General features: G+C 40.2%; 1 protein-coding gene and 1 non-coding gene across 2 annotated transcripts; both read left to right on the top strand.

The window, feature by feature from the left end:
- The first annotated feature begins 695 nt into the window (after positions 1–695).
- trnal-aag (transfer RNA leucine (anticodon AAG)) lies at positions 696–777 on the top strand. Its single transcript has one exon. It is a non-coding gene; the product is annotated as a tRNA-Leu (tRNA).
- Positions 778–2,193: 1,416 nt separating this feature from the next.
- On the top strand, positions 2,194–20,330 carry snapc2 (small nuclear RNA activating complex, polypeptide 2). The gene is made up of 6 exons (XM_059355417.1): positions 2,194–2,616; positions 13,478–13,648; positions 14,244–14,382; positions 15,270–15,728; positions 17,598–17,686; positions 18,654–20,330. Exons 1-6 carry the CDS (start codon positions 2,398–2,400, stop codon positions 18,993–18,995), a joined length of 1,419 nt encoding a protein of 472 aa, XP_059211400.1. The 5' UTR covers positions 2,194–2,397; the 3' UTR covers positions 18,996–20,330.
- Positions 20,331–72,089: the final 51,759 nt, after the last annotated feature.

Consider the following 72,089-nt stretch of genomic DNA (forward strand, 5'->3'; position numbering starts at 1 on the left):
ACATGCTTAACGTCAGATACGTCTTCTGTCAGCACACAATACATTTTCTAAAAGCTACTACTGTAGCTGCTTCAATAGAAATGCATAGAGATTGTAAGTATGCAAACTTGTGCCTACCATGTACATAGAAATAGAAACTTTTTCCCAAAATACTGCTGGTTCAGTGGGGTTGGCATATCATATAACATTACTCAAATACATATGTATAGTAAATGAACGAGGGATATCTGCAAATCATAGAAATTTGTGAGTGGCCACATTTAGATAACATTATTATTATTTACATTTAGCTACCTTTTTCTGCTGGTTCTGTGGTGTTTGCATTATTCAATCTGATGCCTGCAGTGGCTTCCATGGCAGCACTGCATGTCAAATGAGGCATCTCAATTATTGCTTTCCCCCGCTCCAAGCCTCGTATCCCCCTAGATATTTGTTCTAGCTCCAGCTCTGTTTCTCCACACGCTGAAGTGGTGTTATAGATTTCACAGTCTTTGAGTGATGCATTCCGGCAACCCCAGCCCAGAGTCTTCTAAATAATAATCCTCAGTCATTTAGTATTTCGTGTAAGTAGCCATCAAGTGTTCATTTTAGACTGTTTTGCAGGGTTTTTATTCTAAATTTAATAATCTAGAACTCTCAACCAATTAGACAAAGTCACTCTTTAAAAAGTGATTTTGTTGCTGTTAGTGCTCACTGGTAGCGTGGCCGAGCGGTCTAAGGCGCTGGATTAAGGCTCCAGTCTCTTCGGGGGCGTGGGTTCGAATCCCACCGCTGCCAAGTCGTTTTTATTTTTTGTGCAATTAGCGCTGTTATGGACTTTACCTTCAAGTTTTTTCCTGTGATGCTAAAAAGTACCTATCAAAATTGATTATAGTTTTAATTTTGCCATACAACCTGGATTGTGTTTGATTCTTTTTTGTTTAGCCTGGTGGGCAGTGCTCACTGCAGGCAGTATATCCTGCTTATCACGCTATTATTGGTCTGAAGTCAGATTTTTGCTCACTGAGGTTAATTGTCCATAAGTACTAGTATTATGATGAAGCTTGTTCAGAAATGCGTGGGTCTGTAAAACACTGCCTGAGAGGAATAAATCAGGGCAAAATATTCCATCAGCAAATTACATAACCCGGAAGCAGTTAAGCCTCTAGACTTCAAATTAATCATGTACTTCACTTTTTCTTTTTTTTTTCTCCATAATTTTTGGGTTGTGATCATGGACTGTATAAAAGGGTTCTGTTGGGTTATGTATGTATATTATGTATGGGTTGTGATCCCTGTACAGAGTATCTAATGTAAATTCTGGAGCATATATCTTATACAGTGTTTAGCTGTAGTCTAATGTAATTTGTTTTTAAAGTGATTCATTCAGTTTTTCATAGATATACCTCTATAAAGTCACCTTTGTTGCATTTCCTTAGTGTGTCGTTCAATAAGTTTTATAAAAAGTAAAATATTGAATTAAGTTAATCTCAATTATATGTGGCTTTAACAATTGAACATTTTTGCTTAAGTGTGTATTTGTTTTTCGTTGTTTGTGTGTGTGTGTGTGTGTGAAGAAATTAAGTCTATATTGTCAGTGGTGGAATGTAACTAAGTACTTTTACTCAAGTACTATACTTAAGTACAATTTTGAGGTACTTGTACTTTACTTGAGTATTTCCATTTTATGTCACTTTATACTTATACTCCACTACATTTTGAGGCAAATATTGTACTTTTTACTCCACTACATTTAGCTGACAGCTTTAGTTACTTTTCACTCGAGGTTTAACATAAAAAACACAATAAATTTAGGTGATTAGACACTTTTTTAAAAATAAACCTCATAACAGAATATTAAATAGTAAATATGAGCCCTACCTTGAGAAAATTAAAACGCTGTATACATAAATGCATCAATAATAATAATATAATATGATATTTGGAATATATAAAACAATCTAAGTGGCTCCATTCTGCATAACAAGTACTTTTACTTTTGATACTTTAAGTACATTTTGATGCTGATACTTTTGTACTTTCACTTAAGTACATTTTGAATGCAGGACTTTTACTTGTAGTGGAGTAATTTCACAGTGTGGTATTAGTACTTTTACTTAAGTAAGAGATCTGAATACTTTTTCCACCTCTGTATATTGTTTAGGTCTCCGCCAATTTTGAATTAATTATTTTACTCTGAAAATACCAAACCGGAAGCGATCGGAAGTCGTATTGTTGTCGTTGCAGCATGTCAGTATGTAGGCACAGCGCTTAAATTCCTTTTTAACACAATAATGAAAGCTTCAATGCAGACACAGCTTTCTGAGCTGCATGAGACGAACTAACAGGAGTTTGTTTCAGTCTCAGCTCGTTTTATTTGTCTGATCCAGCTGTTGTTTAGTTTGTACCAGAGTCGACATGAAGCCGCCTCCTCGGACACGAAGTAAACCGAACCGCAACCTGAACCCTGAACCAGCAGCGGCTCCTGCTAAAGCGTCCCGTCGGTGGCAGCGGAGGGAGAAGACTTGTCTGCTGAACGCGCTGAAAAGACTCAACAGGACGACCCGGGGCAAAGGCACCCAGGACATGGACTATGCTTACCTGCAGGAGTCCGTGCCGAACCGGTCCGTTTCAGAGGTACAGCACTGACGTCACTGTTTCACCAGTCAGGCAGCTTTTATATAACACTCTGTCAACATTTCACATTGACTACTTGTATTATTCGGAGCTCGGTTATAATTAACACAGACAATCATATGCTTCAGTTTCACTCCGGCGTGCTTGTTTCTGTTTTATTTGTCCATCTGTTTAGTGCAGTGGCGGTTCTAGACCAGTTTTACTGTGGGGGCCAAGGAGGGGCCAGTGTTTAATCAGAGGGGCACATTAGCACATAAAAAAATGGCAAAGATGATATTTAAGTCTTGAAAAAGACATAAAAATTACAAAAAAGACACAAAATGACCAAAAAAGACACAAAAATGACAAATAAGACACAAAATAACTAAAACAGACACAAAAAATACACATAGATGACACCAATTCATTCACCTTTATTTAACCAGGCATGTCATTAAGAACAAATTCTTATTTACAATGGCGGCCTGACAAAATGAATGATGACAAATGACAAAAAAGACACAAAATAACTAAAAAAAACAAAACAACAGACACAAAATTACCAAAAAAAAAGACACAAAAATACACAAATGACCAAAAAAGACACAAAATGACTTACAAAGACACGTCAAGACATGAAAAGGATTAAAAAATGGACCAAATAGCCCAATAAGACTCCAGAGAGTAAAACTATTATACAATGTACACATTCTGGGTTCCTTTTGTGTACAATGAGATATTGTTTGAACACTTTGACACAGGGGCCACAGCAGGGGCCAAAGGCTTCTTCACAGGGGCAGTGGCCCCTGTAGGCCCCTGTAGGCCCCTGTGTAGAACCGCCACTGGTTTACTGCATGCACGGACTGGCTAGCCGGGTTAGCAGCAGGAAAAACCATCGTCTTTAGGTACCGAGGTAAAGTTGGTTTGTTATTGGACATTGGTTAGACATTCGCTTTATATGGAAACAGTATTTACTTAATAACTGAAAATATTCACAAAAATTCACTAAAATGACCTTTTACCATTCTGATTGCTGTAGTAGATCACATTTGAAATGCCCTAACTACTACAGGTGAGATTATCCTGAAAAAACACTTTATATGGAAACAGTATGCATTTAATAACTGAAAATATTCACAAAAATTCACTAAAATGACCTTTTACCATTCTGATTGCTGTAGTAGATCACATTTTCAATGCCCTAACTACTACAGGTGAGATTTTTCTGAAAAAACACTTTATATGGAAACAGTATGCATTTAATAACTAAAAATATTCACTAAAAATCACTAAAATGACCTTTTACCATTGTTTTTGCTGTAGTAGATCATATTTGCAATGCCTTAACTACTATAGGTGAGATTTTTCTGAAAAAACCTTTTCTATGGAAACAGTGTGCATTTAGTAACTAAAAATATTCACTAAAAATCACGAAAATGACCTTTTACCATTCTTTTTTCTGTAGTAGATCATATTTGCAATGCCCTAACTACTACAGGTGAGATTATCCTGAAAAAACACTGTATATGGAAACAGTATGCATTTAATAACTAAAAATATTCACTAAAAATCACTAAAATGACCTTTTACCATTCTGATTGCTGTAGTAGATCATATTTGCAATGCCTTAACTACTACAGGTGAGATTTTTCTGAAAAAACCTTTTCTATGGAAACAGTATGCATTTAATAACTGAAAATATTCACAAAAATTCACTAAAATGACCGTTTAACAATTCTGATTGCTGTAGATCACATTTGAAATGCCCTAACTACTACAGGTGAGATTATCCTGAAAAAACACTTTATAGGGAAACAGTATGCATTTAATAACTGAAAATATTCACTAAAAATCACTAAAATGACCTTTTACCATTCTTTTTGCTGTAGTAGATCACATTTGAAATGCCCTAACTACTACAGGTGAGATTATCCTGAAAAAAAAACACTTTATATGGAAACAGTATGCATTTAATAACTGAAAATATTCACAAAAATTCACTAAAATGACCTTTTACCATTCTGATTGCTGTAGTAGATCACATTTGCAATGCCCTAACTACTACAGGTGAGATTATCCTGAAAAAAACACTTTATATGGAAACAGTATGCATTTAATAACTGAAAATATTCACAAAAATTCACTAAAATGACCTTTTACCATTCTGATTGCTGTAGTAGATCACATTTGCAATGCCCTAACTACTACAGGTGAGATTTTTCTGAAAAAACACTTTATATGGAAACAGTATGCATTTAATAACTGAAAATATTCACAAAAATTCACTAAAATGACCTTTTACCATTCTGATTGCTGTAGTAGATCACATTTGCAATGCCCTAACTACTACAGGTGAGATTTTTCTGAAAAAACACTTTATATGGAAACAGTATGCATTTAATAACTAAAAATATTCACTAAAAATCACTAAAATGACCTTTTACCATTGTTTTTGCTGTAGTAGATCATATTTGCAATGCCTTAACTACTATAGGTGAGATTTTTCTGAAAAAACCTTTTCTATGGAAACAGTGTGCATTTAATAACTAAAAATATTCACTAAAAATCACGAAAATGACCTTTTACCATTCTTTTTTCGGTAGTAGATCATATTTGCAATGCCCTAACTACTACAGGTGAGATTATCCTGAAAAAACACTGTATATGGAAACAGTATGCATTTAATAACTAAAAATATTCACTAAAAATCACTAAAATGACCTTTTACCATTCTGATTGCTGTAGTAGATCATATTTGCAATGCCTTAACTACTACAGGTGAGATTTTTCTGAAAAAACCTTTTCTATGGAAACAGTATGCATTTAATAACTGAAAATATTCACAAAAATTCACTAAAATGACCGTTTAACAATTATGATTGCTGTAGATCACATTTGAAATGCCCTAACTACTACAGGTGAGATTATCCTGAAAAAACACTTTATAGGGAAACAGTATGCATTTAATAACTGAAAATATTCACTAAAAATCACTAAAATGACCTTTTACCATTCTTTTTGCTGTAGTAGATCACATTTGAAATGCCCTAACTACTACAGGTGAGATTATCCTGAAAAAAAAACACTTTATAGGGAAACAGTATGCATTTAATAACTGAAAATATTCACAAAAAATCACTAAAATTACCTTTTACCATTCTGATTGCTGTAGTAGATCACATTTGAAATGCCCTAACTACTACAGGTGAGATTATCCTGAAAAAACACTTTATATGGAAACAGTATGCATTTAATAACTAAAAATATTCACTAAAAATCACTAAAATGACCTTTTATCATTATTTTTGCTGTAGTAGATCATATTTTCAATGCCCTAACTACTACAGGTGCGATTTTTCTGAAAAAAAAAAACCTTTTCTATGGAAACAGTATGCATTTAATAACTGAAAATATTCACAAAAATTCACTAGAATGACCTTTTACCATTCTGATTGCTGTAGTAGATCACATTTGAAATGCCCTAACTACTACAGGTGAGATTATCCTGAAAAAACACTTTATATGGAAACAGTATGCATTTAATAACTGAAAATATTCACTAAAAATCACTAAAATTACCTTTTACCATTCTTTTTGGTGTAGTAGATCATATTTGCAATGCCCTAACTACTACAGGTGAGATTTTTCTGAAAAAAACTTTTCTATGGAAACAGAATGCATTTAATAACTGAAAATATTCACTAAAAATGTGACAATGTGGAGACGCTGTTTTCTAGTAAAACTTGAAATAGTGAAGATAGTTGACAGTTATCTTATAGTATATAAAAGTATGATGATGATTCTATAAGCTACACTCTTTAATTACGCATACACTGCCGTAGTCTCCGATTAAAAGCACAGATAAAACCGAATGTCAAGCCAATATCCAATAACGAACCAACTTTACCGCGGTTCTTTAGCTGCTGCTGCGACAACTCATGCGAACGTGCAATGTCAATAGCATTTTCAAGCGTGAGGTCTGGACCATAGCAGAGTAACTTTTCGCGCACTCTTGGAGAGTTTATGCCGGAAACAATTCGGTCTCGGACCATCTCATCGCCGTTGGGATAGTTGCAGTCTTTTACGAGTAGCTTTAGCTCAGTCACAAACTGGTCAAAACTTTCGCTATCCTCCTGTTTCTTCTCGTGAAACTTATAGCGTGCAAAAATTGGGTTTGCTTTTGGCGTTACATAAGCTCCAAACCTGTCGTAGTATGTCTTTAGTAGTTTTCTTTCATCCGCCGTGAGAGTCCATGTGTTAAATCATATTTTTCATAGTTTTTTTCGCTTCCGGCAGCAGAGGAGTGCAGACGTGTATTTGTGAGCTCTTATAAGATTAGCAGACTACAGCAGACTACAGCAGCAAGATGCCTCCCTTTTCCGCAGATGATTACCACAAACTGTTCCAGAAGATAGCAGTACTGGAAACAAAAATTCACCGGCTCGAAGTGAATGTGGAGGTAAATGGACAGAATGGGAATGAAACTACTCTGCCGATTTCCCTTAACAGTGAAAGGGAGCAGGCTAACGGAAAGCTAACTAGCACCACCAAGACGCAGCAGGAGCTGGGTGTAAATGGCAATAAACCAACAAGTCCTCCCTGGAACTCTCTTGGTGCAAAGCCAAAGCACTACAAATCACCTCCCTCAGTTTTGGGAAGACGGTTATCAGGCAGAACCCAGCACCTGGAGACTTACGATGACACCGAGTGGCCTGCACTACCATCATACAGGAATGTCGCTTCAACCCCAGTACCAAAGAGAAAGCAACCATGGACCAAGGTTACAACAAAAACGAAGAGCAAATTGCCCCAAGACACAGGAATTCTACGGAAGAACAGATTTGCTCCACTCTCCCAGAATCCTGACTCCCCGAAAGTGGGCTCATCTTCCAGCTCCAGAGAAAGGTATGAGGCTAATTCATATGCTAAAAGGCTACAGAAAGAGCTAACCACTGGGCCCCAAACTCTGATAGTGGGTGATGGAGCTTTGAATGAGATAAAACGCTCTTGCAGCAAGAACACCAAAGTACTCTGTTTTACCAACGACATGGTGTCTGATATCTCAAAGAAGATCCTGAACATTGCTGCTGAGCATCCAACAGCTAATGCTCTCATCATACACACAGGAGCCCTTGATGTTGTGAAGCAACAATCAGAGGTATTAAAGCAAGACTTCACTGATCTGATTAACAAAGTTCAATGTTTAAATACTGAGGTGTTTTTCAGTGGACCACTACCAGGAGTTCGGCAAGGGGATGAGAGATTCAGCAGGCTGATGATGCTAAACAGATGGCTCAAAGATATGTGTGCCGCCCAATCAATGAACTTTATTGACAATTTCAACATCTTTTGGGGACGCAGGCACCTCTTTAAGGCAGATGGATTTCGCCTTAACAAGGCAGGAGTGCAGTTGCTAAGCTCCAACATTTTTTATCATTTGCGTCACACACAAGCAGCCTGTGTCAAGGACATGAGGCAAGACGTTCCCAAACAACGGATAAGACGTCGCTCTGGTGAGGGCGCTATGATAAGGACTGACCATGGAGGACAGCAGAGTCTGAGAGAGCCGCCAGCATCATCATCCTCTCCCCAAAAAATGGAGTCTCCACCAGCCCCAACAGCCCAACGAGGGGAGTCTCACCGAGTCACGGCAGGAGACACCCAACCCTTACCCCCCCAGATCCCACCCAGCCCCCAACCCTCACCCCCCCAGGCTCCACCCAGCCCCCAACCCTCACCCCCCCAGATCCCACCCAGCCCCCAACCCTCACCCCCCCAGGCTCCACCCAGCCCCCAACCCTCACCCCCCCAGATCCCACCCAGCCCCCAACCCTCACCCCCCCAGGCTCCACCCAGCCCCAACCCTCACCCTCCCAGACTCCACCCAGCCCCCAAACCCCACCCAGCCTCCAACTCTCTCCATGCAGCCAGGACTCCCCACTTCTGGATTTCACAGACAGGATGAAGAGCCTTGTCAAGATTGGAATCCAGCTAACACCTCGCCAAAATCCTTTATTTACCCCCCTTAACCTCCCACATCCAGCCCCTCCCACTCCACCACCTCGGAAAGAACGCTCAACCAAAAGTCACCGCCCTCCCCCACCCCCTCTGAATCACCATACCTGGAAATCCCTGAATGACCCTATCTGTGAGTCTGACTGATATGTGCCGGGTCCAGACTCTGATATCAATATCAAGATTGCTCTGTTCCAGCAGCAGTCAGGGCCCCATGGAGTTCAGTCAGCTTTCTCAATCCCTGTGATAATAGGTAACAGAAAAGGGATCAAACTGGTGAGAAATAAAAAGAGTTCAATTAACTCTGCCAATCTACTGAGTATAGCATGTCATCCTCCAAACTCACCAGCGTCTCCTGTTAAGGATTTACATTTAGCTCTTTTAAATATCAGATCTCTGCTTGGCAAATCTTTCTTAATCAATGATTTTATTCACAAGCACAACCTTGATTTTATGTTTTTAACTGAAACTTGGTTAAGTCAGGATAATAGTGCAGCAGTTCTTATTGAGTCAACTCCCCCAAATTTTAGTTTCTTCAGTGAAGCAAGAATACATAAGAGAGGAGGTGGAGTTGCCACCCTGTTCAAGGACAGCTTCCAATGCAAAAACATGTCTTATGGTCAGTTTGACTCCTTTGAATATGTTGCCATTCAGTCAAAATCACCCTATAGAGCAATCTATTTGACCATCTACAGACCCCCCAAATATGATGCAAGGTTTTTTGATGACTTTGCCAAACTACTGTCTGTTGTGTGCATAGATTTTGACTGTGTTGTTTTAGTAGGTGATTTTAACATTCATGTTGATAATCCTGAAGATGGGTGTGCTAAAGAACTTTTAAATATTCTGGATAACTTTGGGCTTTCTCAGCATGTCACAGATCCAACACATAACAGAGGACACATATTAGATCTAATTATTACCAAAGGTCTTAATATCTCTGAGGTTGTGGTCAATGATGTTGCTCTTTCTGATCACTACTGTGTTTTGTTTAAAATGACCACCCTTGCCAATCCAACAAAAGGTGAAGCAGAGGTAATCAGGAAGCGCTATATAAATGAAAACACTTGTGCATTATTCACCCAGGATTTTACACCATCACCAACCCTGCCCTCAGCTCTAGTTGATGACCTTGTTAACAGTTTTAGTTCCAATGTTTTGACTGTTATCGACTCTATCGCCCCAATTAAGACCAAAGTTCTGTCGGGGAGGAAAAAGTCACCCTGGAGAAACGCAAAACTAGTTAAAGTGCAGAAAAAAGTATGTAGACAAGCTGAACGCAGGTGGCGAAAGAACAAACTCCAAGTATATTACGATATTTATAAAGAGGGTCTTCGCAACTATAATCAAGAACTGAAGAATGCAAGGCAGTCATATTTTTCAGAGATTATCAATAGAAACAGTAATAATGCCCGCACACTTTTTTCTGTAGTAGACAGACTGACAAATCCCACAGCATCAGTCCCTCCTGAGCTGCTGTCTAACAAGTCATGCAATGACTTTGCAGCCTTCTTCACAAACAAAATATTACAGATAAGACAAGCAGTGTGCAGCTCCAGCTCAGGAATGATACCACTGGTGCCTTCCCATCCTCTAGTCAAGCTCGGACATTTTAGCCTCCTAGATTACACAACACTCACGGAAGCGGTTTCAAAATTAAAGCCCACAACCTGCTGCCTTGATATTCTGCCTTCAAACTTTTTTAAAACTGTTTTCAACTGCATAGCTCCGGATGTACTGCAGATAATAAATTCTTCTCTCCAAGCAGGACAGTTTCCACAGACTTTGAAAACTGCAGTAATAAAACCTCTCCTAAAAAAATCTAATCTCGATTCCACAACAATTAGTAACTATAGGCCAATATCAAATCTGCCATTTCTGGGGAAAATCATTGAAAAGGTTGTTTTTGAGCAAATTCATGCTTTTATGATGCAAAATAATCTTTTTAACACATTTCAGTCTGGATTTCGGCGACACCACAGCACTGAGACTGTACTTATCAAAGTCTTAAATGATATTAATCTGAACACTGATGCAGGCAAATCCTCTGTCCTGGTTTTACTGGATCTCAGTGCTGCATTTGACACAGTTGATCATAACATACTAATCAGCAGACTGGAACAGTGGGTGGGGCTCACTGGCACTGTGCTACAATGGTTCAAATCTTACTTACAAGATAGGGACTTTTTTGTGTCAATTGGAAACCATGAGTCTGAGCGAACTAAGATCACATGTGGGGTTCCTCAAGGGTCCATTCTCGGACCGCTTCTATTCAACATCTATATGCTACCGCTAGCTCAGATTATGGAACATCACAACATCTCCTACCATACTTATGCCGATGACACACAACTCTACATTTCAGTGTCCTCACACGACTACAGTCCCTTGCTCTCATTGAGTAACTGTATTCATCAAATCAATGAGTGGATGTGCCAGAACTTTCTCCAGCTAAATGCAGAGAAGACAGAGGTGATCATTTTCGGCCCTAAAAACGAAAGATCTAAGATCAGCGCTCACCTTGGCTCTATGTCATTGACAGCTACAAATCAATCCAGAAATCTTGGTGTAATTATTGACTCAGACCTGAACTTTAACAGCCATCTAAAGCTTATCACTAAATCTGCCTATTACCACCTGAAAAACATAGCTAGAATTAAGGGTCTTCTGTCCAAACAAGACATGGAAAAACTTATCCATGCATTTATTTTTAGTAGGTTAGATTACTGCAATGGCATCTTCACAGGTCTTAACAAAAAATCAATCAGGCAGCTGCAGCTGATCCAGAACGCTGCCGCCAGAGTCCTCACAAACACCAGGAAACTGGACCATATTACACCGGTCCTTAAATCACTACACTGGCTTCCTGTGAGTCAGAGGATAGATTTTAAAATCTTACTGCTGGTCTACAAAGCTCTGAATGGTCTCGGACCAAATTACATGCTTGATCTGCTCCCTCTCTATGAAGCATCCAGACCCCTTAGGTCATCTGGAACTGGCTTGTTGCGTGTCCCAAAAACAAGAACTAAGCGGGGTGAGGCAGCTTTCAGTTATTATGCTCCTCACCTGTGGAACAAACTACCTGTAGATCTGAGGTCTGCCCAAACGGTCAGCTCCTTTAAATCAGGACTAAAAACACTATTGTTTACTGCAGCGTACTCTTAACTTTAACACTTATCTGCTCTACTCTACTGCCCTTACTTTTTAACTACACAATGTTTGACTTGTGCTTTTTATTATTTTATCTCTTTTTTTTTTTATCCTGCTGTATCTTCCCTGTTTTAATTGACTGTTTTTATTGTTTTCAATTGTGTCTTGCTGTTTTTAATGTGTATGTAAAGCACTTTGAATTACCTTGTGTTGAATTGTGCTATACAAATAAACTTGCCTTGCCCTTGCCTTGCCTTGCCTTGCCTTAAATACGTCGCGCCCTTCTCGCCGACCCAAAGTAGTAAATAGCTACATTTCTCCTCTTCTTCTTTAGAGCATAGAGCAGCTATTCTCAACCTTGGGGTCGGGACCCCAGTTGGGGTCGCGAGATGATTTCTGGGGGTCGCCAAATCCTTTTGGAAGTCAGCTCTGTCTCCACTGTGTTAAAGTGTTCATGTGTTTGTCTTTTTGGTCATTTTGTGTGTATTTTGGTCAATTTGTGTCTTTTTTTGTCCTTTTGTGTCTTTTTTTGATCATTTTGTGGTCAATTTGTGTCTTTTGGTTATTTTGTTTCCTTTCTTTAGTCATTTTGTGTCTTTTTTTAGTCATTTTGTGTCGATTTTGGTGATTTTGTGTCTTTTTGGTGATTTTGTTTCTTTTTTGGGTAATTTTGTGTCTATATTGGTCATTTTGTGTCTTTTTGGTCATTTTGTTTCCTTTCTTTGGTCATTTTGTTTCTTTTTTGGGTGGTCTGAACTGTGCGTGTGAGATTCTGTTCAGTGAGCGGGGGTCACGGACAACATGCATGTTAAATTGGGGGTTGCGACTCAAAAAGGTTGAAAACTACTGGCGTAGAGGACCCGAAAACATTAGCTCAACATGCTGGCAAAAACTTTCTCCATGCATCAGGCAGGTTAGACGAATCCCAGTCCATCCGTGGCGTGGGGATACCTGTGCTGTCCATCTTCCGTCGGCAGGTCGATGAGCACTTAACTCTGACACCAAGTATTATTCGGAGCTCGGTTATAATTAACACAGACAATATGCTTCGGTCTCACTCCGGCGTGCGCGTGCCGCTAACCTTTATTTAGCCTCTTGGCGCACCTTGCTTATGTCATCAACTAGTGGACTCGTAACTATGCCCAAATACTACACTACTGATATAAATGATCATGTTATATTTCCAATTAATTAAGTTGTGTGAAACTAGAGTCCAACTTCTTATCTTCCAAACCGTATATCGTTTACGATGCTGAATTTTGGCTTCCGATTTTTAGTTTCCGATTCTGCGATTGAGGGGAAATTTAAGGGAACCTTAAACACAGACACTTTTTATACTTCGCCCAAGAGAATTTACTGCTTTCTATAATATAATATAATATAATATCATCAAAGTGACAATCATATAACATAAATGAAATTTCAAACGTAGATTGTTAAATATGTATAAATCAGTTCCACTTCCACGAGTGGTGGCGATCGTATTCGAAATGTGTGTCCCGATAGGGCCCAAAGTACAGAACGGAGTCCCAGCTGGTGAAATAGTTACTTTGTTTAATATTTATAGTTACTTCATATACGTCACGATTCAACTACACACAATTTTTCAACGACTTTTTATTTTTCAGCACGAAGGCTATGCCAGTGTTGGACTACCAAGTCTCGAGTCATTATTAATTGTATGAAAAACTTGTGGTCTGTCCTTTCTCTCCTTTAGATCGAGTCTGTGGTGGAACTTCTGAAGGACAAAGTGATTTCATTAGCAAGCCTCAAGCTGAAGAATAAAAGACAGGACGAGAAGCTCAAAAAGCCCATTGAGGTGTGGGCTGACATGGCTTCTTCCATCGCAGGAACCCTGGAAAGCTCCATTTCTTCTGCTTTCTCTCAGGTGCTGCAAGCCACATATTAATGCAGTATTCAAAATAATAGCAGTCTAATGTGACTAACCAGATTAATCCAGGTTTTTAGTATATGTTTAATTGCTACATGGCAAACAAGGTACCAGTCGGTGCAGTAGATTCTCAGAAAACCAACAAGACCCAGCATTCGTGATATGCACGCTCTTTTGAGCAATTGGACAAAATTGATGACCTCACTGATTGAATGCCACACTGCTATTTTTTTAACACACCCCTTTCAACTAATTGCCCAATTGCACAGCCTTAAGAGCGTACATATCACGAATGCTGGGTCTTGTTGGTTTTCTGAGAATCTACTGCACCAATGGTACCTTGTTTGCCATGTAGCAATACAAAATATACTAAAAACCTGGATTAGTCTGGTTAGTCACATTGGACTGCTTTTATTTTGAACACTACTGTAAATCCGGTTGGGATTAGAGCAATTTTTTTATTTTGTTCATGTACACTTTGGGAGTGTCAAGTCACATATTTTAAAACAAGTCACATATTTTAAATCTGCTCAGTTCTGGATTAATTGGCTTTCTTATTTCTCTGCCCCCGCCATCTTCCTGTGTTTCTCAGATGCTGATAGCTTCGTCCACAGAGCCTCGTACCCTGTTGAACTGTGACCCTCCCCAGTTCCCAGGACCAACCCAAGGCAAAGACTGGCCTTCTGGTCGCACCATCCCTTTTAGACCAATGTCTCGTCTTCCAGTCAAAGGTAAAGACACACAGATCCTCTGTTTTACCAAATTAACTAACATTATTTGGTGGACAATAAATATTGATATGAGGAGTTTGCACAATTTCCATTCCATTTTATGCCTGTAGTTTTTTTAGTCTTTGTAGTTGTTCTGAGACTCTTTGTAGAAGGTGTCCTTTTGTAGTCGTTTCATTTTCTTGTAGTTGTTTGGAGTCTTTGTATTTTTTTCCTGTTCCTTTGTAGTTGTTTTTGAGTCCCTTTGTAGTTGTTTCATTTTCTTGTAGTTGTTTCAAGTCTTTGTAGTTGTTTGGAGTCTTTTTAGTTGTTTTGAGTCCCTTTGTAGTTTTTTTTCCTGTCCCTAAGTAGTTGTTTTGAGTCTCTTTGTAGTCGTTTCTTGTTGTAGTTGTTTAGTTTTTTCTTTGTAGTTGTTTTTGAGTCTTTGTAGTTGTTTTAAGCATATTTGTTGTTGTTTCTTGTCCCTCTGTAGTTGTTTAGTTTTTTCTTTGTAGTTGTTATGTGTCTCTCTGCAGTTGCTTTGTGTTTCTCTGTATTTGTTTTGTGTCTTTGTAATTCACTTGAGTCTTTGTAGTTTTTTTGTTTATTTTTAGTTGCTGTCTTGCTAGTTGTTTTGTGTCTCTACAGTGTTTTTTTCTTTGTAGTTTTTTTTAGTTTATTGGTAGTTGTGTATGTCTCGCAGTTGTTTTGTGTCTCTTTGCAGTTGTTTTGTGTATCTTTGTATTTTAAGTATTTGTAGTTTTGTGTCCTTATTGTGGTTGTTTGTGAGAAATGTCATTTCAAACATGGGCTCTGCCCCATGCTCAGATGCATTGCTACATTCCTCCATGTTACTGTGATAAACTTGCATATTGCAGCTTTTACAATGGAAGATTTTTTTCCTCTTTCAGTTGAGCATCCTGAAACCAACACAGCCAGTCCTCTCATGGCACTCCAGACTCCAGCATCAGCCACGGGCCCAGCACCATCCCCACTGATTAGACTGGCAAACAGTAAAAACCCTTCACCCCACCAACAGCTTCCTGCCACAGCTGGAGCCCCCACCTCTCAGTCTTCTGCCACCTCCACCAACTCTTCATCTGGTCCTCAAACGTCCCTTTCCTCATCCGCCGCCATCCAAACAGTCCCCAGTACTGCACCACCCTCTGGTGCCTCCGCCCCCGGCCCCACGGCCACACTCTCCAAACCTGCAAGTGAATGTCATGAAAGGTTTGGTCGCACCAGCAAGTATGCTACAAAAGACAGTCCCAGGATATTTGGCGTCAAGAGCAGAGTCGACTTTGAGAGGATCTATCGCTACCTGACTTTCATTCATCACCCCAATGAGGAGTGTAACCTCACCCCCATGGGTGAGTCCCATTCACTGCTTGGTGTCATCTCAAAGTGTATTTTATAGATAGATAGATAGAGAGATAGAGAGATAGATAGATAGATAGATAGATAGATAGATAGATAGATAGATAGATAGACTTTATTTATCCCAAGCTGGGAAATTACAGTGTAGCAGCAGCATTACACACATAGACAATGACAACACAATTAAATAAAAAGAACAACCTAGGCATACTTCAAGCAATAAAATATAAAAAATACAATAAAATATAATAAAAAATAAAGTGTCTAAAGAAGGACTATGTATTAAGGAGTAGAATAGAATTCCAGTGCAGAATAAATATGAATATACAGTATAAAAATGTTGGTGCTATGAAACAAATAAGGTACAATGAACAGTGTGCATAAAAAACACTTGTTGTTATTGTTAACATCATGGCACTGCAGACCCATCCCAGCTGCCATCACACAAACTGCAGTCAATAACAATTGAACGTAGGATAATAATCATGTATCAGTCATCTAAATATTGTAAATCTCTAATGTATTGATGACTGAATACATTTCTGCAGTTTTTATGCCTCCCGGCCAGCAAGAGCCATAGCCGGAGGCATTATGTTCTCTAGTTGTTTGTTCTATCCCACTCTTATGAATGTGATCATTTATAGAGTCTGACCAATAATGATTATAGAGAGGAAAATCCACTGATCAATCAATTTGGCAGCTGATATAGTCGGGATAAAACTATGCATCGCGAGACTGTTAAAACTCGATACAAATGTGTGGCGATTTAAGTCGGTTGAGATTAAAAATTAAACGCAAAACCCTTTTTTAACAGCAGAGAGCGAAATTATCTTTTGATTTAACTTGTGTGATAACATACGTCACTGTCATAGCTTTTCAGCCCCCTCCAGAAAGGAAAACAATCATCTATCTCTATTAACTCTGTATTAAATAAAGTTCTGTCTGTCAGCAAACAACAGAATAATGTCTAAAATCTGCTGTGTGGTGAATGTACTACCAAGTTACTACTAAGTTAAACAACCAGAACAAAGTTTTTACAAGCTGACAAACCTTAAAATGTAACTTATTAGAGCAGCTATTCTCAACCTTGGGGTCGGGACCCCAATTGGGGTCGCAAGATGATTTCCGGGGGTCGCCAAATCATTTTAGAAGTCAGCTCTGTCTCCACTGTGTTAAAGTGTTCATGTGTTAATGTGTTTTAGTCTTTTTGGTCACTTAATGTCTTTTTTTCGGTAATTTTGTGTGTTTTTTTGTCATTTTGTGTGTTATTTGGTCATTTTGTGTCTTTTTTTGTGTCTCTTTTTGATAATTTTGTGGGCAATTTGTGTCGTTTTTGGTAATTTTGTGTCTTTTTTTAGTCATTTTGTGTCTTTTTTTAGTCATTTTGTGTCTTTTCTGGTCATTTTGTGTCTTTTTTGGTCAATTTGTGTCTTTTTTGGTCATTTTGTTTCTTTTTTGGGTGATCTGAACTGTGCGTGTGAGATTCTGTTCAGTGAGCGGGGGTCGCGGACAATATGCATGTTAAATTGGGGGTCGCGACTCAAAAAGGTTGAGAACTACTGTTTTAGAGGACAGTTTAGAGTCCTTGCTACAGACAAATCTCTCCATCAAACCCCTACTGTAAAAACAGCTTCTAAGTGAAAGTATGTTTCTCACTGGACATTAATCACTCGAGTCATACATGTCAAAATAGTGAGAACTACCATTTAGCAAAAAAAATGTTAAATGTAGTACTTTTTATTACGTTTCGTGAGCCACTAATTCTAGTTTGGGTTGTTCTAGGAAGCAACTTAAACATAATGATGCATTCCTCTACCACTGCATTCAAATGAATCTGTCCTCTATTGTCTTGTGTCCTCCAGAGAGTGCTATAGTGTTGGACCTGTTGATGTCTCTCCCAGAGGAGCTCCCCCTGCTGGACTGCCACAAACTAAGCGAACATTTCATCCAGGTACAACTTACTGCAATTTGCTGACTGGTGTATTCGATTTTGAACAGGGTTGGGCCTTGAGAACTACTGAAAAAAAACTTAAAACTAGCATTATAAAATTAGCTTCACTGTGATGCACAGGTTTTGTTATTTTTCTTTTTAATTCATCATTTTTAGTCTCTAATGTATAAAATAGCTTACTCAGACCCCAGAGCTTTTTTGGTGCTGTCTCTTATCCATAAATACATTTTGTGCAACGCAGCTTGTTAATCATTATCCTTCCATAATATGAACATGGTTCATACAAAGTCATGAAAATGCTTCATTTTTAGACATTGTGTTTTTAAGGTGAGGAATATGTTTCAATTTGCATTTGCTTGTCAGCATAATCTAGTGTTTGATTTGCACACTAGCCCCTTTCATAGTACAGTCTGCAAATGTTCCGCTATATTGGAAAGATGGTAGAATAACGCAACATCGCTCCCGGTTTTAATGGTAGAAATGCGTTAATAATTTCCCGGCTTAAATGGGTTAAGAATCTAGCTATCAGTTAATTGGTTAAAGTAACTTGAAAGCGCTTCAATTTTTTAAATCTTAAAAAGCAGTTGAAACCCTGCATAGTGTACAATGAATAGCTCATTCTTAAGCATATCCATTGGTTTTCCAACTCATCAAAACTATTCTTGGGATGTGTTCATTTTCTTCATTTGCTGTTACAAACTCAGCCATGTTGAAGTAAAGTAATATAAGAGGTTCCTCAAGTTTTTTTTTTCCTCTACTTTGGCCTTTTGAGCTACAGTTTAATGAACATAAGACTAAAAAACAGAAGAAAACCTTAAATGTAAAAGGGAATATTTTAAAGAAAAAACTTTTTTTTATTCTTAGGAAACCATAACTCGTGCCAAACTTGAAAAGATATTCTTACAAAAATGAGTTATATTTTTTTTAAAGCTTTTGTTATGCATTAACCTGCTCTGTACGTCTTCAGGTGCACCAGTTTCTCTCGACCCCAGCTGACTCCGAGACGGCAGAAAAAATGTTTAAAGGGCTGAAGGACACACTCACACACTGTCCTCCGATGAAGGTAGAGAGCAATGGAGACAGTAACAAAACCAGCAGTCAACAGAACACTGCTGAGACAGCTGACGGCAGTGAAGGGAAGACACTGCAGCCAGATGAACCTGAGAGCCAATCATCAGGGAACAAAACCACATCAGGACAGTCAGGGGACACAGACCCCAAGGGACAGTCAGGGGACACAGACCCCAAGGCACTCTGCCCTCCCCTCAACCCTTTCATGGTGCCAATAGAGCTACTGAAGCGCAAATAGGATGCTTTAATTATGTCTGCATTCTAGAATAACACTTTTTTAATTATTATTGTCACATTACTTTACTAAATTATTTGGTCATTGTTTGTCCCTAACGATTCTCCAGAAGAACCTGGAGAATCTGGTGTCTGGTCAGTTTCACTGTTTGACCAGTTACCTTCTTATTTAAATCAACATTTTCTCTATTGTTGCTTTTGCTAAGACAAGGTATATTACAAGGTAATAAAGGTCCCATTTTGTAAAAAAGATGGATTTCCATGTGTTTTTTATTTATTATAAAGCAGGTTGTATGAGCCATATTCATTTTTGTATTTCATGTAATTTTGCTCCATGCCACTGGGGGGAGCTGTGTTTGCTGTGTGGCTCAGCTGACCTCGGGTCAGCTGGGTTGGGCCATTTAACCTGGGGGAACCCAGACACCGGTGTTGCTGATTTGGGAAGCGAACAGTTTTCGACTGTGCCCAGTTTATGCCCAGTTTGTGCCCAGTTTGTGCCCAGTTTATGCCCAGTTTATGGCCAGTTTATGCCCAGTTTATGGCCAGTTTGTGCCTAGTATTTTGGTCTTTGATATAAGGAACAATTCGGTTTGTTGTTTTCGTTACATGTGTATATTATGAGTTAAAGTCATTGCAGCTGTATGATGGGGAAAATAAATCGGCGAGATATTTTGTAAACATTATTGCACTTTCTGTTTTTATATGTTCGGAGTGCACTGGGCGCACATCTAAACTAAATCATCTTTATTAGCAACCAGTACTAGACTTCTTTTAGGAATTAGTCAGTATACAGGTCTAGGTGCTTGTGATGTCACAACTATACTATATATATAGGTAGAAAGTGTCGTTAGTTATTCCCCGGCTGCAATGACATCATCAGATGTATAAGACCTGGAAACACTGACCAATACAAGGCTGCAACTACTGATTATTTTCATTTTATCGATTGAGCTACAGATTGTTTACTCTTTGGATTGCAAAATGTCAGAAATACAGTTGTGTGTCTAACCAACAGTCCAAAATATCTACAAATTACTATTACAGAAAATCTACAATATTCACATCAAAAGCCATAAGCAGCTTTTTGCATTTGTGCTTTAAAAAATCCAAAAATATTATTACATTATTAAAAGAGTTGCTGATGTATTTTATGTTGATTGACTAATCAGTGAATAAACTGTTTCAGCTCCAGTATCTCATAAACAAATGTTTGTTTGTCAAATTAGGGACCACAATGGAAATAAGCCTTGGGGCTTTATTGTGTCATCCCTGACTTTTTTTTTTATCTATTTATATTACGTATGACACAGGTTGCTGTTTCATATTTTTTTATATCAAGAATGGTCAAATAAAATCAATCAAGTTAAGCTGTTTCAAAGTAGGTGTTGTTTCTCCGCCACTAGTGACAGAGGGATGAGCAGTAGTTCAGTAACATGAGACTTAAGGTATTCTTTATTATATCATATAAAAGTTTATATTCCTTTGCCACGATCACTTTACAGTACAGTAGCAAAAGACTAAAATAACATTAACTGGGAGTCTGGTAACTTTGCACTGTGGTGGCAGCAGATGGCAGCAAAAGCCATTTGGGGGTTTCAATTGTGAAGGAGACAGGCGATAGGTTTGGTATCAATGCTGAATTATTATTATTTTTTTAAGTTTAAACCGTTGATTATTATTATTTTTTTTAATTTTTTTTACAGCCAGTCATTTTATGAAGGGGACATATTCATATTATGAAAAATAAAGTAAGTTCTACCTGGCGGGTGTGTCCAAAAATCTAAAGGGTTCAGTTATTTGCAGATAAATTACAATATAAAAAAATAAATGTGCAGACGCAGAGTACAAAAGATCAACTGGTGAAATGTTTGGTGCAATGTTTGTGTGTGTGTGTGTGTGTTTGTTCTTGTACTTCCGACTTTGTGAGGACCGGAACACGTTTATAACCAATTTTTGTGAAGTGAGGACATTTTGGCTGGTCCTCACTTTTTTTAAAGGCTTGTTTGAGAGTTCAGACTTTGTTTTAGGGTTAAGGTTACAAATAGGTTTATGTTAGGGTTGGGCATTTAGTTGTGATGGTGAAGGTTCGGTTAAGGGTTAGAGTGAGGGGCGAGGAAATTTACTATTCCAGTGAGGCCCCTCACAAAGATAGAAGTACTAGGATGTGTGTGTGTGTGTGTGTGTGTGTGTGTATGTATATGTGTGTGTGTGTGTGTGTGTGTGAGAGAGTTACAACCACAGGTGGAACCAAAATGTGTCTTGATAAGAGATCACCTTATCAAAACACATCACACTTGCCTCACACACGATAGCCACGTAGGACACATGACGGTTGCAGAAGGAATCTGGAGTAGTCATAAACGATGAACAACGGAACAATTCTTACCTATTTTTTGTTCAAACAATATCACAATAGTTTAATTGCGCAATAAAAGCTTGTGTATATTAAAAAAAGATCATTCTCACTGTGCTGCACTTTCAAAATAAAAAAAAGTAATTGTACACAAAATGAGAAATGTCATTGTCGTACAAAAATAATTGTTATTGTTTCAATTGTGAAGGAGACAGGCTATAGGTTTGGTATCAATGCTGAATTATTATTTTTTTTAAGTTTAAACCGTTGATTATTATTATTATTATTATTATTATTATTATTATTATTATTATTATTTTACAGCCAGTCATTTTATGAAGGGGACATATTCATATTATGAAAAATAAAGTAAGTTCTACCTGGCGGGTGTGTCCAAAAATCTAAAGGGTTCAGTTATTTGCAGATAAATTACAATATAAAAAAATAAATGTGCAGACCCAGAGTACAAAAGATCAACTGGTGAAAGGTTAGGTGCAAATCCAAATTACTGTTGGCAAAATTGGTAGGACCAGGTTTGGTTATTAATAATTAAATTATTAAGTAATCACCAATGACAGGGAATTTTCCAGGGGTCAGGGTCCAATAACCAAGCTGTGGAGACAGTCTCTAAAAAGTTGTTTACTCAAAAATGTCAGTATTAAAAGAATGTTTTACACTGATGAAGTAAATAATCAATATAGAATATAAATAAATATCTATTTACAAGCTGCTACGAACACTAAAAACAACAACACCGAATATAAAGCACAAGCAAGCACTGTGTGTGTGTGTGTGTGTGTGTGTTTGTTCTTGTACTTCTGACTTAGTGAGGACCGGAACACGTTTATAACCAACAGAGTGAGGACATTTTTGTGAAGTGAGGACATTTTGGCTGGTCCTCACTTTTTTTAAAGGCTTGTTTGAGAGTTCAGACTTTGTTTTAGGGTTAAGGTTACAAATAGGTTTATGTTAGGGTTGAAGTACTAGGATGTGTGTGTGTGTGTGTGTGTGTGTGTGTGTGTGTGTGTGTGTGTGTGTGTGTGTGTGTGTGTGTGTGTGTGTGTGTGTGTGTGTGTGTGAGTGAGAGAGTTACAACCACAGGTGGAACCAAAATGTGTCTTGATAAGAGATCACCTTATCAAAACACATCACACTTGCCTCACACACAGGACACATGACGGTTGCAGAAGGAATCTGAAGTAGTCATAAACGATGAACGACGGAACAATTCTTACCTACTTTTTGTTCAAACCATATCACAATAGTTTAATTGCGCAATAAAAGCTTGTGTATATTAAAAAAAAGATCATTCTCACTGTACTGCACTTTCAAAATAAAAAAAAAGTAATTGTACACAAAAATGAGAAATGTCATTGTCGTACAAAAATAATTGTGTCTCAATGTTTCAATCATTGTCTCTGTATCTTCCAAATATACTTAGATTTTTAAATAAGCTAAAATAAAGGTTTTGAATGCTTAAAAATCATATCTGCCATTTTTTAATGTGTCCCTCTGATTAAACACTGGCCCCTCCTTGGCCCCCACAGTAACATTGGTCTAGAACAGCCACTGTGCTTACCTATCCCAGAGGGACAAGTTATTTTAATATTGAGACAGCATTTTAACAGTAAAATGAAGACATAGACCATAACAACACTGTGTTTTTGAAGACATCTACCTGACAAAAAAAGACTACTTTCTCACAGGACTGTCTGTTTTAATTGTTTTCAACCAGCATGAGCACGTATTGTCAGTGTTTGCATACATATAATTGTTCTAAAAGACGTAATTTGCACGTCTCTGATACAAGATGGCATGGAGCAGAGCTGAACTATACAACAACATGATCTGTGCCCCTCGGAAAGACACAATAATGACCTTTTATCATTCAGGAAAGCGGCATGGGAACTTGAGTTCTTCAGCCAAAGCACTGGTCTAACTCAGTAGTTCTCAACCTTTTTGAGTCGTGACCCCCAATTTAACATCCATGTTGTCCGCGACCCCCGCTCACTGAGCAGAATCTCACACGCACAGTTCAGATCACCCCAAAAAGAAACAAAATTACCAAAAAAGACACAAAATGACCAAAAAAAAGACACGAAATGACCAAAAAAAGGAAACATAATGACCAAAAAAGACACAAAATGACCAAAAAAACAAACAAAATGACCAAAAAAGACACAAAATTACCAAAAAAAGGAAACATAATGACCAAAAAAGACAAAAAATGACCAAAAAAACACACAAAATGACCAAAAAAGAAACAAAATGACCAAAAAAAGACACAAATTGACAAAAAAACAAAACACAAATTGACAAAAAAACTAAACACAAAATGACCAAAAAAAGACATTAAGTGACCAAAAAGACTAAAACACATGAACACTTTAACACAGTGGAGACAGAGCTGACTTCCAAAATGATTTGGCGACCCCCAGAAATCATCTCGCGACCCCAATCGGGGTCCCGACCCCAAGGTTGAGAACAGCTGGTCTAACTAATAGTATGTAGCTCATTGGCTTTACAGGACAGTCCTTTCTCAGTCACGATAGAAAGGCTGTTGGCTTGGAGGCTGTGACTCTAAAAGCCTTGGTGATGTCACAGGGACTCTCTGAGTTCCAGTGGGCCTCGTGCAATATAAAGTCAGGATTTCAGGCTCCATGGTTTTGAAGTCCTTTCAAGACTATTTGTTTGGTAAAAAAGGATCAATTAAATTCAGTTCAATTTATTTATTCAGCCCAGAAGCACAAATCAAAGCATTGCTTCAAAGGGCTTTACAGACTGTACGACCTCCCTTTGTCCTTTGACCCTCATGGTGGACAAGGAAATACTTTTAACAGGGAAATAAAAGAATAAACCTCAGGGAGAGCAACAGAGGAGGGATCCTCCTCCCATGACGGACACACGGGCAATATACAGTCATGGAAAAAATTATTAGACCAACCTTGTTTTCTTCAATTTCTTGTTCATTTGAATGCCTGGTACAACTGAAGTTACATTTGTTTGGACACATATAATGATAACAAAAAAAAATAGCTCATAAGAGTTTGATTTAAGAGCTGATATCTAGCCATTTTCCATGTTTGTTTGTTTTTATAATGATTTTGGTTATTATCAAGTCAAGTCAAGTCAGATTTATTTATATAGCGCATTTACAGACAGCTGAGCCGCACCAAAGTGCTTCACATAAAAGTGCAAGAAAGTGCAATAAAATACAGAATTGACAAAGGTAACAAAGAAAACAAAAAACTGTAAAAGATCAACATGGTAGAATCGAGGAGATAGAAAGAGGGAGGATAGACAGAAGATCGAGATGAACAATGACAAGAATAATAGCACTGACTCATGACAGTAGTTGTGGTGCTGGTAAATAAAATTAAATAACAACAGTGTAAGGTTCAGAAGTTAATATAATTTATATTTGAGTTAATTTGCTAAAAGATGCTTTTACAATGTTATAATTGGCTGTTTGTGTATTTATGTTGCACATTTATTATTTACATATTTACATGTTGAATGTTTGCAGCTGCGTCTCTAAGACAGTTTAGGACTGGCTTCTGATTGGTTAATTCAGTCTGGTGGGATGTGAGAAACCAGGAAGTGAAGTTGTATTGAAGTTTGGTGACTGAGTAAAAAGGCTGTTTGAGAAAGTCATCTGTCTCCATCTTGCTGTCTCTCCTGATAAAGTGAGATCCAACCACCACACATCGAACCCTCACGTTACAACAGTAATAGTAGCCGTAGTAATAATGGCAAAAGTCCTAGTTGCAGTGGATATAAAGAGACAGCAAGAGTCTGTAACGGGACTGCAGCAATATTCTGGACCCATCTATGGTGATGATGGTAGTAGTAGTGGGTGACTAGCAAAGTGGACTTTTGTGAGTCAGGCCTATGGGTTTACATGTAGGCCCAACTATTGTTCACCCAGATGGCGAAGTCCCAATAATTTACATGTCCAAAATATAACAGTAATTAAAGATGTCATGATTGTAATACTGTGATGACCTCTCCTTACTTTAACCAATTGAGGCCTAAAACACCTGTAAAACCTCTGGGCGATTTTAAAATAAGCCCCTAAAACCTGAAGTTTTTCTGGAAATTCAACAGAAGTGTCAACGCTTCTACTAAATAATAGATTTTCAGCCTCTGTAGCATATAGAAATGAAATTCAAAAAGTATTTGAGAGCTTACACAAATACTACAAAACGACGTATCCGCTTGTCAGGCTTCAATGGGTTAAACATGTGCTTAATGAACAGCCTGGTCAATTAATCAAATGTAAATATTCACCATTCAGTTTTTTATCAAAAAGTTTATCAAAATTGGAGTACTCAATCTCTGTTATGACTTGTTTAACAAATAAATTAATTTTACATTTTTAATGTTGGTCTTGCATACCTTTAATTTGTTCTTCATTTTATTCAAATCAATGACCACATACAGTCATAGAAAAACATGATGATAGCCTTGATAATAACCAAAAACATTATCAATAAAACCATGGAAAATGGCTAGATATCAGCTCTTAAATTAAACTCTTAAGAGCTATATTTTTTTGGCCATTTTTACAGCTTTATTTTATATTGGAGAGATATTAAGAGTGAAATGGGGCGACAGAGTCAAGTCAAGTCAAGTCAGATTTATTTATATAGTGCATTTACAGACGGCTGAGCCGCACCAAAGTGCTTCACATAAAAGTGCAAGAATTGAAAAAATTGACAAAGGTAACAAAGAAAACAAAAAACAAAATTTTATTTAAAATAAATTAAAAGAAGATGGGATGTATTTTTTTTAAAAGCACTGTGGGATTACTAGGGGACACTATTCCCTAGCACTTGCCGGAGGAAAGAAAAAACTTTAACAGAAGGCAAGAGAAAAGAGGTGGGTTTTTAAGTGGGATTTAAAAACATTTAGTGACTGCGGGGAAGACATGCGGGAAAGGGCTCCAATCCGGGTCGCCTGCTGACAAGGACTGAGCCTTTTTTTACGTGCTCTACCAGGTGTGCCACCGGAGATGCCCCCTTATGAGCTATTTTTGTTGTTATCATTATATTTGTCCAAACAAATTTACTTAAGCTGTACCAGGGATTAAAATGAACCAGAAATTGAAGAAGTGGTCACTTAAAACCAGATTGTAATTCGTTATATCTGCCGACACCTCAGAAATGTCATTACTTCACTCACAGCACCCAGCCTCTGAAAGACAAAAAAAACAAGCTATAGAGTTAACAGTGGCTTTTTATTGTGCCATTACCAAATAACAATCGAAACACGTTTTTATTACGGATAAAGATTAACTTGAAGTGGAGCAGCATTGTCATGACACTCAGTTTGTGTTGACAATACAATAGTGATGATAACAGCTTGAGATGACGTGCAGAGAGGCTGGGGAGGGAGTGTGAAGGTGTAGCTGTTTTTATTATCCTTTACAACATCCTTGTGCAACTTTTATCTTCTTAATCCTCATTGCAATCTCTCAGTGGACATCAGTGTGTCATTCACCTTTCAATGAAACAAAACTCATGAAACATGCTACATTAAACTGTCTTGTCAGTGTCCTGCTGATCTCTGGTCTCATAATACAATGTTCCTTTTTGTTATATTTGTTAGATCAGGAAAATGCACTTTTTTTTTTAACATTGTTACATTCTGTATCCATTTGTCCATATGCCAGTCAGTTATATATACATTTTTTCTTTTTTTTAAATACTCTTTGCAAAATGGTCTGTTCCGCTTTGTTATAGTAAGTATACAAAAAAGGTGGATATCTGAATATTTTAACATTCAAAGGAAAAGGGTGGGGCTGATCATTTCCAACAAGTGTTGCAAAGAGACCTTTGTATGGTGGCCGTGAGAGCTCACAGCGCTGCAACTTTAAAAAAACATAACACAAGCAATGAAAAAAACATTTTCATCAATTTGACAACACAAGCGCAGCATGAGTGTAGTGGTTTTTTTTGTCTTCATGTTGCAATTGTAGCAGGAATAATGATGAACCAGAGACTGGATCTCCCGGACACAGATGTTTTTATACTACAATCACCTGACACACATCAGCTGCAGTCAGGTGATCTCCATTTCACTAACTGTGACACTGCTGGCATCAACCAGCTGGAACTCTGTTGGATTAGGTTACATTGAAAGGGGGTGAATATGTATGCACTCATATATTTAATCATATATACTTTTAATTAATTTACATTATTTTGTAAAAAAAAAAAAAAAATCAGGTTTTACTTAGATATTAAAGAGGTTTTTTTTGGGGTGCAAATTCTTGTCAAAAAAAGCCAAATTATATTGACCATGATTTCTAGTGTAAAAGCAGCAAAAGGGTAGCCTGGGTATACCCAGACTGCCTTGCGCGCTCAAATTTAATTTCGAACCTCCAGGCAGTCTGGCAACCAGGGCCGTTTCTTAGCCCTGTTTTAGGGATCCAATCACAGAGCGGGGAGGGACGGCAAGACGATGACGCGTACTACTCGGCACTTGGAAGCTTGTAGTTTTCTTACGGATCCAACATGGCTGCTGCAGACGCGAAACTCTCTTTAGCTGTAGATGGTGTTTTAAATAGTTTAGAGCGAAAGTTAAAAGGCGAAAGGTCTCTCAGCGGCTCCGCTGTCCCCCGGCTCGGAGCGAGATCACCGGTAGCGGCGCTAATCACCGGCGCTACCGTAACGGCGGTGATCTGGCTACCAGCCGGGGGACAGCGGAGCCCCCAGAGACCCGCAGCAGCTTGTTTATTGCCCATGAAATCAGTGGATGTGTGTGGCAGAATGACATGAGGGGGAACAAAGCGTGAAAATAAATAATCTTGCAGAAAGCGAGAACTGGAGAAGCAAAGCAGCAAGCAACACTCTCTCACAGACACACACACAACAAACATCCATTTGTGTTGCTCTAATACGTCATCTGGTATAACTGATCTGATTGGCTAAGAGCTACCTACAGACGCTTTGATAGACATTCTAAGCGCCCAATAAACGGCTCCGGAGGATCGTAAACCACACCTCCTCTACGGAGAAATGAACGGCTGGTTTCCAGACCAGATCTCATTTGAGATTAGTCTGGTGTTAGCCAGGCTAGCAAAAGGGTGAAACATCCAAGGAGGGTGAATACTTTTGCATTGTACAATGTGTACAATTGAATTAATTGCTTTGGTCCAAGGCGACGTTCATCTGAGAGTACAACACAAGCAAAATCTAGTCAGACTACACATGATTAAGTGCCAATAGGACATAGGTCCTATCTGGCAGTGTGCAGACATTGCATAGAAGTTTTATTTTTTATTTTATTTTCCCTTTTTCCATGTCAATTATGCGTGAAGAGCCTCTTCCTTGAAGAAGGGGAGAATGTCTTTCCACCACAGTCCACCCCTGCTACACCAACAGACACTGATGTCCGACACAGTGAAGTTGCTTTCCAGGGTCTCTGCAAGAAAAATATAACAAAAAAAAAAACTATGAAGAGTGCTTAAATAACGTTTAAAATAGTAGTGTGTGACATTTGTAGGATAAAATGGAAGAAGGGATCCACACTTCAAAAATATATAACATTCTTTAAAATAATTTATTTTGTAGTCCTTTAAAGACAGATAATGTGGTCTCAAGTCAAGTTGCCAAGACTGGAACTTGAAGTTAACTGACTTATGTACTGAAAGAAATAAACATAAATATAAAATGGCCTTTCTTTCTCTTAGTTTATATTCCAGATAATAATCCCAGACAGCCTGTCAGTGGGCTGGACCGTGGACTTCTGTCAGTGTCAAATTATAATGTAAAATGCAGACTGTTTACAATAGCGCTGTTACGCACTGACACATCTGCAGCAAGTAACCTGCAGCTTTTCTAAATTGATAACTTTAGGATAATCCTACCTATGAGTAGAAGTTATTAATAGGCAAAACAATAATTATAGCTACACAATCCAACATTTACGGTAAGAATACTAACCACCATTACATGTCCATCAGCTCATTAACGTTAAGTTAATTAAGTTTAATCAAGGTAAAAAAAGTAAAAGTAAAATTAAATTTAAATTTAGGTTAACCTGTTTGCCTCAAATCGTCATGCAAGTAACCGTAAATGTTTTACTGATTAGCGGTAACATCGGTGACAAGTCTCCACAAATTCCAGTATTTCAAATTACCCAATTAATATATTTAAAACATGTTGAAGCTGGTGTTGTAAAGTTTTAGAGTAACTTACCTTGAGTAATGTAGTGTAAGTGTGGCCACTGTACGGCAGACCACACACATATATTCTGGGGTTGCCCTGCCCTTAAATCTTTTTGGGATCGGGTTCGTAATACTATCAGGGAAGTCCTTGGTTACGACATTGAATTCTCCTGTTTGTCCTTTTACTTGGGGAACGTGGACTTGGAAATATCTAAGGCGGACTGATATCTTTTGAAAGTCTTCATGGCAGCAAGCAAAAAGGCCATAACGAGGCGTTGGCTTCGGAAGGAACCTCCCACGTAGTTACCAATATTCAATGTATGGAACGGTTGACCTTCAGTTTAAGACTGCAAAAGGACAAAGGAGATGCTTTCTGGAGAAAGTGGGACAATTATATGCAAAGAGGAAACAACCTGTCTTGTATTTGAAACACTTTGTTAAATGACTATAGCAACAACACTATCATAACCTGTATTAATCTATTCGTACCCCCGTTCTTGTTCTTTCTTTTACTGTTGTGTTATTTTTAATGTCAGTTTTGCACACTGCTATTGGCAATGGGTGTATCTTTTGTAATGCCATTTTAGTCACCTACTTTTGAGGTCAATGTATGGTATGTATGTGAAAACTTGGAAAAAAAAAGTAAAAAAAAAAAAGTAGTGTAAGATGGGACAACACTAACAGACAGGAACATCACGGCAGTGTTAGCCCGCAGTACGATCTGCTAGTATCGGGGCGGCTGTGGCTTGGTTGGTAGAGCGGTCATCCATTGATCGGAAGGTTGGTGGTTCGATCCCTGACCGTGGCAGCCTATAGTATAGTATCCTCGAGCAAGATACTAAACCCAAAATTGCTCCCAATGCTGCGTTCATCGGTGTGAATGAATTCACAATGGTGGCAGGTGGCACCAGTATGAATGTGTGTGTAAATGGGTGATTGAGCGTAGTCTGTATTGTAAAGCGCTTTGGAGAAAAGCGATATATAACTGCACTCCATTTAGCATTTATCAGAGCTTTGTAGCCTCTGCTAGCTTGGTAGCTTCAATCTAGGTGGGCGTGTTTCATCGGCTGCAGTTCTCTGCCCATTTTTGGATTATCCAAGAGTTGGGCGGAGTCAGCTTTGCCAAGATGGCGACTGTGGGAACCGCCCAGAAGGCTTCATTTGCGCTCTTCAGAACTTTCAGATTTTCTTTTTTTAATAAAAGCCTCCTTCAAATAATAGCCTGCCCCTATTATTAAACCCAAACTGATTTTTTATTAATAGAAGCCCCGGCTACTATTTGAAGAAATACGGTATTTAAAAAATGTAAGGCCAGGGCAAGAAGTCTTTAAAGTGCTCTTAAAATGTTTTTTACAATTCTACAATTCCATGTCAGCGGGGTGAAATCCTTCTGCTAACAAGCTCATTTCACATGATGGACTGCTCCAGAACAGCTACTAAAGATCTTGTGGAGAGAATATTTTGTCAAACTAAAACTAGGTTTTGTACACTAAATAAATTGCAATAAATTGGAGTTTGAATGTTCTTCCCAAGTCATTCCCACAGCCTGAAGACATGTAGCTTAGGTTTAATTGTGAATGAGAGTGTGAAAGGTTGTCTGTCTCTGTGTGTCTGCAGTCTGGTGACCTGTCCAGGGTGTACTCGGGTCTCGGGGACCCCCAGACAAGAGTTTGAATAAGTGGTTATGGATAATAAATGAATGAATGAACAAATGAAAATGACATAACTGTCAGTTTGGACACAACACATTTCAACAGATAAAGAATGAAAAAGTCTTTAAAATATTTTCCATGATCATTCAATTCGTTTTAGGTGATTTGCATTGGAATTTAGACAAAACTCCAGTAGTAACTACCACCTAACACTGTAAAATCCTTCCCACGGTTTTGAAAGCAACGAGCGACCAAAATTGTCCAATACATGTAGTAGAGAAAATAATACTGTACTGCATTTTCCCCTGAATTGTAATGTCAAAGTACTTCAGAATTGTACTGATGTGCAGTATTTTTTCAGGGGAAAGTATCTTATAAGATTAAAGTTAACACATCTTTATAACAGGAGACACTAAATGTAACTTTACTACACCAATCCTCGCCTTGGCTCCACGTGCTATTATACTGCAGTTTATAAGGGAATTTTCGGTGAACTGGTAAACTGGTGTGATGTTTTGCCAACTGGTTGAGCTGGTGTCTCTCATAAACAAGTTCTGGCAGTAAAAAAGCAGCTGACATCAGCCATTTGTGGTAAAAAAAATTTAAAAAAACAGTTGAGGAAATGTGTGAAGGCGCAATAAAAGTAATAAAATTGGTTTGATCTGTTTTAGCACCATGACACTGGTAGTATGCTTTTAGAAGGAGCTGATCCACTGACGTCGGAAACTTCACAGAGTATACATGGTGCACTTTTGAAATTTATACATTTGGTTTCGAGCATTTTGTGTTATTCATTAGTGATGTGATGCCTCGGATGTTCACGAGTCATGGCGTTCTCTTCACATTTTCTGATATTTTCTGCCCTACTCATCTGCATATGTTCTTCTGATGGTAAGGAAATTCTGTTCAATTATTTTTTGTATCAACTCATGTGTAATTTATTGTTCATCGTATCCATGACAATGCATGTCAAAAGCCTTGTTATATATTTGGTAAAATTATTTTTTGTTGATTTTAATCATGTAAAAACTTTAAAGTAAGGACACTATTGGAGAAGCCCATTTAACAGGATGGCCTGTGTATTCATATATTTAATTTCCCATAGGAGTGAATGAGAGAGTGAATGGTTGTCTGTCTCTATGTGTCTGCGCTGTGATAGTGTGGCGACCTGACCAAAAAAGCATTAATCCTGCTTTAGCTGCCCCCAGTGGATACTATACGAAAAACTAACAAGATAAATAAAAGTATCCTAGCAGGTTACATTTGAGCAGATTTATTCATCAAAAAAGCATTTCTTATTAGATTGATGAAAAAAATCCAATCCAGGTCCTATGTGTTATTTCTGAAAGGTGACATTAAAAAGAAAAATCCTCTTTTTGGCTGTATTGCTTCTTTCGATGTTGTAAACTATCGGTGCAAGGCCTCATTTGAATACCAGGATACCACTGAATACCACTGAATACCACTGAATACCACTTGAATACCACTGAGTATATAATACAACCTGGTATTCAAATGAGGCTTGTTTTTGGCCACCACATTTATCAACGTCCAATCATTCTTACGCTGTGATACAAACGTTTTATGAATCACACATGAACTTTCTTCCTTCTTGTAACACAGTTTTGGTCTCCTATTATTTTAAAATGAATTTGAACAAAACTCAGAGTCCCGAATCTCTTGAGCTGGTTAGTTTTATATTAAAACTCAATCTTGTGACAATTTCAACAAGTCACTCAGTCCAGTTGAAATATCTCAAATTACATCCATGAATCCATAATGGGGCCTCCAGTTTTTTGTTTTTTTTGAAGATTAACCATTTCTGTGATGTACGTTTGATCAAGTTCACCATCCCACTGACAATTTTAACTAGATTGTTCTGGATGCTCCAAATACGTGTGCAGGCCCTTAGAGGTGTTTCACAAGAACACTTTACCTATTTTATTATATAATGTGTCATCAAGACTTTGAATGCCATTTGCATTTGCTGTTTTGCATTCTTGGCACAGTGCCTCCTAGTAGCTGATTAGCTACACATTTTGCACATAACCTCTGTAAATCGCAAGTTTCGTGTTAATCGGAATAATTGTTACCAAGATATGCAGCACTTCCTGTTTTCACTGCAACCTACAGGAATTGTTTTCCTCTATAACTTGTGCAATTTTTTGTCTAGTCATTGAGCACCACAGATTCTATGTGCTAAATTTCATGCAGATCAGACTCCGCGCCTTGAAGGAGTTAGAAAAAGATTTTGCAATTTTGCACAAAAAACAGTTTCAGGCAGAAATGGGCATGGCCTATATAATGAAATTCAGTTGAACTCCAGGAACGCAAGCATGTAAGATTTTTTAATGTGCTACATAGTTTGGAGCATGAGCCTGGGAGGAGTTCGGAAAAAGTAGAGACAGCATACTTTGCAGAAAAAAAATAAAATTATAGTGCCACCTGCACACAGCTCCCTCTACTGCCCTTTCAGTAGCTCAGTCTTGAAACTGAATTACCAACTAATTACTTTAGCTGAACTCATGTATATGTACGGGCTATACAGTTATGTAGTGGTTAGCACTCTTGCCTCACAGCAAGAGGGTTGCCGGTTCAACTCCAGTCAGTGGCTCTTCTGTGTGGAATTTGCATGTTCTCCCTGTGTCAGTGTGAGTTCTCCAGCTTCCTCCCACAGTCCAGGTTTTCTTCAAACGTAGGAAATAGCTGAAGACTTTATTTGCCTTTTCAGACATTTAAAATGTAAATTGACTTATAAAACTGACAAAATAAACCATGCTCTGAAAAATTGTCATGTTTCACAAAGCATAACTCTGATTTAATTAAATTATGTTATGAAAAATGACTGATGTGGTGGGTGTGCTGAATGGCAATGTTATATGTATTGTATGTGTTATGATTTACACCAAGGAAGCATATTAGGTTTTAGGGCAAAAGCTACAGCTAGATAGACCAAGCTCACAGTAGTACAATCGTGGAAAGGTAGCTAATGTGTAAATTAGTGTCATTGGCTCATGGCTAAATTCATGGAACATTCAAGATGGCGCCAGGTGAGCGAACGGCAGTTACAGCTTCTCTCTCTATAGCAGAAATGTATGTATATAATGCACTTCTATTCCAAATGAAAAAGGAAACTACGAATTAATGTTTGACGTTTCTGAAGTGACATATTTTTTAAAGCAAAACAGGTGAATTCAATGTGCTGTACCATATTTTATTGAGTAAGAGCTTCACAAATAAAGATAAAACATTAAATCTACCACACAGCACATAAGAGCAACAAATGGGTTGAGACATCAATCCACTTGTGCATGAATTAGTGTGAATGACTGCAAATACTTCTGGTGCCATTGACTGAAAAACATAGAAAGAACGATGAATGACATAAGATTATTTAAGTAAAAATAACTCTACTGAAGAGTAAAACTTGTGTTTAGAAAAGGGCAAAAGATACTCAGGATTCATCGTAGATATCAAAGTCAATGTTAAAATATTTCAATATAGACACATGTCTGTTTTGGGCACCATGCACACCTTTCTCTACAGGATTTAGGAAATATGTTCTCTTCTACCACCTAAACCCCCAGATTTTGTATAAACTTCAAACGCACATTGAGAAAAGAATGTCCTATACCATGAAGCACAGCACTGTAAAATACATCTCCCCCACAAAATTTGACAACATCGGTGGATTATTTCCTTTTCTTTTCTTTCAGACTATCTCTCAATCCTTGATCAACAGTGGTCCAAAATGAGACAGATAAGAGGACCCACGTTTGGAACTGACCAAGCCAATCCAGCGGCTGGTTCTACAGATACAGTGACGTCTAAACCTGCTGCTACCACCTTGGTATCTCAATCAACCAGTCCCACTGACACAGTAACCTCTGTCACTGGCCAGACAACCATGTCACCTGAACCTACAGGCAATACTGACACAACATCTGTGACTGCCAGTACCACCATGGTAGCTGAATCAACAGGTCCAACTGATTCAGGAACATCACAATCAGCAGGGACCACTCCGCTTACTGAACCTACAGGTTCTACAGAAACAGTGACGTCTGAACCTGCTGCTACCACCTTGGTATCTCAATCAACCAGTCCCACTGGCACAGTAACCTCTAGCACTGGCCAGACAACCATGTCACCTGAACCTACAGGTTCTACTGATACAACATCTGAGACTGCTGGTACCACCTTCACATCTGAATCAACAAGCCCAACTGATTCAGGAACATCACAGTCAGCAGGGACCACTCCACTTACCGAACCTACAGGTTCTACTGATACAACATCTGAGACTACTGGTACCACCTCGGTATCAGATTCAACCGGTCCAACTGATTCAGTAACATCACAGTCTGCAGAGACCACTCCGCTAACTGAACCAATTGGTTCTACAGATACAGTGACGTCTGAACCTGCTGCTACCACCTTGGTATCTCAATCAACCAGTCTCACTTACACAGTAACCTCATTCACTGGCCAGACAACCATGTCACCTGAACCTACAGGCAATACTGACACAACATCTGTGACTGCCAGTACCACCATGGTACCTGAATCAACAGGTCCAACTGATTCAGGAACATCACAATCAGCAGGGACCACTCCGCTTACTGAACCTACAGGTTCTACAGAAACAGTGACGTCTGAACCTGCTGCTACCACCTTGGTATCTCAATCAACCAGTCCCACTGACACAGTAACCTCTGTCACTGGCCAGACAACCATGTCACCTGAACCTACAGGTTCTACTGATACAACATCTGAGACTGCTGGTACCACCTTCACATCTGAATCAACAAGCCCAACTGATTCAGGAACATCACAGTCAGCAGGGACCACTCCACTTACCGAACCTACAGGTTCTACTGATACAACATCTGAGACTACTGGTACCACCTCGGTATCAGATTCAACCGGTCCAACTGATTCAGTAACATCACAGTCTGCAGAGACCACTCCGCTAACTGAACCAATTGGTTCTACAGATACAGTGACGTCTGAACCTGCTGCTACCACCTTGGTATCTCAATCAACCAGTCTCACTTACACAGTAACCTCATTCACTGGCCAGACAACCATGTCACCTGAACCTACAGGCAATACTGACACAACATCTGTGACTGCCAGTACCACCATGGTACCTGAATCAACAGGTCCAACTGATTCAGGAACATCACAATCAGCAGGGACCACTCCGCTTACTGAACCTACAGGTTCTACAGAAACAGTGACGTCTGAACCTGCTGCTACCACCTTGGTATCTCAATCAACCAGTCCCACTGACACAGTAACCTCTGTCACTGGCCAGACAACCATGTCACCTGAACCTACAGGTTCTACTGATACAACATCTGAGACTGCTGGTACCACCTTCACATCTGAATCAACAAGCTCAACTGATTCAGGAACATCACAGTCAGCAGGGACCACTCCGCTTACCGAACCTACAGGTTCTACTGATACAACATCTGAGACTACCGGTACCACCTCGGTATCAGATTCAACCGGTCCAACTGTTTCAGTAACATCACAGTCTGCACAGACCACTCCGCTAACTGAACTGACTGGTTCTACAGATACAGTGACGTCTGAATCTGCTGCTACCACCTTGGTATCTCAATCAACCAGTCCCACTGGCACAGTAACCTCTGTCACTGGCCAGACAACCATGTCACCTGAACCTACAGGTTCTACTGATACAACATCTGAGACTGCTGGTACCACCTTCACATCTGAATCAACAAGCCCAACTGATTCAGGAACATCACAGTCAGCAGGGACCACTCCACTTACCGAACCTACAGGTTCTACTGATACAACATCTGAGACTACTGGTACCACCTCGGTATCAGATTCAACCGGTCCAACTGATTCAGTAACATCACAGTCTGCAGAGACCACTCCGCTAACTGAACCAATTGGTTCTACAGATACAGTGACGTCTGAACCTGCTGCTACCACCTTGGTATCTCAATCAACCAGTCTCACTTACACAGTAACCTCATTCACTGGCCAGACAACCATGTCACCTGAACCTACAGGCAATACTGACACAACATCTGTGACTGCCAGTACCACCATGGTACCTGAATCAACAGGTCCAACTGATTCAGGAACATCACAATCAGCAGGGACCACTCCGCTTACTGAACCTACAGGTTCTACAGAAACAGTGACGTCTGAACCTGCTGCTACCACCTTGGTATCTCAATCAACCAGTCCCACTGACACAGTAACCTCTGTCACTGGCCAGACAACCATGTCACCTGAACCTACAGGTTCTACTGATACAACATCTGAGACTGCTGGTACCACCTTCACATCTGAATCAACAAGCCCAACTGATTCAGGAACATCACAGTCAGCAGGGACCACTCCGCTTACCGAACCTACAGGTTCTACTGATACAACATCTGAGACTACCGGTACCACCTCGGTATCAGATTCAACCGGTCCAACTGTTTCAGTAACATCACAGTCTGCACAGACCACTCCGCTAACTGAACTGACTGGTTCTACAGATACAGTGACGTCTGAATCTGCTGCTACCACCTTGGTATCTCAATCAACCAGTCCCACTGGCACAGTAACCTCTGTCACTGGCCAGACAACCATGTCACCTGAACCTACAGGTTCTACTGATACAACATCTGAGACTGCTGGTACCACCTTCACATCTGAATCAACAAGCCCAACTGATTCAGGAACATCACAATCAGCAGGGACCATTCCACTTACCGAACCTACAGGTTCTACTGATATAACATCTGAGACTACCGGTACCACCTCGGTATCAGATTCAACCGGTCCAACTGATTCAGTAACATCACAGTCTGCAGAGACCACTCCGCTTACTGAACCGACTGGTTCTACAGATACAGTGACGTCTGAACCTGCTGCGACTACCTTGGTATCTCAATCAACCAGTCCCACTGACACAGTAACCTCTGTCACTGGCAAGACAACCATGTCACCTGAACCTACAGGCAATACTGACACAACATCTGTGACTACAAGTACCACCATGGTATCTGAATCAACAGGTCCAACTGATTCAGGAACATCACAATCAGCAAGGACCACTCCGCTTACTGAACCTACAGGTTCTACAGAAACAGTGACGTCTGAACCTGCTGCTACCACCTTGGTATCTCAATCAACCAGTCCCACTGGCACAGTAACCTCTGTCACTGGCCAGACAACCATGTCACCTGAACCTACAGTAAATACTGACACAACATCTGTGACTGCCAGTACCACCATTGTATCTGAATCAACAGGTCCAACTGATTCAGGAACATCACAATCAGCAGGGACCACTCCGCTTACTGAACCTACAGGTTCTACAGATACAGTGATGTCTGAACCTGCTGCTACCACCATGGTATCTCAATCAACTGGTCACACTGAAACAGCTGCCTCTGTCACTGGCCAGACAACCATGTCACCTGAACCTACAGGTTCTACTGATACAACATCTGAGACTGGCGGTACCACCTTGGTATCAGAATCAACAGGTCCAACACAGACCACCTCAGCCATAGAACCAACCAGTCCAACCAACATGTTGACATCTGAATCTGTTAAGACCACATCATCAACTCAACCAACTGAACCACCATCCTTACCTCCAACAGAACCAACCAGAAAACCAGCTGTAACACCAACAGGCCTACCAACTGCTACTTTACCAACTACACAACCAGCCATATCATCAACCAAACAACCAACTGATGATCCAACCACACAAATAACATCAACTGCCACCAAAACAACGATTCAACCAATCACTACAGTAAAGCCGTATAACTGCCAAAATGGAGGATTTTTCAATGGATTCAACTGCACATGTCTTGGTGCATTTAGTGGAAAATTTTGCGAATTTGTTGAAACTATTGAGCCAGGTACTGTCACCTTTTCGCAAGCTCCTTCAATTGTTACAATAACTAATAGTTACTGAGTACATAGTTATTGTGGCCTTAAAACATTTTTGATGGTGTCAAATGTGTTTGATTCTCTTTGCAGCTGCACTTAACAGGTCAGTCGTTGTTAATGTGGTGATCAATGAGGAATTTAATGATAAATATGATGACCAAACTTCACCTGAATACAAAGAGTTTGTTGGAAACTTCACCAATCAGGTAAATGGAAAAATAGATGTTATGCTGGTTTTACACCATGTTGGTACTGGACACATTCTGTCAGTAATTTCAAGATAAAATAACATCTATGTATTAATTCACTGACTAGTATGCTGTAACATCTGGGGCTTTACATGGCTAGTTGTGTTGTGACACGAGAAAATGCAATAGTCAAATTTGCATTTAGCAAGCACACTTACACAATGATAGCAATATTCTGAGCAATATTCTGAAACAACAGCAAGGCTAGGGATGCATTAAAGTTTACAGCATGAGTTATATATATTATATATATATATATATATATATATATATATATATATATATATATATATATATATATATATATATATTAATCAAAATGCTTTGAATGTAATATTTTGACAAGTGACCAAGGCAGCACATACATGATTATGAAGCAAATAGTGATGGGCCAGGTTGAAATACCACTCCAACAATACACAGTTACAGGACAAAATTCATGAAGAGTAGGATAAATGACCCACATCATTTAATATGACAAGTTCAATTATTCTATCTGCATTCTGCTTTTGAAGCATTATGAATGGTTTTTTTCTTTACTATTTCAGATGGAAACATATTACCGGGAAAAGAAAATAGAAAACTTCAAAGGAGTGGTGGTAACTAGTGTCAGGTAATGTACTTCTAATTGTCAGAATATGACTCGAGTGTCAAGTGCTATTTTATTTCCTACAGGCATAAGCTCATCAAAATATTTTAGATGGAGAAGTATGCCAATGTAACTACAACATGTTGCCAATGTGTAAAAAGTTTGAATTCAGGATTTGTCAGGTCTGTCTGCAAGACAACAAGCAAAACACTTTTAAAATACTTGTTTTGTGAATGGAGTTCAGGACAATTGGGGTTAAACAGACTGCCACTACTGCAGAATTTTTGGCAGAGATTGGCACTGTACTGAGAGCAGTTTTCTAGTTCATGACAGTTTCTCTCTTGTTCTTTTTCTCTAAGGCGTGGAGACCCTTTGGTTAAATTCTCAGATAACACTGCAGAAGAGGTAGAACCGGCTGGTTCTACAGATACAGTGACGTCTGAACCAAGAGCACAAGGGTAATTTGAGCATAGACATCTTAAAGGATCTTAAATACTGACCGTTCCAAAATGACCAACGTTTTTTAACCCAAATCACAGCATGGATGGATATTCTCCATGATATATTGATGTAATATTCTGGAGGGTTTTTTTTTAACCATTTTTATCCATTCTCGGTATGAATAAAATTGCATAATACAGCACCAAATGTGTGTAACGAATGGTATCAACCTAGAAATTGCTGCAACAACTAATGGGACATAGTTGAAAATGGAAATGGACCTCAAAAAGACATATATTAATGTTTTGAACCCTTATACCCCTTAATAGGTTTGATTAAAATGAATAAATCATTAATTAAGTCAATTTTATTAGATCTTTTTTGACACAGAGCTGAGCCGCATCTCAGGTTCACAGCTTTCAGATGATGTCCACCACTTCTATGTGGCATTTGTTGTTAACCTGCTATCTCCCCCTAAACATCCACTGCCCACAACCATCATTTCTCAAAAAAGGACCTTGAATGGTAAGAGGTTAAACCCATGAGGCCAATAGTAGATGTGATGTAATGACAACTAAATAGAGATTCAATTAGATTATCAACACAACTGTAAAGTAGTCAAGCAACACTTCCTTCTCCATTTGTCACCAGAAAACCACCTTGCAGGGGTCCCTCAAGACTTTTGCCTTGTTCTAATTACACAGCAAGTTCATAATTTTTTGACCCCAGAAAGTTCTGTTGTGCTGCAACACCATCAAACCATACAACCACATAGGTTGTTTGTTGCTACCCTTAAATACAACAGGAGTGTTTCTAAATTTAGCAGCCCTAACCTGTGGTTAGGGCTAAATAACTGCCACTAACTACAAATGTAAATATGGGTCAAAATTGAGTGTTGTTTAAAGGACACATAGTGTCGTATTTTAATGGAGGACAGTCTCATTGTAACTGCAATGTTTGTTTGGTCATGTATGACTTGGTTCCTCATACTGGAATATAGGCCAAAGATACGCATGTTTACTAGCAATAATGATGATCGAAATAATCGAATGTTAATAAAAGAAAACAATCTCACCAACACTGTATATTCTGAACTACAAAATAATGACTTCACTTGTACTGAAGTACTGTATAAATCTTTCTTCTTCAGTGTTAATGTCGCACACGACGTGATTTTCGCAATTCCAAACAACGGCAACTCCGAAACACAATATGACACCGTCTTTGAAGCCGTAAAGAAGGCTGTTGTGGATCTTGTTCATTGCAAAGCAGGTAACTAAAAATAGTTATTTCAATACATAATCATATAGAGTATGCACTGTGAGCAAATCACGAGCTTAGGAAGAGTTTGAATAGCATTAAGCTACAAGAGAAGCCATTGTATACATACATAATGGAAAGTAATTTTTTGTCTTCTGAATTTTCAGATTGTCCTTATGATGTCACAACTGAACCCATAGTGGATACAGCAGACGTGGATATGGGCTGTAAGTAGAACTACAACACAAACAAACAAATGAAGAAAAAAGTTCTCCTAGCTTGACAACACGTGCAGCATTTAAATGCATTCACCAACTTGAAGACACAAAAACACCAATCTGAGGATTGTGAAACGGTGGAGAAACAAACAGCTCATTTCTGTTAATGTTTTCAAAGTGCTGCACGTGTTGTCAAATTGGTAAAGATGTTTCCGTATTTAATCATGACTATTTGCATTTTGATGAGCTTTAAGGACCACCGTAGGTTAGGGAGGAGCCAGGATAGTAAGACCTAAGCTGAAAGAGAAAACATTTTAATTTTAATTTTGATTAAGGGGCTGTAGGTAGTATGGGTATGTGTATCATAAAGATATACACTCTGATGTTAACCTGCTAACATTTATAGCCAGCTTCTCCATACAGCATGAAGGTGTGTCTGAAGGCATGAAGAAGGTCCTACCTGTGTAGGGGTATCTGGTTACAGATACAAATTTCCTCCAGCAGGGGGCACCAAAATATGTAAGGGGTGTCTGCTTATTTAGATCAATTTTGCTATCAGAAATTGACTTAATTAATATTCATACTTAAAATAAATTAAAGTTCATCGGGGCACCACCTCTTAGAGAGAGGAAAGATAGCACAGTAATCACAGTAAATCAGTCTCATAAAGTTACTTAACTATCAATTTGGAACATTGATTAATAATTAACTTAAGAATTATAATCAAATTACCATATTCATATTTAGTATTGGTTTGAAAGAATTTGGAAGTTCTTCGCATAGCAGAAGTCAGCGTATCACTCATTCATGTGCAACACTCAAAGGAAAAGCGTGTTTAGCCAAAAAAAAGATATTTATTCTAAAACAAAGCAAAGCAAGTAAAATACACAATAACGAATCTAAAAGACTATTTACAGTGGAGAGATTATGTATGTGTGTGTGTAACAAAATGGCCGACCGAGGGCAGACAAAGAGTTAATCAAAATGGCGGAGCCCATTTTGTTCTTAGGAGAACAATAGACCATGCTGACTTGAAAACTATGTGTATGTGTAAAAAGCCAATTTAAAGTATAAGGAGTATAAGATAAGGAGAGCCGCTGTTAGCGGCAGTTAGCTACAGTTAGCTCTGTAGTAGGATAGTGTGTATGTGCTGCTGCTGCAGGAGGTGTTCACTTAGTGATCTCTGTTTGTTTATAACAAGCACCGGACACTCACTCTCGCCATTAATTCACAATCACTATGTTTATGATAAGCGGAGACTCTGTGCATAATTAGCCTTACTGCTTTCAGCTGCTGACATTGTGCACAATTAGTGACGGCGAAAACCATACCTCACCTCAGGAGTTTCTAAATCCCTCTGGGGGCTAACTTGTAGTCAAAACATGCAGAGTGAGCAGACTTTTGAGAGGGTGCAGTCTGAAGCCGGATTTCCACGGGCCACTCTAATCAATGAGAGCATTTCCACCGGCACACCGCGGAATGTCTCAGCAGCGTCCCAGCCGCAGTTCTCTGCTCCGTGAGCAATCCATAGCATTACATTTCTATTTTCTCTGCGAACCGTTGCTAAACCTCGTAAATCTCAACAGAGCAGATTGCACAAGACAGGAAATCCGACTCAGAATCAACGTAATACAAGCTTCCACCCCCTTTAAAAAAAAAAACAATCCGCAGTTCATGCAGCCTAAAACTACTTCACATCAACATTACTTCTTGACCGGGGTCACCAGATCATCAATCAATCAATCAATTAATCAATCAATCAATCAAAGGGTCTCAGAGGGTCGGAGACACGGACGACAAGAGACTGATTGTTGAAGTGGAACAGCATACAATAATTTATGACATAACACATTGTTTTTATAAGGATAGATGGTCAGATCAACAGATCTTCCATGTCTGAGAAGCAAAGTAAACTGTTTGTTGTTGTTGTTTACTTTATACACACAGTTTATCATGGGATGTCGCAGTCTCCCGTATGTTCAGGATTATCGTGTGTTCTCGTTATCTCGCGTATATGCGGCTGGCTCGCTATGCTGCCGTTCCGCGACCGTTCCGTGCCCGGTGTGAATTGACTCCGGGCAGAAGACGGAGCAAAACCGCAGCGGAGCCGTTCCGCGCCCGGTGGAAGTCCCCAGTGAGACTTTCCCGGTGGCCACTTTCGCCCCTGGTCGAAACACGACTAAAGAGAAGTTGTTCTGATCAGCCCCCTGGCAGACGAGACCAGGAGCCGTGTGGTCTCCTTGAAGGAGAGTAGGAGAAGAGAGTGAAGAATGGTTTGGAGGAGACTTTTGTGTCTCAACCTGGGAGTTGTACTTCGTGTAAAAAAAGAGGTTTCACACTTCAGGTATATGCAAATCCATCTGGAGCCGTGACGTCCACCTCGGGGTGGGGGTTGTGTATCTTTGTTTGGAGGTAAACAAAGAGGACCTCCATCTTGAAGTCATGAAAGTCAAGAAATTGCTGGCACAATTTTCAATGCATTCAGTCCATAAATCCAAATGAAACTTGTGGGATACCTGTGACCCCAACACCTGGTAGTTGGCTGGTGTTCCACTGTGCTGTAGCCACTGAGTGTAAATGTGTATTTGCTAGAAAAGACAGTAAACTAACTGAACTTTTCATCCCTGTGTTCTTCCCACCAGCTCTATGTGAAAGGTTGTTGGGAAATTCACTTGCTGAATACTACGAACCAGTGACTGTTAATGGTGCCATCACGTGTGTGACTGTATGTAACAGTCTACATCCAAGTGCTAAAACATGCTACAATAAGGGAATCTGCAGATTGTACAGTGATACCGGACCTCTTTGCCAGTAAGTTGACTGAAGTGTCAGTTTGGTGCTTTAAAAAAAAAATGTGTATAATAAAAACATCCTCTAAATGTAGTCTACAGTAAAATGTTAAGCATGGTTCATAATTGTTTTCCGTGAGAACTGAAATCCCCACAAAATCTTGAATCTTTGGCTGCACACTTGAATCTGGTTGTGGGTTTGCCAGGTTGTGGTCACAGATGGATTGCAATTTTATGTTGTGTGTGACTTGTGAGACAATCTGGCAACTTGATCTGAAACTCATGGAAACACAAATTACAATGATTAATGATATGCAAATTACAAGAGTTTGGGCAGGACACTCGGACGCCTTTAGAAATCAGGAAAATTGTACAAAATGAACGTTGTGCTGTATTAAGGAAGACAGAGCAATTAACCATTAAGTAATAAGGGAAGTGTTTATTAAGGTAATAAATCAAGTAAGAAGTAGAGTCGTTTGTTGCATTGTTTGACTTGTTGAGCAGTTGTTCACAGTATGTTCTTCTTCCTCTGTTTCAGTTGCCAAAATGTGGATACCACTTGGTACTTGGGCAATGATTGTAGCCTGCCTATAGTGACGACTGCCTTCTATGTAGGATTAAGTGTGACCCTTGCCATCCTGTTGGTGACTGTGGGAGCCTTAACTGTATACATGCTGATTAACAAGCGCAAGGAAATACTGTAAGTTCTACATAGACTGTACTGGTCATTAGTCAAACTTTTTTTCAGCCTAAGTAGTAAATACATGAAACATCACAGCATGACATGCATGATTACTGCAAATGTGATGCTTTGTAGTGAAAGCTGAAATGATACGGTTTCCTCTGTCTGTAGGAGAAAAGACGTTAGAAAGCAGCAGGTGAGTCAGTGGCTGACTGAGGACTTTGAGTGGTCAAGATACAACAACTGCAATGATAAATCTGGTAGGTTTGTACTGTATTATACACACACACAGATTCCTCAGATTCCTTGATTTATAGTGAGATTCACATGATTAAGTGTGCTTAAGCAGCTTTTAAATTACCCATTGAAATGTACACTGTTGCTCATGAAGTTTGGATTAAAATATTTTTTTTTACCTCTTTCCAATAAATTATTGTGACAATGTCATTTATTCTTGACGGATGAATTATATATCTTCCAAACGTATCAAAAATAAAAAATTAAACCACAATTAATAGAGGATTGTGTCAAAGAATATTCCAACTTTATGGGCAACAGTATATTACATTGTAGTAATTTATAAATTATATTATAAATGTTTTTATAAATTACTACAATGTAATATACTGTTAATGTAGTTTCATAATGAAATACTGTGTGGTGATGATTCTCTGGGGTGTAAAATACTCAGCCTTAAAAGACATAAGATGACAACATTACAACTTTTTGTCTTTCACCCAGTTCAGCCTTTGCCCTGAAACTGCTCCGTTAGAGTGCTTGTGAATAAGCCCTTGTGACATTTTTTTTAAGGAGACCACATAAAGCCTTCATTCACACATAAAGAGTCATTCGTCCTCAGTGCGTGGCCAGGTCTTCACGGACGTCCAGCACCTGCCCAACTACCACGGAGAGCCTTCCCGTCCGACCCGGTTAGTGCACGTCCACAGAAACACAGAGGGTGTTTAGTGTTGTTTATATTGTTTGACAATTCTTTATTTATTTCTTTACACAGATGAAGATCAAAAGGCCTCATATCAGGACATACTGGGACGCCTGAGAGCAGTGCACTGAAAACCTATTTACTTTGTCTGAACTTGCTCTTGATGATGACTACTTCTCTTTTTACTGCCTAATGTAGGAGTATCTGGTTACAGATACAAATTGCCACTCATGGGTCGTCAAAATATATAAGGAATTTATGCAACAAAAACAAAGTAAAGCAATCAAAATACACAATAACTAACTTAATAGACTATTTACAGTGGAAATGTAGAAGACAAGATTATATGTGTGTGTGTGTATTACAAAATGGCTGACCCTTAGAGCAGACAAAGAAGCTAATCAAAATGGCGGAGCCCTTTTATTCTCAAGAACCTTTTATGTTCCTGTCATATTAATTTATTATTATTATTATTATTAATATTGCCACATTCACAAAAAATAGGTATTTTTGGTGAATATGAGAGGATTTTTTGTGTATGAGAGGAACTTTTGTTGAATGTGAGAAGTAAAACTGTGAATGTGAGATGTAAATTTGTGTATGTGAGAATTTTTTTTTTTCTCATGTGAGAGGGAAGAATAAATTATAGCCTATATGGCCCCTCATAGACATACATACACACGAATCATGTTCATATTTCTTATCTCGTATTTTGTTCATTTCTGGTTCAAAAAACGGTGCTTTATTGTCACTACAAATCATTTTGACTCATTTGTCTTGATTTTAAGTCAGCAGGACAATTTGAGCCTGGACAGAAGAGGTATCTTGTGTCAATTTATCAACACCATTCCATAAAAAAAAGAAATCCAAATGTAAAAAAAATAAACTTCAAAAGAAAATCAATGCCATTAAAAGCTGTTTTATTTTATATGTAGGTCTTTCCAGTGTACATAAAAAAAAAGTTTTAACATGCATTTCTTATGAAAAGCAAAGGAATTGGTTCATTTCCTGTACAGTACACTTATCAATGGCTGTGGCAGGTTTGCCACAAAATATCAATAAATATTATTCAAGGTTGAAAAAGATTTTTAAGGGTTCCAAAACCAAGCCAAACCAAAATAGATTTTTGCGCTGCTTCTTGGGAGTTTCTTGCTGGTGGATGGAGCCGTGATCTGCGCCTCCTTGTTTAACGAAAATGCACTGTATTTTTTTATTATGATTACTGTACAACAGGGATGGTTTTCCAAGGAGCTCAATCACTTACTTCCTTATCAACCTTTTTTATTTCATCATTTATTTGATCTTTTTAACAAGGGGCAGCTCAACAGATTTTGGTCTTTTATTGGATCCATCTATCTCTCATGAAACAAAACTTAACTGTACCTTGCAACACTAGAGGAAATGCACTTTTTTTTTTTTTTGTGAGCAACATGTAATTCAACAAGATCTGCAACCTAAATGACATAGTTTGTGCGTCAGTACCACCCATTACGACACGTACGCATCACGGCTCGCGTGTCTCGGCCCATCCTCAAGGCACCCGAAGGTGCTGTTGCACCTGCTGTTATAAAACAATGGGTAAAGGTCAAAATATAATTAATATTAAACTGCTGCTTCTTATCCCCGGGTGTCAAGCTATCAGACACATTTCCTCCACTCCTTGACATTGTATTTGGAGAACAGTTTATACAGTGTATGTCGGTATGTGTGTTATTATTATACTGTATTTTCATTTTACTTTTTTAAATGGGTGGGGTCCGGGGATGAGTAATATTCAACTCAACATTCATGTTTTTCTTGTTCAATATAAAGAACTGATTGTTCAAAAATAATTTAAACTTGATAAAGTTCTACTTACAAATAAATCTGTTTGAATGTCATGTTTTTATTTTTATTTTGAATAAATCCAAAATTCCCCATCTTAACTTCCCATGGAAAGTTTCTGGATTTTTACCAGAAAGTTGCCACCCCTGTGCAACCCTAGTGGACATTTTTTGTGTCTGCTGTACGTGCAGTAGTCCGTACCAACCCTGGGAATTTCGATGTTATGGAGTTTACGGTTTAGGCTGTAGTATGAGATTTGTGCATGGAAAAATAATAATAAAAATGAAACTCTTTGCGATTTTAATAGGGTTCCCAGCACCACTTGTCCCTCGCCCCCTCAGGCTTGGACCCCAAAGAAAATGTAAACATCGACAACTCCATGTCAGCGGGGTGAAATCCTTCTGCTAACAAGCTCATTCCACATGACGGACTGCTCCAGAACAGCTACTAAAGGTCTTGTGGAGAGAATGTTTTGTCCAAGTAAAAATATTTTTTTGTACAACTCCAAAAAATGAATTGGAGTTTGCATGTTCATGTAGCTTAGGTTTAACTGCCCATAGGAGTGCATGAGAGCGTGAATGGTTGTCTGTCTCTATTAGGGATTTTCAACCGGGGGCTGGTTCAGAGTCGGAGCCTGGTCAGTGCTCGTCTGGTTCGCATTAAGTTCAGCTTGCGAACCAGCTCCAAACCTGTTTGCTTTTCCACAGGATCTAGAGCCAAGTTATTCAACCAGCCAGCCAACAGCAGACATGTCTCTACAGTACAAAAGCCTTCAGTGACTGGAGTCACAAGAACTACTTCCCACTGAACACCTCAAAGACTAAGGAAATGATCAGAGATTTACGCAGGCTGAAGCCCCCCCTTCAGCCAGTGAATACCTGTGGGGTGGACATGGAGATGGTGCCAAGTTCTAAGTATCTAGGTGTATACCTGGATAATAAGTTGGACTGGTCCCTAAACACTGACGCTCTCTACAAAAAGGGGCGGAGCCACCTCTTTTTTCTTAAGGAAGCTCAGATCTCTCTTTTTTTTTGATCAAATTTTTATTTTATTATCATTCAGACACAAAACAAACTAGGACTGCGCGCAGTACTGAACGGGCCCTCGCAGTCCACGCGTGTCGGGGCATGCTGCCATCAGGGTGTTTGCGTTACAGGGGCCAGTCTATACCACCCCTATGAATTTCATTGCCTTAAGTCTTATGGTCTGGGCACAGTGGCACTTATTAAATTAAAGTGCCGCCAGAGCGCCACCTAGGGGCCGATCAATAAAACCTTCAAGGGTTATCCTCAGGAGGGCATTGACAATAAGTATACCAAGTTTGGTGTTAATCCGACCAACCGATGTGGAGATATAAAATACTTCAATTTAAAGAGCGCCACCTAGTGTTCATCACACAAAATTTTGCAGTGGGCCTCAAGGGCTCATGGGGAAGCAGCAACCTGAGTTTCATGTCATTCAGACACACCAATGTGGAGATATGCAACACTTGTGTTGAAAATAGCGCCACCTGCAGGAAGTTGTTAGTTAATAACTTGAGTATTCTTTGGGTAATCAAAATTCTTTTAATAACTTTTTGTCATGAGGGTCTATAGATGCTGTGTGCAAAGTTTGGTGCAAAACAATGAAATTGCCTAGGAGGAGTTCGAAAAAGTAGGTTTGCAACATTTCGCGAATTTGCGAAAAAAAACGGTAGGCGAAAATGGGAGTGGCCTATATCACGAGATTCAGCACAACCCAGTGAACGCGTGGATATAAGTTTTTTGAATGTGTGATAAAGTATGTGGGAGTTATTAGCCTAAACGCGCTTTCCTTTATTATAGCGCCACCTAGTGGTGGAAATTCAGGATGACAATAGATTATACAATTTTTCACCATGTGTGACTTATATTCAAAGTTTCATGAGTTTTGGGGTATGTTCAGGCAGTGAAAAATGCAATCATTTGGGTACGAGAATAATAATAATAAAAAAAAAAAAAAATAATCATTCGAAATACAATAGGGACCTCGCAGGTCGTTGCCTGCTCGGGCCCTAATAATAAAAACTAGGACTGCGCGCAGTACTGAACGGGCCCTCGCAGTACACGCGTGTCGGGGCATGCTGCCGTCGGGGTGTGTGCGTTACAGGGGCCAGTCTATACCACCCCTATGAATTTCATTGCCTTAAGTCTTATGGTCTGGGCACAGTGGCACTTATTAAATTAAACTGCCGCCAGAGCGCCACCTAGGGGCCGATCAATAAAACCTTCAAAGGTTATCCTCAGGAGAGCATTGACAATAAGTATACCAAGTTTGGTGTTAATCCAACCAACCGATTTGGAGATATAAAATACTTCAATTTAAAGAGCGCCACCTAGTGGTAATCGGCCAAAATTTTGCAGCGAGCCTCAGGGGCTCATGGGGAAGTAGCAACCTGAGTCTCATGTCATTCAGACACACCAATGTGGAGATATGCAACACTTTGTGTTTTGTCTTGATAGTAGCGCCACCTGCAGGAAGTTGTTATTTAATAACTTGAGTATTCTTTGGGTAATCAAAATTCTTTTAATAACTTTTTGTCATGAGGGTCCGTAGATGCTGTGTGCAAAGTTTGGTGCAAAACGATGAAATTGCCTAGGAGGAGTTCGAAAAAGTAGGTTTGCGACTTTTTGCGAATTTGCGAAAAAAAACTCTAGGCGAAAATGGGAGTGGCTTATATCACGAGATTCAGCACAACTCAGTGAACGCGTGGATATAAGTTTTTTGAATGTGCGATAAAGTATGTGGGAGTTATTAGCCTAAACGCGCTTTCCTTTATTACAGCGCCACCTAGTGGTGGAAATTCAGGATGACAATAGATTATAAAATTTTTCACCATGTGTGACTTATATTTAAAGTTTCATGACTTTTGGGGTATGTTCAGGCAGTGAAAAATGCGATCATTTGGGAAGAAGAAAAATAAAAAAAATAATAAAAATAAATAATCATTCGAAATACAATAGGGACCTCGCAGGTCGTTGCCTGCTCGGGCCCTAATAATGATGTACAGCCACTGAACATACCGTTCTCCATATACTTCAGCTCCATATACGTAACATCAAGAAAAGTTAAAACCCATTGTCTGATGGTCAAAGTGTGAGGGGGCTTCCAGCGTACTGCGATCATTTTCTTAGCAGCTGTTAAACCTGCCAACATTACACGTTTCTGACATTCAGGGACTCGAAATACAGAAAGATCATTTAACAATAACACTGGTATGGTCACAGGCACTGCCTCCGATATGAGTGCTGTCAGCTCAGCGGCCACACCCTGCCAAAATCGAGCAATTCAGACACGGGGGGGCACTCCCACACCATGTGGAGGAAAGTGCCAGGGGTTCTCAATGTACACAGGGTGCATGAGGGATCATTGATAACTTTCATGAGGTGAAGCTTACGAGGGGTCAGGTAGGTCCTGTGTATGAAATTATAATGGATCTGCTGGTGGTCAGGATTTCGAGAGGCGAGTTTGATATTGACCCACACCTTGTCCCAATCAAAATCCTGATTCAGACCGGGGACATCGCCCCTCCACATCTTGTCTACTGGGAGCGTTTTATAGGTGGCCTCAAGCATGTATAAGTACAGAGTGGATACCATTCCCGTCGCAGCTCTTTTAGTAACAATCAGCTCATGAAGTGGATGTGTAGGCAGCGGGTGATGCCAAGGTACCCCGTGTGCCTTAAGAGCTGCCCTCAGCTGTAAATAAAAAAAGAAGGAAGTGCCTGGCAGATTAAAGCTATTCTTAATATCTTGAAAGGAGCGCAAACCATCTAAGTCAAAAATATCACCCAAAAACTTTATCCCTCCCCTTTCCCACTGAGAATAGGTGACAGGTCTCCCCCCAATCAGCAAACCTTTATTATTAAAAATTGGAGACTGCAGGTGCCATCTGCAAGATATATCACAAATCCTTTCCACTGAGCGCCAGACCTGGATCAAATGAGTCACGATGGGGCCGCAACGTAATTGACTTTGCCGTACAGAGACATTTGCAAATAAAACGTCTGCCAAAGACCATGGGTGCACCATTTTTTCTTCCATTGTACGCCAAGAAACTGCCGTCTGAGAGTCAAACCATGTGACAAGGGGTCTAAGAGTGAAGGACCAGTGGTAAAGTTTAAAATCGGGCACCGCTAATCCCCCATCTAATCTCCTGCGCTGGACAGTGGGAGATCTGAGACGGGGTCTCTTCCCATTCCATATTAATTTTGAAACAGCCGCATGAAGCTTACTCCAATATCCAGCAGGGGAAGAGAGGGGGACCATAGAGCTGACAAAATTTATTCTGGGCACTATATTCATTTTGACTATAGAAATACGTGCCTGGAGCAAAGCTGATTTTGAACCCTGATAGCGCGCCAAACTCATCCAGCATTGATAAGAGGTGGGGGGCAGACTGCAACGGGTCACCCAGAAAGACTAAAATGTCGTCAGCGTAAAGTGCCAGGTGGTGGTGTGCGTTATGAACAGTTATGGGCTTAATAACCGACGATAACCGGATCATCTGCGCCAAGGGTTCAAGCGACAAAGCAAACAGCGTTGGGCTCAAACGGCAGCCTTGGCGAGATGATCTAGATACTGGGAACAGAGAGGAGCAAATGTTACCTGTAAGAACCATAGCAGAGGGGTTTGAATATAACAACTATATCATTTTTATAAAGCCTTCTCCAAAACCCATCACTCCCAAAACCGACCACAGAAAGGACCACTCAAGGCGGTCGAATGCCTTCATCGCGTCCAGGGATAACACAGCTGCCGGGGTTTTAATGTCTGTTGCTGCGTCAATTATATGCAGCAGTCGGCGGACATTGTCAGAGGCCAGACGCGATAAATCATCATAAAGCAAATCATAAAGCCGGTCTGGTCACAGTGAACTAGTGATGATACATGAGGTTGCAGGCGACGGGAAAGAGTCTTGGCATATATTTTAACATCGGCATTCAACAGACTAAGGGGCCTATAATTACTACATTCAGTTGGGTTTTTATCTTTCTTCAATAGTAAGCTTATTACAGCTATATTGACATCCCTAGAGAAGGCACCTTTCTCTTTTGAAAAGTGGATCATACTGAGATGCAATGGGCCAAGGAGGTCCCAAAAAGCTGCGTAAAATTCTGGTGGTATGCCATCGAGCCCGGTTGATTTGCCCCTTTGCATACTGAGTACAGCCCTTTTAAGTTCTTCAAGAGAAATCGGTCTAGCTAAATCATTTGCCTCCTCCACAGCAAGGTGAGGTAACTTTAATTGAGCCAAAAAATCGTCACATTTGTCTTTGTCGAGAGATATGTCTGATTTGTACAGGTCAGAGTAAAAACTACGAAAAGTGTTGTTGATCTGTGTCGGATCAGTGGTGATAGCTCCTGACTGTAATTTGACTGAGGAGATATCTGAGAACTGCTCATTTGACCTAATCTTCATCGCCAACAGGTGGCTGGGCCTTGACCCATGAAAATAATACCGTTAGTTGGTCCTGTGGATTAAAAACTCTGACTGGCGTTTGAGGATTATATTAATGTCTTTTCTGACCACCTCACGCTGTAAAACTATCTGTTCTGAGAAATTAGCAGACAACACAGATTCTAGTTTTGTTAGTTTGCTTTCCAGTTCCTGTAACTTAGAAATTTGGTCCTTGCGCTGGTTAGAGGCAAACATTGTGGCATTACTCCTGATAAAACCTTTAATTGCATCCCAAAGTGTTCTTGGATCATTGACCGAGCCAACATTGAACTCCAAGAATTCCCTCGGCTTCTCTGTAAATTGTGTCCTAAATTCCTCCTGTTTCAACAGGGTTGTGTTGAAGCGCCATTTCGGTGCGCGAGGGGAGGCGCTGTTGAGCATCGCAGAGCAAAACACACCTTTATGATCGGAGAAGGCTATGGGAAGCAAAGATACATTGTGAATATTTTTAAAGAGTTTAGGGGATGCAAATATGTAGTCAATTCTTGAACAAGATTTGTGTCGAGAAGAAAAAAAGGAATAGTCACTGACAGATGGGTTCGACGAGCGCCACAAATCTGTGAGACCCAGACTGTTAGCCCAAGCCTGTAAAGCTGCAGACGCCTGTTTCTGATCCCTTGTCTCAGATCTGCCTGTCCTGTCATTAGCTGCTCTCCAAACTGCATTAAAGTCTCCCCCCACAATGAACGAATAATCACTCAGCTCCAGCATCCTATTTGTCAAATTGTCGTAAAAGACTCTATCAAAACAGTTTGGTGCATACACTGCTATCTTTCTGTTACTAGTCTCTGTCTTGACAATTGTCAACCTGCCACCTGCATCAGACCACGTGTCTTGGACTTTAATTTTGAAGCTACGTCTGGCTACGATAGCCACACCCTTGGTCTTTGTACCAGATGTGGAAGAAGCTATCACATGATAGTGTTTATCCGCAAGGCATCTGATATCAGCAGCCAAGAGATGCGTCTCCTGTACTAATGCAACGTCAATTTTCCTCCTGCGTAATAAACCCAGAGTGCTAATCCTTTTGTGAGGGCTATTCAGACAGCCTGCGTTCCAACTCAAAATACTAAGTTCAGGCATAATTTGGGGTGTTGGCCTCTATAGTGAATGCCAACAGAGACATGAGAACAGCACCTGTGACCATCGGAAAAAATGAACCTAGACAGACACGTATACAACTTAATCCAGTCAAGCCCCTCTCCCTCCATACAAAAAGAAAGTAACACATAATCCACAGTGTGAGCCGCTCCACATTGAGACAAATACAAAGAAGAAGAAAAAAAAAAACAGCAAAACAAATCAAGTTTTAACCCACTCCCCTCCCAGCCCAACCCCCCAAGAGAGCAAAAACGTGCCCTAACTATTAACCCTCCCCTATTACTTGACTCTGTGACCAAAGTCGGAAATTGGGCGGCAATAGGACAGTAGTCGCCAGCCTCACCCCTCCCCAGATTAAATTACAAAGCAAAACATTTCGAAGAAGTCATCTCTTCAATGCTTAAAATTAGATGCATAAACCATGCAGTAAGAGCCTGCGTATATGAATGTACTGAACCACTTAAAATGAGATATACAACACAAAGTATGATATAACTGTGATTTCAAGTATGAGACTAAAGTTGGCGCTGACTGCACCTGGAGTAAAACTGGAAAATGCCCCACAATGTGAGGAAAATTCTTAACGTGCAAAAACAGAAATGCTTCGATCCTGTATTATAACATAAAACTGTTGACAAATCAAATCTGCCAGGAAATTATCGGAGAGAAATGGTATAACTCTCAAGTAGATCAAAGCAGTTTGTCGCACAATTATTTAACTCTGGCTGTCAACGAAAAACAACACCAGATCCTAGGATCGTATTATGACAAGGGATTAAACCTGCATCATGGAAGATACCCAGATCTAAACAGTCTCATAGCCTAAACAGTCACTTTAACATAAGGTCAAAAAAGGCTGTAAAGTGTTATGTACGTGTTACCTTGTTTCCGCGTCCATTATAACGCCCATAACTCAAGCAGGCGCTTAAAGTCAGAAACAATAATTGAATGTGAAAGTTAAAGGAAAGATCATCCACCATAATCCGTTGTGTCACACACCGCGTCAAAAAGGGAAAGCGGCTGAAGTGAAGCAGGTGACAGTTCGTGGAGACTCCTAGAATAAACGGAGCTAGTTCACGGAATAACTCACTCCATGAAGATTATGCGTTGATGAGACTCATATCCATCCATTAGCAGCGGTTTCGTATCAGGGCGACGATCAGGGGCTGTTACGGGTCCTCCGCAGCTGCCTGTGAGATGTTGGCCCGGGTGTGCCGGCTGACGGCCTCGCAAGCCAGAGCCCGAGGGGATCTCTCCTGCGTCGCCATCGGTCGGGAGTTGAGGAAATCCTCTGCTTCTCTAGGGTTGTTGAAAACACGATAATCCGGCCCGTCTTTGACTTTCAGAATCGCTGGGTAAAGGAGAAAAAATTCAACTCCTCTTTCTCGCGCAGTGTCCATAGCTTGGGTGAATGCCTGTCGGCGCTTGACTGTGTGATTACTGTAATCAGCGGCGAATCTCACTTTCTTGCCGTCCACGGAGACCGGGTTCTTCTTCGCCGCTCGTAGAATAGCCTGCCGAGTAGTGTAGCGGAGGACGTTGAAGATGAGAGTACGGGGCCTGTCACGGGCAGAGCGTCCATCGTAGATCCGGTGTGCCCGCATTATCTCCGGCTGCTCAGTCTGAAGAGATGGGAGCCACTCTGGCAGTGCACGGTTTAAATATTGCACACTGTTCGACCCCTCGGCCCCCTCTTTCAAGCCGATGATACGAACGTTGCAGCGTCTATTCCTGTCCTCCATGTCCGCCAGTTTGAGTTCAAGTGAATGCAGCACAGTCTCGTGGTTAGCAACTGCCCTGGAGTTTTCTTTGACAGTGCTCCTCAGAGCCTTAATATCTGCTTTCACCACACCAATACTCACCGAGAGCGAGGCCAGATCACATTGAATCGTGTTCAATTTATCCTCTGTGTTTTTACCCATTTCGTGAAGTTGTGCGAAACCCCGGCTCTAGATATTCACGTTGTTTCTCCATTAGCGTGTCTGCCATAGCATCCAGCTCGGTAGTACGAGTTCCTTTGCTCGACTTCGCGGAGGCTCCACCTGCACTGTTCTTTTTCCCAGATTCAGTCATTTTTGTCCCAAACAATTAAAGGCGCTACAAATATCAGCACAAAAATAAACTTGAAGGGGTAAACTAGTAAAAAACGGGGAGGGTAAGGCAAGCGCAAAAAGCCTAAGCCGCCATCTTGTCCAGCCGGTCACGTGACTCCCCAAGCTCAGATCTCTTGACATCTGTAGTAAGATGCTGCAGATGTTTTATCAGTTTATGGTGACAAGTGTGTTGTTTTATGCTGCAGTCTGCTGGGGAGGCAGCGTCAGACACAGAGATGAAGGCGGTTGGACAGACTGGTCTAAAGAGCTGGACAGGTTGGACACACTGGAGGAGGTGGTGGAGAGATGCAAAGTCAAGATGTTCGAGTCCATCTTGAAATACCCGAATCATCCGATACACAACACCTTTATGGACCAAAAAAACAGCAGTGGACGGCTCCTCTCTCTCGCTCCTACAGCCATCAGGCTGCCTAATCCTTTAAGAGCTAGATAGACTAACTGAATTTCCCCTCAGGGATAAATAAAGTAATTTTGAATTTGAATCTGAACACATCTGTCCTGCTCATTTTGATCACTGTGGACTCCAAACACATTCTTATTAACACTGATCACCAGATGTTAACGTTGGACTCTGTTGTAAGCTAACGCTAGCAGTTAGCCCGTATGTGTCTGACCTGTGATAGTCCGGTGACCTGTCCAGGTTGTACAGGCTGGAGCCAATTCCAGCTGGGAGAGACCTGAGTCCGGATAAGTGGTTATGGATAATAAATTAATGAATGAACGAATGAAAATGACATAACTGTCAGTTTGGAAACAATTGCGATCATAATACAATTAAATGATCTGTTGAACTTTTCATGTAAATCTTGAGTAAATTTCATTGTAAAGAGTTCAAGAGTTAAAAAATAAATAAAAACATTTTGCATGACTATTCAAATAGTCCTCGCACTAAAAGTACATTAACATGAACCCAATTAGCTGATATACTATATTGCATGTAAGTATCTCATATCAAATGATTATGGGCATTATGCTAAGCAACATGAATGTCATCCCTGAATTACATAGTAATGCAACATAAGAAGTGGATAAAGCTAAATCTCCGCTTAGCATGCTAATCGCGAATAACATAATTTGCACATTACATGCAACGTCTGCAACTCCATATAACACTTACTTTCATAAGGTACGCACACCATCCAGCACATACACATTGAACATTGATATTCGCTGGAAACTATTTGAATATTATTCGAAAATCGAACCTTGAAGCGAACTTTAAAACTCAGAAAGATAGCTAGGCTAAATAGACTTACAGATGAGATGAGTTAGACGTGGAAATCCAGAGTGAATTGTGTTACTGACCAGGTGTAGGCCTATCACAATGGTGCGGAGCTCCCCTAAAAGGCGTCCGATCAGAAACAGTCCTACGTAAATAATAATATTTTGAAAAATGAATTCAAAAATCTTCAAAATCGAGGATGCGCACCTTCGTGCCATGCGCAAGCCACATACGAAATCTTAGGTCAGTCTGACTGGTCAGCAAGATATGCCCTAGACACACATATATACACGCACACACACACACACACACAGACTCTTCTTGCTCTTATAGATAGATTTCAAGAGTATCAGTTCTAAATAGTGTTATCACTGTGAAGGTCAAAGGATGTACACATTTGTCATACTGTATTTTTTTGCTGTATTTATAACTGGTGAGAGGAACATGAAAGTTAAATAAGCCATTTTTTGCCAGGGAAAAGTATCTGATAAGAGAGGGAACAAATCTTTATTACAGGTGACATAAAAATATAACTTTATTGCACCGACCCAGCCTTGGCTCTGCGGGCTACTTTACTGCAGTTATTAAAAAAGAACTTTCTTTTTTTCGGAAAAAGAAAATTCAGCACTTGGATTCTTAGAAACAAGCATGCAAGTATATTTTCTGTCACTAAATCGTAAACTTAGGCTTAAAAGAAGTTGGTGACATTTTCTGTAAAGACCACATCTGTAGTACATTAAAATGCATTTTCAGTGAACTGTTAACTGGTGTAATGTAATGCCAACTGACGTCTCTCATTAGCACAAGTTCTGGCAAAGTAAAAAGCAGCAGACATCAGCAATTTGTGCAGCCAGCAGTGATCACACTCGACACTATACAAGACAGCTTTCCAACAGATTCCCTTTTTGATTCAGGGTTGTAAGCAACTGTTTGCTAACAAATTCACCATATCAAATTAAAAGGAGATACCAGTGTTGGGCGGGGATGTCAGTGTTGTAACATAGATTATTTCCACTGTCCCCAAGTCAACAAAGGAAAAAGTTATTGCGGGTTTAAATACTAAAAATCAATCAAAGTCAAAAAGTTGTGATTAATAACGTATAGTGGGTCTTTGTATCATCCACAGTGTGTAAATTAATTTAAGGAAGGGAAACAAAATTGAGGAAATGTGAAGGTGCAATAAATAAGTCATAAATCTGTTTTATCACCTTGACACTGGTAGTATGCTTTTAGTAGGAGATGATCCATTGACGTTGGAGACTTCACAGAGGATACATGGTGCACTTTGACACTTTTGTGATGTGATGCCTGGGATGTACTTGAGTCATGGCGTTTTCTTCACATTTTCTGATATTTTCTGCCCTACTTATCTGCATATGTCTTTCTGATGGTAAGAATATTCCTATTCTATGTAGAAACAGGATGAAATCAATCATTTTTTGTATCAACTCTTTGTATCAACTCTTTATATGTAATTCATTGTTCATCATATCCATGACATTGAATGGCAAATTCCTTGTAATATACTGTATATAGAATAATTTTTTGTTGATTTTAATCATATGAAAACTTTGAAATATAATAAATGTACAGCTGATTTAAGACCAGTTAGAGTTCTAATTAAGTAAAAATAGTAAAGTTTCTTAAAACCAACAGAGCAGATATGTCGGTTGCCTAATGCCTGCCGCCACGTCAAACATCACCGTTGATACAATCATATGTGGTCATGAGGTTAAGTGATTTCATCTGGAGTTGTCCTAAACTTGATCTTACATGGATGTAAGTGGTCCTTGTCTGGCAGAGAGCAGGGTCTCTGTACATACAGACACAGGAACACACTGCTGTAGGTCATGAGTGGTGATTAAGAGGGATGACTTTTCTCAACATTATTTTTGGGGAAAATCCTGCATAGTTATTAGAACCCAGAAGGCCAAATGAGGAAAAGATCTCAAGTACATGGTCGCCCATTAAGTTGGAATAATTTTGTTTTCAGACACAATTCTCTGTTAATTGTGGTATTGTGATATATTTGGAAGACATTGATTAAATACACTCTGTCTGTCGAGAACAAACCACATTGTCACAATAATTTTATGGAAATCTAAATAAAAAGTATTTCAACTTCATGGGCGACCTTGTATATGTGGCCATGTGTCCTGATATTCTTTTGCCATAAAGTACTATTAAAATATTAACATGTGGGCAGCGCTGTAATATTGCAGATTTATTATTGTTATATTTTCAAGTTAAATTACAATTAAGGGGGTTTATATAGGCTTTTTATTTTATATTTTTCATCAAAATGACATAACAGGCAACTCTGTGATGCAGCAAATGTGAAATTCTTCACATTGTCAATTCTAGCCTAGGATATTAAATGTTTACCATTGTTTTCTTTAACCACACCTGTCTGTGACAGAATTCCTACTAAAAGTAAAGAACTGCGATAAAAGGTTAAATATATTTTTTTGATATTTATATCTCTCATTATAATAATATTAATAACATATTGTGTAGGCTATTGTGCTAAAAACTATCACAGATATATGAATTAATTATTCCAACCACAATGGGAGTCAAATTGTCCACAGCTCAACTGCCAAATTTAAAATATTCTCTATAAATACAAAAATATACTATTATTTCATGAACCCCCATCGCTGTATGTTTCGCTCATATGTGTTATTTGTAAATGGCACAGTTTATTAATAAAGGTGACTTCAAAAATAGGACAGGAAAAATCCACATTTTGGCTGGATTGCATTATTCGATGCCGTAAACACTCAGGTCGAGGCCTCTGAACAGAGTATATAATAGGGCGTTGTATTTAAATGAGGTTTGTTTTCAGCCGGCACATTTATCAACACCCAATCATTTACATATACTGTGATTGAATGTTTTATAAATCACCCTGTCGTAAGATGATTTCTGCGCTCCAATCTGTGCTGGTTTCTACATTTGAATAATAAATGAGGGCCAATGAGCCCAATTTCATTCATATGTGATGAGGCTGGTCCCGACAGTAGCCATTTCATTACAGTGAGAGCATTGTTTTAAACTTAAGCTCACTGTATAAATTACCTGATGTGACCTCTAGGATAACACAGCCTCATGAAACAGTATAACCATAAATGAGAGACTTGGAGCATACAGAGGATATCTGGCTTGCCAAGGTATATTGGCATAAGGCGAATCCAATAAACAAGCTGCATAAATGTACTTACTGGTCAGTAGATTGCAGTGCAATGTAGACTGCCCTATAAAGCCTAACTGCAGTAACTACATTTTTGGTCAAACTTGAGTTCTAACTAAAAATGAAGTCCTTGATGTCTGTTTTATCTTGTGACAAAGTTTTCAAGATTTCAATTTTGCTTTATTTCTCAGAAATAAAGCAAAATTGAAATCGAAAAACGACAAAATCCAACTCAAAACCAAGCAGTAATTGCACTTACTACAGTCTGCTTTGGATAATTTAAACATTAAAAAAAAAATAGTGATAGAAATTATAAGTTTATTTGAAAGAGAAATTATTATCTAGATGGTGATGAAGTAAAAAAGTGAGATAAAATTATATTAAGAATAAAATATAACATTTCTTTATAATATCAAATCTAAAATACACAAATCTTTGAATAGACTTGTTAAACACTTTTAAATACACTGATAACAAAATCAATTTGAAAATGTTTATTCACTGAAAACTAAATATAAAAGCTGAAAGAAGACAACAACATTGTAGTTACTGCACGCTATTTGTGCATTACTATTAGAACCTTTTACAGCAAAACCAGAGTGCAGTAACTACTTTTTGGGGTCAAAGGTCAAATAAATCGTCATGATTTTTGAGCATAAAAATGACATCATCAATATATGTGGAAATTAGTGTCATATTACTGACCTACCTATCAACCATTTGGCTGGCCAGTTAATACACTTTAAAAAACTTTAAAACAGTTTTTCTCAGATTGACCCTTTGTGTAGTTACTGTAGTTTGACTTTGTCGGGCAGTATACTACTAGAACAGATTTCTACACATTTAAGCTCTCAAACTGTCTCCAGTGTTTCATACTGCCAGGTTGAGCTCCAGTTACCTTACACTTTTTTGTTTGTTGAGCTAAATAAATACATCTCATATCAACCAAAAAGGATTATGCAGTGTTGCCTTGATATGTTTTCTGCTGTGGTGGGCCACCATTGCAGGATTTTCAGCGGCACTGCAAAAAGAAAGTGATTTGTGATATCATGGGTGAACTGAAAACTTTCACTTGTACACAGTAAAAGCAAAAGATCCAAAGTTTACCAAGCTTTGTGCTGGCAACACGTTTGTGCAAGCACACATCAGATTACCATAGTAACTGAACGGTTTACACTGTCGGAAGACCACAAAGCAGGGAATACACACACTCAGCTGTGGACAAATAGAAACACTGGATTATGTATGAAAAAAGACGAAAACGAAGGACATTTTCACGATAATTTTAGTTAGTTTTAGTTAGTTTTGTAACCACACAATACAGTTTCAGTTAGTTATTGTTTTGTTTTTTTTGTTTGTTATTTTTATTTCAGTTAACGAAAATGTTGTTTTCAATTCTAGTTTTGGTTATTTCTTTAGGTAATATGATAGATGCAGGGCCGGAGGTGCACCGTGTAGTCACAGAGCTGAGCAGACCGGCAGAGAAGAAGGAGGAAGGTCGGGAACAGGCAGGGTCAGGAACAGGCAGGGTCGATAACGGAAGATCAGTCCAGAAACAAACGCTGGAAAGACTTGCATATTACAAATTACAATCTGGCACTGAAGAGCAAGGCAGCCAAGGCTTATATGATGTCAGAGCTCATCAGTACAGGTGAGCTCACAAATGAGGCTTGTTGAACTGATGAAGGGGTGTGGCTGCCAGGCAGATTGGAGCGGTGAAAAATGACCAGCAGACAGGCAGGAGAGGAGCAGGTGTGATACTTCTAGTCCAGATGAAATGGTGAAATCAGAATTTTCAAAAAAGGAGACAATGAATTAATGTTTGACGTTTTTGAAGTGACATATTTGTTAAGACAAGAGAGGTAGATTCAATTTGCTGAAGCATATTTCTGCATTTGATTTTTGCGTTCTGCACTTCACAGCTAAAGACCAACCACACAGCACATTAGTCCAATAAATGGGTTGAGACGTCAATCAACTTGTGCAAAAATTAGTGTGAAGGACTGCAGATACATCTAGGGCCACTGACTGAAAAACATAGAAAGACAGATGAATGACATCATGACTATATAAGTAAATATAAATCTACTTAAGAGTAAAACTCATGTTCACCCTAATGACAGATTTGAAAAAGGAAAAGGATATTCGGGTTTCATTGTAGAGTTAATTGAAATGTTATATCAAAGTCAATGTTTTGGGCACCATAGACACCTTTCTTTACAGAAATTTAAGATATTATGTTCTCTTCTACTACCCAAAATGCCCAGATGTTTTATGAACTTCAGGCTCATGTTGGGGAAAAAATGTCCTAAACCATGAAGCTCATCATTGTAAAATAATCTCGACCACAAAATTTGACAACATTGATGCATTTTTTCGTTTTCTTTTCTTTCAGACTATCTATCAACACTTGATCAACAGTGGTCCAAGATGAGACTGATAACAAACCAGACTTTTGGAACTGACCAAGCCAGTCTCAATGAAACAGTAACCTCTGTCACTGGCCAGACAATTATGTTACCTGAACCTAAAACTTCTACTGATGCAATATCTGAGATTGCTGGTACCACCTTGGTATCTGAATCAAAAAGTCCCACTGATACAGTCACCTCTGTCACTGTCCAGACAACCATGTCACCTGAAACTACAGGTTCTACTGAAACAACATCTGAGACTGCCAGTACCACCTTGGTATCTGAAAATACAAGTCCAACTGATTCAGTAACATCAAAGTCTGCAGAGACCACTCCGCTATCTGAACCTACAGGTTCTACAGGTACAGTGACGTCTGAACCTGCTGCTACCACCTTGGTATCTGAATCAACCAGTCCCACTGACACAGTCACCTCTGTCACTGTCCAGACAACCATGTCACCTGAACCTACAGGTTCTACTGATACAGTGACGTCTGAACCTGCTGCTACCACCTTGGTATCTGAATCAACCAGTCCCACTGACACAGTAACCTCTGTCACTGTCAAGACAACCATGTCACCTGAACCTACAGGTTCTACTGATACAACATCTGAGACTGCCGGTACCACCTTGGTATCTGAATCAACAAGTCCAACTGATTCAGTAACATCACATTCTGCAGAGACCACTCCACTAACTGGACCTACAGACACAGTGACGTCTGAACCTGCTGCTACCACCTTGGTATCTCAATCAACCAGTCCCACTGACACAGTCACCTCTGTCACTGTCCAGACAACCATGTCACCTGAACCTACAGGTTCTACTGATACAACATCTGAGACTGCTGGTACCACCTTCGCATCTGAATCGACAGCTTCAACTGATTCAGTAACATCACAGTCTGCAGAGACCACTCCGCTAACTGAACCTACAGGTTCTACAGATACAGTGACGTCCGAACCTGCTGCTACCACCTTGGTATCTGAATCAACCAGTCCCACTGACACAGTCACCTCTGTCACTGTCCAGACAACCATGTCACCTGAACCTACAGGTTCTACTGATACAACATCTGAGACTGCTGGTACCACCTTCGCATCTGAATCAACAGCTTCAACTGATTCAGTAACATCACAGTCTGCAGAGACCACTCCGCTAACTGAACCTACAGGTTCTACAGATACAGTGTCTTCTGAACCTGTGGCTTCCACCTTGGGATCTGAATCAACCACTCCCACTGACACAGTCACCTCTGTCACTGTCCAGACAACCATGTCACCTGAAACTACAGGTTCTACTGATACAACATCTGAGACTGCTGGTACCACCTTCGCATCTGAATCAACAGCTTCAACTGATTCAGTAACATCACAGTCTGCAGAGACCACTCCGCTAACTGAACCTACAGGTTCTACAGATACAGTGTCTTCTGAACCTGCGGCTTCCACCTTGGGATCTGAATCAACCACTCCCACTGACACAGTCACCTCTGTCACTGTCCAGACAACCATGTCACCTGAAACTACAGGTTCTACTGAAACAACATCTGAGACTGCCGGTACCACCTTGGTATCTGAATCAACAAGTCCAACTGATTCAGTAACATCACATTCTGCAGAGACCACTCCGCTATCTGAACCTACAGGTTCTACAGGTACAGTGACGTCTGAACCTGCTGCTACCACCTTGGTATCTGAATCAACCAGTCCCACTGACACAGTAACCTCTGTCACTGTCAAGACAACCATGTCACCTGAGCCTACAGGTTCTACTGATACAACATCAGAGACTGCCGGTACCACCTTGGTATCTGAATCAACAAGTCCAACTGATTCAGTAACATCACATTCTGCAGAGACCACTCCACTAACTGAACCTACAGATACAGTGACGTCTGAACCTGCTGCTACCACCTTGGTATCTGAATCAACCAGTCCCACTGACACAGTAACCTCTGTCACTGTCAAGACAACCATGTCACCTGAACCTACAGGTTCTACTGATACAACATCTGAGACTGCCGGTACCACCTTGGTATCTGAATCAACAAGTCCAACTGATTCAGTAACATCACATTCTGCAGAGACCACTCCACTAACTGGACCTACAGACACAGTGACGTCTGAACCTGCTGCTACCACCTTGGTATCTCAATCAACCAGTCCCACTGACACAGTCACCTCTGTCACTGTCCAGACAACCATGTCACCTGAACCTACAGGTTCTACTGATACAACATCTGAGACTGCTGGTACCACCTTCGCATCTGAATCAACAGCTTCAACTGATTCAGTAACATCACAGTCTGCAGAGACCACTCCGCTAACTGAACCTACAGGTTCTACAGATACAGTGACGTCCGAACCTGCTGCTACCACCTTGGTATCTGAATCAACCAGTCCCACTGACACAGTCACCTCTGTCACTGTCCAGACAACCATGTCACCTGAACCTACAGGTTCTACTGATACAACATCTGAGACTGCTGGTACCACCTTCGCATCTGAATCAACAGCTTCAACTGATTCAGTAACATCACAGTCTGCAGAGACCACTCCGCTAACTGAACCTACAGGTTCTACAGATACAGTGTCTTCTGAACCTGTGGCTTCCACCTTGGGATCTGAATCAACCACTCCCACTGACACAGTCACCTCTGTCACTGTCCAGACAACCATGTCACCTGAAACTACAGGTTCTACTGATACAACATCTGAGACTGCTGGTACCACCTTCGCATCTGAATCAACAGCTTCAACTGATTCAGTAACATCACAGTCTGCAGAGACCACTCCGCTAACTGAACCTACAGGTTCTACAGATACAGTGTCTTCTGAACCTGCGGCTTCCACCTTGGGATCTGAATCAACCACTCCCACTGACACAGTCACCTCTGTCACTGTCCAGACAACCATGTCACCTGAAACTACAGGTTCTACTGAAACAACATCAGAGACTGCCGGTACCACCTTGGTATCTGAATCAACAAGTCCAACTGATTCAGTAACATCACATTCTGCAGAGACCACTCCACTAACTGAACCTACAGATACAGTGACGTCTGAACCTGCTGCTACCACCTTGGTATCTCAATCAACCAGTCCCACTGACACAGTAACCTCTGTCACTGTCAAGACAACCATGTCACCTGAACCTACAGGTTCTACTGAGACTGCCGGTACCACCTTGGTATCTGAAAATACAAGTCCAACTGATTCAGTAACATCACAGTCTGCAGAGACCACTCCGCTAACTGAACCTACAGGTTCTACAGGTACAGTGACGTCTGAACCTGCTGCTACCACCTTGGTATCTGAATCAACCAGTCCCACTGACACAGTCACCTCTGTCACTGTCAAGACAACCATGTCACCTGAACCTACAGGTTCTACTGATACAACATCTGACACTGCTGGTACCACCTTCGCATCTGAATCAACAGCTTCAACTGATTCACTAACATCACAGTCTGCAGAGACCACTCCGCTAACTGAACCTACAGGTTCTACAGATACAGTGTCTTCTGAACCTGCGGCTTCCACCTTGGGATCTGAATCAACCACTCCCACTGACACAGTCACCTCTGTCACTGTCCAGACAACCATGTCACCTGAAACTACAGGTTCTACTGAAACAACATCTGAGACTGCCGGTACCACCTTGGTATCTGAAAGTACAAGTCCAACTGATTCAGTAACATCACAGTCTGCAGAGACCACTCCACTAACTGAACCTACAGGTTCTACAGGTACAGTGACGTCTGAACCTGCTGCTACCACCTTGGTATCTGTATCAACCAGTCCCACTGACACAGTAACCTCTGTCACTGTCAAGACAACCATGTCACCTGAACCTACAGGTTCTACTGATACAACATCTGAGACTGCCGGTACCACATTGGTATCTGAATCAACAAGTCCAACTGATTCAGTAACATCACAGTCTGCAGAGACCACTCCGCTATCTGAACCTACAGGTTCTACAGGTACAGTGACATCTGAACCTGCTGCTACCACCTTGGTATCTGAATCAACCAGTCCCACTGACACAGTCACCTCTGTCACTGTCAAGACAACCATGTCACCTGAACCTACAGGTTCTACTGATACAACATCTGACACTGCTGGTACCACCTTCGCATCTGAATCAACAGCTTCAACTGATTCACTAACATCACAGTCTGCAGAGACCACTCCGCTAACTGAACCTACAGGTTCTACAGATACAGTGTCTTCTGAACCTGCGGCTTCCACCTTGGGATCTGAATCAACCACTCCCACTGACACAGTCACCTCTGTTACTGTCCAGACAACCATGTCACCTGAAACTACAGGTTCTACTGAAACAACATCTGAGACTGCCGGTACCACCTTGGTATCTGAAAGTACAAGTCCAACTGATTCAGTAACATCACAGTCTGCAGAGACCACTCCGCTAACTGAACCTACAGGTTCTACAGGTACAGTGACGTCTGAACCTGCTGCTACCACCTTGGTATCTGAATCAACCAGTCCCACTGACACAGTAACCTCTGTCACTGTCAAGACAACCATGTCACCTGAACCTACAGGTTCTACTGATACAACATCTGAGACTGCCGGTACCACCTTGGTATCTGAATCAACAAGTCCAACTGATTCAGTAACATCACATTCTGCAGAGACCACTCCACTAACTGGACCTACAGACACAGTGACGTCTGAACCTGCTGCTACCACCTTGGTATCTCAATCAACCAGTCCCACTGACACAGTCACCTCTGTCACTGTCAAGACAACCATGTCACCTGAAACTACAGGTTCTACTGATACAACATCTGAGACTGCTGGTACCACCTTCGCATCTGAATCAACAAGTCCAACTGATTCAGTAACATCACAGTCTGCAGAGACCACTCCGCTATCTGAACCTACAGGTTCTACAGGTACAGTGACGTCTGAACCTGCTGCTACCACCTTGGTATCTGAATCAACCAGTCCCACTGACACAGTCACCTCTGTCACTGTCAAGACAACCATGTCACCTGAACCTACAGGTTCTACTGATACAACATCTGACACTGCTGGTACCACCTTCGCATCTGAATCAACAGCTTCAACTGATTCACTAACATCACAGTCTGCAGAGACCACTCCGCTAACTGAACCTACAGGTTCTACAGATACAGTGTCTTCTGAACCTGCGGCTTCCACCTTGGGATCTGAATCAACCACTCCCACTGACACAGTCACCTCTGTTACTGTCCAGACAACCATGTCACCTGAAACTACAGGTTCTACTGAAACAACATCTGAGACTGCCGGTACCACCTTGGTATCTGAAAGTACAAGTCCAACTGATTCAGTAACATCACAGTCTGCAGAGACCACTCCGCTAACTGAACCTACAGGTTCTACAGGTACAGTGACGTCTGAACCTGCTGCTACCACCTTGGTATCTGAATCAACCAGTCCCACTGACACAGTAACCTCTGTCACTGTCAAGACAACCATGTCACCTGAACCTACAGGTTCTACTGATACAACATCTGAGCCTGCCGGTACCACCTTGGTATCTGAATCAACAAGTCCAACTGATTCAGTAACATCACATTCTGCAGAGACCACTCCACTAACTGGACCTACAGACACAGTGACGTCTGAACCTGCTGCTACCACCTTGGTATCTCAATCAACCAGTCCCACTGACACAGTCACCTCTGTCACTGTCCAGACAACCATGTCACCTGAACCTACAGGTTCTACTGATACAACATCTGAGACTGCTGGTACCACCTTCGCATCTGAATCGACAGCTTCAACTGATTCAGTAACATCACAGTCTGCAGAGACCACTCCGCTAACTGAACCTACAGGTTCTACAGATACAGTGTCTTCTGAACCTGTGGCTTCCACCTTGGGATCTGAATCAACCACTCCCACTGACACAGTCACCTCTGTCACTGTCCAGACAACCATGTCACCTGAAACTACAGGTTCTACTGATACAACATCTGAGACTGCTGGTACCACCTTCGCATCTGAATCAACAGCTTCAACTGATTCAGTAACATCACAGTCTGCAGAGACCACTCCGCTAACTGAACCTACAGGTTCTACAGATACAGTGTCTTCTGAACCTGCGGCTTCCACCTTGGGATCTGAATCAACCACTCCCACTGACACAGTCACCTCTGTCACTGTCCAGACAACCATGTCACCTGAAACTACAGGTTCTACTGAAACAACATCTGAGACTGCCGGTACCACCTTGGTATCTGAATCAACAAGTCCAACTGATTCAGTAACATCACATTCTGCAGAGACCACTCCGCTATCTGAACCTACAGGTTCTACAGGTACAGTGACGTCTGAACCTGCTGCTACCACCTTGGTATCTGAATCAACCAGTCCCACTGACACAGTTACCTCTGTCACTGTCAAGACAACCATGTCACCTGAACCTACAGGTTCTACTGATACAACATCAGAGACTGCCGGTACCACCTTGGTATCTGAATCAACAAGTCCAACTGATTCAGTAACATCACATTCTGCAGAGACCACTCCACTAACTGAACCTACAGATACAGTGACGTCTGAACCTGCTGCTACCACCTTGGTATCTCAATCAACCAGTCCCACTGACACAGTAACCTCTGTCACTGTCAAGACAACCATGTCACCTGAACCTACAGGTTCTACTGAGACTGCCGGTACCACCTTGGTATCTGAAAATACAAGTCCAACTGATTCAGTAACATCACAGTCTGCAGAGACCACTCCGCTATCTGAACCTACAGGTTCTACAGGTACAGTGACGTCTGAACCTGCTGCTACCACCTTGGTATCTGAATCAACCAGTCCCACTGACACAGTCACCTCTGTCACTGTCAAGACAACCATGTCACCTGAACCTACAGGTTCTACTGATACAACATCTGACACTGCTGGTACCACCTTCGCATCTGAATCAACAGCTTCAACTGATTCACTAACATCACATTCTGCAGAGACCACTCCACTAACTGGACCTACAGACACAGTGACGTCTGAACCTGCTGCTACCACCTTGGTATCTCAATCAACCAGTCCCACTGACACAGTCACCTCTGTCACTGTCCAGACAACCATGTCACCTGAACCTACAGGTTCTACTGATACAACATCTGAGACTGCTGGTACCACCTTCGCATCTGAATCGACAGCTTCAACTGATTCAGTAACATCACAGTCTGCAGAGACCACTCCGCTAACTGAACCTACAGGTTCTACAGATACAGTGTCTTCTGAACCTGTGGCTTCCACCTTGGGATCTGAATCAACCACTCCCACTGACACAGTCACCTCTGTCACTGTCCAGACAACCATGTCACCTGAAACTACAGGTTCTACTGATACAACATCTGAGACTGCTGGTACCACCTTCGCATCTGAATCAACAGCTTCAACTGATTCAGTAACATCACAGTCTGCAGAGACCACTCCGCTAACTGAACCTACAGGTTCTACAGATACAGTGTCTTCTGAACCTGCGGCTTCCACCTTGGGATCTGAATCAACCACTCCCACTGACACAGTCACCTCTGTCACTGTCCAGACAACCATGTCACCTGAAACTACAGGTTCTACTGAAACAACATCTGAGACTGCCGGTACCACCTTGGTATCTGAATCAACAAGTCCAACTGATTCAGTAACATCACATTCTGCAGAGACCACTCCGCTATCTGAACCTACAGGTTCTACAGGTACAGTGACGTCTGAACCTGCTGCTACCACCTTGGTATCTGAATCAACCAGTCCCACTGACACAGTTACCTCTGTCACTGTCAAGACAACCATGTCACCTGAACCTACAGGTTCTACTGATACAACATCAGAGACTGCCGGTACCACCTTGGTATCTGAATCAACAAGTCCAACTGATTCAGTAACATCACATTCTGCAGAGACCACTCCACTAACTGAACCTACAGATACAGTGACGTCTGAACCTGCTGCTACCACCTTGGTATCTCAATCAACCAGTCCCACTGACACAGTAACCTCTGTCACTGTCAAGACAACCATGTCACCTGAACCTACAGGTTCTACTGAGACTGCCGGTACCACCTTGGTATCTGAAAATACAAGTCCAACTGATTCAGTAACATCACAGTCTGCAGAGACCACTCCGCTATCTGAACCTACAGGTTCTACAGGTACAGTGACGTCTGAACCTGCTGCTACCACCTTGGTATCTGAATCAACCAGTCCCACTGACACAGTCACCTCTGTCACTGTCAAGACAACCATGTCACCTGAACCTACAGGTTCTACTGATACAACATCTGACACTGCTGGTACCACCTTCGCATCTGAATCAACAGCTTCAACTGATTCACTAACATCACAGTCTGCAGAGACCACTCCGCTAACTGAACCTACAGGTTCTACAGATACAGTGTCTTCTGAACCTGCGGCTTCCACCTTGGGA

This window comes from Centropristis striata, chromosome 17 (genome assembly GCF_030273125.1).
Source record: "Centropristis striata isolate RG_2023a ecotype Rhode Island chromosome 17, C.striata_1.0, whole genome shotgun sequence".
NCBI lineage: Eukaryota > Metazoa > Chordata > Actinopteri > Perciformes > Serranidae > Centropristis > Centropristis striata.

Coding starts and splice junctions, on each gene's coding strand:
- snapc2 (XM_059355417.1), top strand. CDS start 2,398: ATGAAGCCGCCTCCTCGGACACGAAGTAAACCGAACCGCAACCTGAAC. Junction 15,729..17,597: donor GTGTAACCTCACCCCCATGG/GTGAGTCCCATT, acceptor TGTGTCCTCCAG/AGAGTGCTATAGTGTTGGAC. Junction 17,687..18,653: donor TAAGCGAACATTTCATCCAG/GTACAACTTACT, acceptor GTACGTCTTCAG/GTGCACCAGTTTCTCTCGAC.